Genomic DNA, 72,089 nt, shown 5'->3' with positions numbered 1-72,089 from the left:
AACATTAAAATGGAATTTTATTTGGTCATTTATAGGGATGGCAACGGGTACTATACCCGTCGATAGTGAAGTACTCATCCCCGAACTCGATTTTTATTTTATTACTTGACCTTGAATCTGACGGGTATCTCTATTTGTGTCTTCATTCTCGATTCGTTGGGTATCCGATTCCCGATGAATACCTATTATCCGATTAAATTTTTATAAAATTTATATGTTTGAAAAATAAAAAAATATAATTTCAATACTAATGATATAAAAAAAAAATATTACTTACACGTATTAGTACTTTCGTTATAGTGGTAAAAAATATAAGAACATTATTGTTATTATAAATAAAAAAGAAACTAAAAAAATAATGTTAAAGAAACATGGGAGGATGATATTGAAGATGGAAAGTGAGAGAGAATGAGTTGAAGATTAAGAACCAGAAGAGAGAAGAGAGAAATATTTTTTTTTTATTAAAACATAGGAAGATAAATAATAATGAATAATAAATATTTTGATTGACGTGAAATATATTTGAGTATAATAAATGATATATATTTATTGTAATAATTATAAGAGAGAAATGTAAATTTTATTTATAATGTTGGACAGAGGTGTGAATTTATTTATTTATTTATTAAGTTGTAAAATTTTATTTATATATATACAAACTTCTCAAAAAGTGATATCTAATTCCATTAGAATTTTGTCGAGCCGTCTTGTCATATCCATATATTTTTATTTATTTTTATTATTTTTATAGAAAAATATTCCATTTTAAACTAAACTTTATTATTAAAAAATAAAAATAAACTCTTCAGTTAAATATATTAATTCTGTCAATGAAGTTTGGAAACACATATTACAAGAAAATTAAAGTTATTTCAGTTAATTAAAAACCAATTGAAGCTTGGTCGGAAATGGATTGGCATGTCTAGAAGGACATCATTGTTCATAAATTCATATTTGTAAATTCATATTCGTCTTTACCTTAGGCCATGTTTGGTTGGGGTACAAGGTGTTACTATACTATTGGTATAGTATAAACTATACTAATAGTGTTTTAATATGGTGTTTTTTAATTTTTACTATTGGTATTATTTTATATCCCTATATAATTTATACTTCAGTATAAAATAGTAACTATTCTCCCTAGATACAACACTATTTTTATATATATTATTTAATTTCTAATTTCTCATTATACTCTTTATTAATATTATATAATTATTATTATATAATATATTAAATATATTTTATTTAATTTTAATATTTTATTATATATAATCATTTTTAATATAAATATTTTTAAAATAGTTCAATATTTTAATTAAAAAATATTTATTTATCTTATAAAAATAATTTTATTAATTATTATTTTTTATATTTACTTATATTATAAATAATATTTTTATTTATTTTATTACAAATATTAATCATATTTAAATTAAATAAACATAATTTATCGTTTATATTATAATTAAATTTTATATTTTAATTAAAATTATATTAATTATTAAATAATAGCGATACAATAATTTATAATAATAATAAACAATATTATTTATAATATAAATAAATATAAATATAAATAATAATAATAATTTTAAATTAATATTTATACAAATTATCCTTACATTCTTATAATATATGCCAAACACAAAATTATAAACCATATACAATTTATACCATTTCTTATAATTTATACCAAACATCAATAACCTATACAACTTATACTACCCTATTTTATTTATACCTCGTTACAATTTATACCCCTATATAACTTATACCCTATATAATTTGTATCAGTTACCAAACACTACCTAAACTTATAACTAGAAACATTAAACTCCTTTGCCACATCAACCAAAGAAACACATAACATATTGACGATGATCTCGACAAATTTTCCCGAATCGGGCCATCCAATGACCTCGGTCGTAATGGCTTCACGAACAATTGGTTTTTGGTTTTAAATCGTGCTGGCAAAGAAAGTGACTGTGTTCTTTAATTTGGAAATAGAATTCGAATTGGGTTCACGAAGATCGATGAATTGTATGCGCGTTTGGTCGAAAGTTGTGTCGAAGAAAATATCGATAAATGGATGAACTCGATAAGGTCGACGGGATAAGAGAGAGTTTGAGAAGTAATTGGGAATTTGTACTAAAAGTATTAGTAGTATATTGGTTAACGATGCATGTGGATGGATTAATAAAATAGAAGAGGCGCTGAATATAATTTGAAGAGGTATGAGACGATGATAAGAAGAATTACAGAGATAATATTTTACTTTTATTTAGTTTAATGATAAAGTCATTTGAAAAGAAAGATTTGATAATATATATATAGTTGATGTGGATATTACATGACAGAAACAACTGATATGAATTTTAATATAGTCATTTATTAAGTTTTATAAATTTGACATTTTGTTTGACAAGGTGTATTCATAAATAGAATTTAGAACTTAATAAACAAATTTGACACAATTATCCAACTTTATAATAAAATTGACATTCTTCTCGTAATTATAATGATTTAGAATTTGAAAAGTTCAACTCTTAAAAAAACATTATTTAATATATATATATATATATTAATATAGTCGGGTATTATGTATCGAATTTCGGGTTTGAGTTTAGCACACTCCCCATCTCTAACCCCAAACCTAACCGAGTAACATTCTACCTTTTTCATTCCCGATCTCGAACCTGACTCTGACCATTGGGTACCCACGAATATCGGGTATATGGGGTATTCATTGTTATTCCTAGTCATTTGTCTGTCGTTGTGAATATTAGGTCCGATTTAAATTGAGTTATTTAAATAATCCAAACTAATCAAAGATCAATTTCACTCCTCTTTTTATTTATTTTATCACTTAATTTATTAACTAAAATACTCTTTATTTTAAATTATTAATTTTTATTTTATTATTATATATCAATATTTTTTAAATAAAAAAAATCTCTACCTCCTTAAAATCACCACAAATCATTATCATTTTTTTCTCTTCAAAATTTTAGAAAATTATCGTGATTATCATGATGACTGCTAGAAAAAATATAATTTTCTAAAAAGTTTTATTAATAAATTATTTAAAAAAACATATTTATATAAAATAAAATAAAAATTATCCTATAATTGAAATAATAAACTAAACTACATTTTCTTTATCAAATAAAAAAGTGTAATTTAAATTATATTTTAAAAATATTATATTAAATTTCAACATTTCAATAAGACATAATGACACCATAATGGTGACATAGAAAAGAGTGAAAATATAAATATGAAAATGGAGAGAGTGAATTTGAATGTTTAATTGAGGGTTCTTGAATATAATTAGGTTTGAGGATTGATTTGAATATGTTGCGTAAGTATGACTGCTTGAATGTATCTATGGCCGTTTTAGCTCCGTAGGCTGGAATCACCCCCACCCCCTTCTCTCTCTCTCTCCTCTCTGTACATATACAAATCCATCCGGGAAAACCCCAGCATCCAGCCTCTATGAATCTATGTTCACCCGTCTAGGTTAACCAGTTTTATTTGATTATTTTTGTCTCAGATCCATTGGCTAGTTTCAGTATCAGGCGCCATCGGACCTCTGGAAATCATCGAATCTTCATCGGTCCGAACATTTTCACTTATCTCGATCTGTAGATCGTTGAAACAATTCGCGTCTATAGGAATCGTTCATTTACTTATGGTATAAATATTAAATATATGCTACTTATAGGTTATTGATCTATTTCGGACGGACGGACGACGGTTCAAGGGAATGGAAAGATTGTTGAAAGAATCTACTAGAGATTGAAGATGCCTGGTTTAGCTCAGAGAAATTATCAACAATTCACTAATGGAAGTATATTGTCCAGCCCCTTGTCTTGCTCTAACGGATCCATTTCCGTCAATGGATTTTGGTCAAACCATCGAGATGACATTAGCTACAACCAGCTCCAGAAGGTACTGGATTCATTTGTTGTGTTGTCTCCTCGTTTGGTTGTGTTCTGCTAGAATATAATATAGACTGCAATTAAGATCTTTTTCTATATTTAAAATACTAGTTCTGCCAGCATTTTATCTTCTTCCAATTTGGCTTCAATGTGTTCTATACTACAATCAATAACTTGTGGTGTTTATTGTACTAGGATTGAATGAAAACAGGATGTATATAGGTATGGATATACCTACTACGAGCTTTCAGCATTGCATTTCTGTTCAATCTAGTTTTCCTACACTAACTTCTTGCAGCTAACAATGTAGAGGATATTCATGTAACCTTATTTTCATTAGGTTACTGACTGCATTTAGTTTGTCTGCAAGCTGAGAAAGTCTTGGTGAGATATAAATTCCAATTATGAATAGAAAGTTTATCAAAAAAATACTCAATGACCGGTTCCTCCTCTATCTTTCAAGAAAAAAATATTGCATGACTCAAGGATTTGGTACGAGAAAGTTACATGTTAATTGTGTTTGATTTAGTTTATGAAATAGCAAGCAATGAATCTTCATGAGACTGGTAAAGCATCAGATGTTACATTTCAAATTTATCTAAGCTACATCTGGCATTTGATAACGCATTGTTGTCTGGCATTGTAGTTCTGGAGTGATTTGTCAACACAAGCCAGGCAAGAGCTCCTACGGATTGACAAACAAACACTTTTTGAGCAAGCTCGTAGAAATATGTATTGCTCTCGCTGCAATGGGTTATTGCTGGAAGGATTTTTGCAGATTGTCATGTATGGGAAGTCTTTACAACTGGAGGGATCAGGCAAGCAACATATTTGCAATGGACCAGGAGCTTCTGTAATTCAAAATAATGGTGAGCTATGTGCAACGGAAAATTGCCAAGATGAAGTTCAAGATCCATCAGTCCATCCATGGGGAGGTTTGACCAGTACAAAGGATGGGATGCTTACCTTGTTGGATTGTTATTTATATTCAAAGTGTTTAAGGGGACTCCAGAATGTATGTCCTCCTGAGTAGGATGTTACATTGCTGTACTCTTTCATCTTATGCAGTAATGCTAGCTTTTCTTTTCGCTACTTTTTCATTTATTGTATTGTCATACTGTCCATTTTAACCAGGTGTTTGACAGTGCACGTGCAAGAGAAAGAGAACGTGAATTACTTTATCCTGATGCTTGTGGTGGGGCAAGTCGAGGTTGGATAAGCCAGGGTATGATGAGTTATGGAAGAGGGCATGGAACAAGGGAAACATGTGCTCTACATACTGCTAGACTTTCAGTTGATACATTGGTGGACTTTTGGTCTGCGCTTGGTGAAGAAACACAACATTCTCTTCTAAGGATGAAAGAGGAGGATTTCATAGAGAGGCTCATGTACAGGTGTGACATTGGCTATATATTTTATTCTTGTTTATTCAAAATTGGTTGAGTAATTAATAATAGTCAGGAGCTTGTTTTCTCCTTAAAGGATAGAAGTCTGTACTAGCCCCTAAACTTGCATAGGGTAATGGGTTTTGGCCATTAAACATCAAATTGATGATTTTTCCCCTTAGCTTGAAAATGTGTTTGGGGTTGAATCTTTTCAACATAGGATATACAAGTTTATGTATTTTTTGTTAGGGTGACTGATTGTCTACCAAAAAGGAGAATAGTTTGAAGGTGCATTCAATTTTTTTTGCCCATTAGTTCTACTGTGCTGCCACATCGTCAACACAATAAAGAAAAACATATATTTCCTATGTCTCATTTATTTGATTGATTTTGACTTTTCAAGCCTATGATTAAGTTGTAGTTGAAAAAACTTTTGGGACCAAAAAAATTCACAACTGGTAAAATGTAAGTAATATTCTGTAGTGCTAAACTTTCCAGCAAAAAATCAGTAATTTCTGTAAGTTGGATCCAATAAAAAAAATTCCCTGAATGGTTAATATTTATAAGCCAGGGACAACCTACTATTCATTATCTGATGACAACTAATGAAAACATTTTAACTAGTGTACTAGAAATATGTTTTTGCAACTATCGATTTGTTTTACAACTGATCTTCTATGAGAATAGAAATTGATTTTTCTTGAGTTCACACTTGAAAATGAAAATTAAGATTGTCTAAGAAAAATGGGGAACATGAATTATTTTTACAAAGTTTGTGCATTAAATTATTAAAACTTTATCCTATATGTGTGGCATGCCTTCCGGAGAAGGAATGAGACGAGCTGCTTAAACCTTGATCATAAAGTCTGAAGACAATGTTTTTTCAGAACAATTTTATTTAGCTTGTTTTAGTATTTTGTTGTAGACCATAAGTTCTAAAAGTGTTCATACAATTAACTTGTTGATGTATGCAATGAAGTCAACCTTTATGTGATTGACCCAGGTTAATAGTCATTGTAGAGTCTTTTGTTCTCAAGATTTGTGTATTCGTTTGTTAAACTAGGAATTTCCACTTCCTAGATTCTTTTTAATGGCATATTTATTTGAAGGGCAACAGTATTCTTGTAATTAAACATTACTCTTTCTTGTACATCAGACTTTTGACTTCTTATTCATTTCCATCTTTAGCTTTTTTAATACATGAATTTTGTGTTGGCCATTTCAGTTTTTATAGTGTGCTTGATTTATGCTGATCCAAGCCTATGTTTCATGGAACATTTATTAATAAGGCCTGAAAACATCAGGTGATAGACAAACCTTGGAGAATGAACAGACGGAAAGGCGACCCATAGGATAGACCTAAACGAGTTCAAGATAAAATTATTTCAATCAATTATTAGTACATTCTCTTTTTGTCATGACCAATTCTATAAATGTGCAGTTGTAGCCCCTCAATTAAAAAAAAGAAAAGAAAAATTATCGGTTCTGTTTCTGATATTTGTTTTATTGGCTTCAACAAAATCTAACAGGTTATTGTATTTTTCCATGGGATCATTTGTTTGTTACACAGGTTTGATAGCAAGAGATTCTGCAGAGATTGCAGGAGGAATGTTATACGTGAGTTCAAGGAACTAAAGGAATTAAAACGTATGAGGAGGGAAACTCGCTGTAGCAGTTGGTTCTGTGCAGCTGATACAGCCTTCCAATATGAGGTTTGTTTTCAATCATTTTTATGTATACGTTTTGGTTTCTGTCTGTAAACTGTAAACACACATTTCTAGCTAGTAAAGATCAGTGGAGGAATATTCTTTATGAAGGCAACTTTTATATATATTCATTCAAGATATTGCACATAATTAATCCTAGTTCTCTTTTTACTCAGGTTTCTCATGATTCTGTCCAAGCTGACTGGAACCAATCATTCACAGATAGCGCTGGAGCATACCATCATTATGAATGGGCCATTGGTACTTGTGAAGGGAAGTCTGACATTCTTGAATTTGAAAATGCTGGAACAAGCGGAAGGGTTCATGTTAGTGGCTTAAACCTTGATGGCTTAAATGCTTGCTATATCACACTTAGAGCTTGGAGAATGGATGGCCGATGCACAGAACTTTCTGTCAAGGCTCATGCTTTGAAAGGCCAACAGTGTGTGCACTGCAGGCTTGTGGTAGGTGATGGTTATGTTACAATTACGAGAGGAGAAAATATCAGAAGGTTTTTTGAGCATGCCGAAGAGGCTGAAGAAGAAGAGGTACTTTAGATCCTTTTTATGCTGATTGTATTCTTTCATTGAAAGCAAAAGACTAGAGGAATAATCTGAAAAGTGTGGTAATAGCTTACATCTCATTGTTTTTCTACACTCAGGATGATGATTCAGTGGATAAGGATGGAAATGAACTAGATGGAGGGTGTTCTCGTCCTCAGAAGCATGCTAAGAGTCCTGAGCTTGCTCGCGAATTTCTTGTGGATGCTGCAACTGTAATTTTCAAGGAACAGGTATGTTCATAAACCTTGTTGCTACTGTGCTTTATATTACACGGAGCTTATTTGGAAACTTATACTTTTTTGGTATAAAGATCATTTTGTATCAAGATCAAATTATAGTGTAATTCCGGTTGCTTCATTTAATATACAAATTATTTTCTAGATCACGATCCAAATTATACTCCAATTGTTTGTTTGATATGGTTTTAGAGTTTTATTTTCTAGATCCTGTTCAAATATTTTAATCATTAAACATATTATGGTTTAGATCATTCTAGTTTTTGGCAAATGTAGATTTGTCCTGATCATGATCAATATGAGAAAATGGTACAAGTTATATTTTGTGCCAGGGTATATTTTCCTTAAGAGAAGTTGGACACTGAAACTGACTCATTATGCTGATAAAACAAATGTATGGCATTATTAAGAGATAGAATAATAATACAAGATGATTGCACATGTGACCTAAACAAACTGTTATATAGGAACACACACATATTATTTTACCCTCACAAGTATAATAATACTATGCTACCCAACTTGCATCAACACAGAGATCTCTTCGTTTCTGTCGACATTTCTGTTTTTTATAAACTGTACGATGACTTGTTAGTCATTATTGTTTTGTACTCTGCAATCAAGGAATCTAATATATATATTACTATATTAGTAATTATGTATTTCCTTTGGAAATTATTCAATAGCAGGCTTAGGCAACAGTTCTCGATAATTGAAGGGTGTAATTATAGTGATAAAACAGTTTTAGGATGGTAATGGCTTCATTTTCTTTATATAAACAAATAAGAAAAGAAATAATCTGGTAACTATTATTATTATCTGAGTTAATCAGTAGATAGTTTTCCTCCTAAAGGGAAGAAAATAAAGACGTACTGTGATCATGGGTTAAGCTCTTCCTTTCTGATTGTACTCTCACAATCCGAGTACAAGTAACTATGAGAGGATGACTATGGCCATGTTTGAGAACACAACTTATCACTTAATCTAAAAAATATGATCTTCTCATGCTATTGAGTACGAAACAAATCAGATGTCTGGGTCTAAAAAACCAGTCAAGATATAATATATTGATCTAATCATTATGGCAACTGAAAATGCTGAGATTACGCATTGAATTTATAGTAGTAGATCCATAATAAAGAAAGTGTTTGTGATTGTTCCCAAATAAATGAAACAAAAGATAGGGTAGAGTTAGGACGGTAGAGTAACTGTTAATACGAATAAGAGAAACTCTTTATGAAATAGCCCCCTTGTTTCTCGAGAAGAGATGGGAAACATGCTTAGCTTTTTGGGAAATTTCCAAACGAACAATTTCAACGAAATCTTTCATTTTCTTATTTTACTATGTTCAACTCTATGTATTCCTGTATCCACAGAAGCTATTATTCTTTTTCTATATTGGAATTCCTAAAAGAAGTGTATGAAATAATATGAATGTTTTTCCTATTTTGACAAACCTGGTAGGTTTAAATTGAAAAATCAAATTAGATATATTGGTTGACACGGGCAATGATTAAGTACTTATTTCAATTAAAGTCTATTTGATAATTGATTGCTGTTTGAAATTACTTAATTAAATAGATTCAGTTCAAATTAAGCTAAAGAATTTGCTTAATTCGGTAAGTTAGGAATACCTTAACTATGTAATGTAATAAGAGCGTCTAAAAGACATCTTTAACTCCTGAAAATTAATCAAATTACGTCATTATAAGTACAGCATAGTCTTTTAAGTATTTTCTTTAGTTTTACATTTTATCAAATCAGTTTACTTACCAGTACTTAAAATTTAGAAATTTATGTTTGATTTTATTCACCATGTATTTTTCTAGAGACTTAATTAATACTTAAAATTCAATTCAGTATCCAACACTTATTTTATGTTTGATCAAACGCACCCTAATACTTGCTTGGGAACTTTCAGGTAGAGAAGGCGTTTAGAGAAGGAACTGCACGGCAAAATGCTCATAGCATATTTGTATGTCTTGCTCTCAAGCTGTTGGAAGAACGTCTTCATGTTGCATGCAAAGAAATAATCACACTAGAAAAGCAGGTATTAACTTTAGAAATGAGAGACAAAACAGAATATCTCCAACTGTTTTCAACAACCACAAAAAGAACAACATTTCATTAATGCTGCAGGTGAAACTCCTTGAAGAGGAAGAAAAGGAAAAGCGAGAAGAGGAAGAGAAAAAGGAAAGAAGAAGAGCAAAAGAAAGGGACAAAAAGCTAAGGAGGAAGGAGAGATTGAGGGAAAAAGAAAAGGACAAAGACAAAGAGAAGAAATCTGAGGAATCTTCTTCTGAGTCAAGTCACAGTCCCACTGTTCCCGACATTTCAAAGGAGGAAGAAGAAGCTTTGGTAAATGACGACGATGATGATGAGGATTCAAATCTCATGAATAACACAGACGAGGCTATTACATGTACGCCTCCATCCCCAAATGGTCAAGTTGAATCTTCTATTTACTCTTCTACTGAGCCTGCAAATTCAAACGGTAAAAGTTTACATACCCCTGAAAACCTAAAACAATCTCATCGAAAAATCACTCCCAGGAAAGACATCGAATCAGATCCATCTTTAAAATGGACAGACAGATGGCGACTTAAAGTATCTTCTGAAAACGGAGTCTCAGTAAACAAACCCGACCCAAGAAACTGTGAATGTGATTCCGAAACTCCTGCAAAGAGCACCAAGGTAAGTATGAACAAGCAACAACCGAGGAGTAGTAGTAAAAATAACAATGGTGTCCATTGCTTAAACTGCCGTGCACGCGATAGATATGACTTCAATTCCTGCAGCTGCGGTCAACAACGCAATAACGACTACAAAGTTAAGGTAGATCGATATGTTTCTTCAACAAGAATAGAACATTCACCAGATTCGTCAAAGCCATTTTATCGTCCTAATAAGCTCAAAGCCAGAGACTTTCCTCTTGTAAGAAAAGTCTGGGAACCAATGGAATCGCAGAAATCAAATCATCTTCCCAAATCACCATCTTCTTCTGCTACTGCTGTTGCTGATGTTGCTGATGTTGTTATTCCCAAATTGGATGACAGCTGTCAAATGGAAATTGACTCACATTGTGTAGTAAACAATAAAGAAACAAACGATGATGAGGATGTAGAATCATGTCCGGTTGCTGCATCGTTGTCAGGATCTGACAACTGTTCGTCGTGTCCAAGTGAAGGAGACAAAATAACTGCCTTTTCAAGCTCCCCAAACCCAGAATCGTCTTCATCTTCCTCAGACTCTGAAGAACATCTTAACACAAAGGGTTCAATAGAAGAGCAGTCGATAAAGGAATCTCAACCTATTAAGGCGAATATAATTAGTCCTCAACAACATCATCATCATCAAGGAATGTTTCAGCAGATTCAGAATCAGAGACTTCAACAGGTTCCAATCTTTCAAGCACCTTCACCAATAGGATACTACCATCATCATCATCAAGCACCCCCGGTTCCTTGGACAACAGCAGCTCATCACGCTAATGGATTATTACCCTACCCAGTTTTTGCTACTCCAATGGGATTCAGTTTAAATGGGAATTCGCACTTCATGCAGTACGGTTCTTTACATCTCCCACCGCCACCTTCCCCGTTGGTTAGTCACAGCCAGTTGCCTTCTTATCAGCCAATTGCTAGATCTAATAATGGGACGGAATCATCATTGAATCAAACTAAGATACCTCCTAATAATAAGACGACAGCAGGCAGTGAAAGAAATGGAGGAGAAGAGAAGAATTCAGGGTTTTCTCTGTTCCATTTTGGTGGTCCTGCAGCACTTTCAGATGGGTATAACTCGAATTCGAATCCTCCTTTGCCGACAAAAGAAGAAGGGGTTGTTGGTGCTTGCGATAAAAAGGATGATACTATTGAAGAGTATAATTTGTTTGCTGCGGGCAATGGCATCAAATTCCAGTTTCCATTTTTCTAATAAAGCTACTACTACTACTAGGTTGTGAGGTGGTGCTGCTGCTGCTACCTACTTACACACAATCTATCCACCAGTTCCAGCAGTTATATTTCAAGGATATGCTGTAAGTTTGAAACAAAATAAGATTTTTCTGCTTACAAAATTTTCAGCATATACAACTACAACAAAGCCTTTTTCATGTTGGTTTCTCTCTTTTTACAATATGATTATACTTTTTTACAATTTTATCCCATTTATGAGTGTTTTTTATGTTTATGGAGGGTTTGCTTTATAGAGATGTCTCTTGGTTTGTGCACACTTTGGTCTTGAATCATATTCAATTTTTAGATCTCAATTTGCTTAGACAACTTGAACAAAAACATGAAACCTTATAGATTGATTGCATGTTGGATCCACCAGCTCCTTTCAGCCTCCATCCATTATTTCGATGCCAATTCCTATGCCTTCTCTAAACCCTGCCTTTTTCAAAAAATAAAATAAAAATAAATCCGAACCCTTCCTTGTCCCTAATGTTCTTTGCCTCCAAACCCTAGTCTCTCGTCCTTTCACATCTAATGCTTGTTCCGAATTTTACAATTACTTCAAAGCAATCCCTCCAAAATTCATCCATTTTGGGTTTGTATGTGTTTTTCTTTTTCAAAGGTATTATTATAAAGAACAATATCTAATTAAAAAGAGAACATTTTTATGTTCAATTTTGTATCTTCTAGAGGGAAAATGAATTGGATTTGCATGAAGTTGTGAAAAGTTAATAATTTTGCATTTTTAATAATAAATATTTTACTTTTTTTTTGGTGTTGGTCAAGATTAAGATTTAAAAAAATAAATACAATGATAGATGTGTAAAGAGAAATTATTAATATTATTTTATAAATGATACAACATTAATATTTTTATTTTATTTTTTATTATATTTTATTTAATTAAGAATATAAAATATTATTATTTTAGTATCATAATTGTTATAATTTAGTAAATTATAAAGATATAAAAAGATTTTTATATGTATATATATTTTAAAATATTTATAAAAAAATAGTTGAATGATTCAAATTTTTTTTATTTATAAATAAAATTATCATACATAAATAATATAAGACAGTTTTTAAAATATTATATATTAATAATTTATCAAATTAAATATAACGTTTTACTTAATATATTATAACATGGTATAATTAATTTCATATTTAACTTTTCTAATATTTTTTAAATATTTATTTTATATAAAATTGTTATTTTATTTTTAAGTTTTTATATTTTAATTAATTTATTATAATTTTATTATTAATATATAATATTTAAAATAAATTATATAAAAATAAATTTATTATTATTAATTATTGTAATTATTATTAAAATTTTATTTTATTAATTTTATTTTAAATAACTTATTGATATTATTTAAATAATTAAAATAATTTCTTTCAATAAATAAATTAAAATTTTTATTATTATTTTAATGATAAAAGACAGTATAATATAATTATAAAAGAAAAAAATATAATATAATAATTATAATTTTGAAAGACATTATAGCAGAAAAAGTACATCACATAGGAACGAAATTCATTCCTCCCAATTTAAAGAGGAAGGATAATCAAATCAATATTATGTATTAAAACTATTTTATTCCCCCCTCTTATTCTTAAGTAAAAAACCACTTATTTCATAATAAATATTTTTGTAGTGAGGTGTAATTTCTATTTAATCTAATAAGAGATAAACTTTTATTTTAAGAAAAAAAATAATAGACTCAACTAATTTGATTTTTATTTCAAATGTTTTGAATGGAGGGGAAATAGAGCATTTTAAAATTGTTTGTTTCACTCTAAAATATATTTATTAAGTTTGTTAAAATTTATAATAATATATAAAATAGTTTTCTAAATAATTTAAAAAGTAATATGGCAGATGAACTAGAAAAAGTTATAATACTCAGTTAATCCAAAAATTCTGTTATAATTTAGAACATCATTTAATATTTTGTACAAAGGAAGTAACAAAGATTGAATTATAATTTCTTGAATTATTATTAAGAAAATTTTATATCAATCAAACTAATTATTTTTTTTTTATCGATTTTCATTAAATTAAAACTTTATTATTGTAAGAAATTGTAGTTTCTTTCTTATAACAGACTTATCAGAGCAAGATTGTAAAAAGAATAATAAAAGGCAATTCAATTGAGAAAATACCAACATATCCAAGATTTTAATTTTTTGATAAAATGTCTTGAAAAAGTTCATTGTGAAAACAATTTGTAGTGCAAACTTGATAATATTTCCTTTTAGTAAATTGAATGTATAAAATTAAAGACACAGATAATATGACCATCTTTATTATATATATATATATATATATATATATATATATATATATATATATATATATATATATATATATATATATATATATATATATATATATATATATATATATATATATATATATATATATATATATATATATATATATATATATATATATATATATATATATATATATATATATATATATATATATATATATATATATATTGTTAGATAAATTCAGACCGGTTCAAATAAACCTAACTTAAACAAACTTCCCATGCAGGAACAAGGAACCGGACCGGATGAACAAAAGAACTGACTGAAGAAACCTAACCGGTCAAGCTACCAAACCGATCAAGAGTATTCGGAACGTGACCGCACAAAGGAAGGATCGGCCAAAGCTCAAAACCAGAACCATCAAACAGCCGATCATCCACAAGACAAGAATAACCGGAAGAAGTCCGGTTACATCACTACCAAAACACATTCGGCCAAGTCAAGCGGCCGACCAGTACAAGAAGACAATTTGGGTATCTGTTGAGAATGATACCAAAGGAACAGACTGAATACTTCCATATCCATGCAAGTCTGAGAAAAGACTGTAGGCTGCAGAAAACAGTACTACCGAATCCTTCTACTTCGGGATAAGCCAGAAAGGAAATCTTCAAAGTACAGACAACTGCCCAAAGAGACAGTGTCTACATCAAGTAAAAGACAAACCCGGCAGGTTTGTCTTACACACCGAATGAACAGACCGCCAGGTTTGAGACATAATGCCAGGTTTGAGATTGACCATCAGGTCTGAGGAGACGACCGCAGGTCTGAACCTCTGAAACACTGAATCACTGCACTTCTGACCAGCCAATCAGATTCAAGGCAGTGAAATATGACCGTTGGCATATTTCACCTATAAAAGGAGGCAGTTGCAGAAGAGTAAATGCGGGATATCAAGGGACATACATTGAGATAACGAGAGCTAAGAGCATTTACTACAAGTGATAACAGTGTGCTATTCTAGAAAGCCTAAGTGTTGAAAGTTAAAGTGTGTTCTACAATTTCGGTGTAAATTGTAAGAGTGTTATCGAGCAGAAAATAAGTCTCGATCGGCTTGTACTTGTATTCCTTAGTGAATATCCTTCTCGCGGTTTCGAGAGGAAGGGGTGACGTAGGAGTTTTATCTCCGAACATCCATAAAATCCGTTGTGTTATTTACTTTCTGCAGGCTTCATTATATAACCGACTAACTTAACCATACCGCTCCAAACCGACTCTATACTAACCATACCGAATATCCAGATTACCGAAACCGACCCACCATCTCCAAATCCTCATCATCCGAAACCGACTGTTCCTATCATACAAGCGTACCGCTTCAACCTGAAAGCAAACCTCTTCCGCGCTTGAACCTAGTTCAAGGGTTTGTGACAGGTTGTGTAGTATTGAAACCCCGGTGTTAATCTCTAACCGGATTAACCACCACCCTACGAGTGAGAACCGCTAACCGGTCCAACCCCCGGTCCACCAGCGGCGACCTAGATCCTAACATATATATATATATATATATATATATATATAATTCAATATGTTCAATAACAATTATTTTATTAATTATCACAACTTTCAACTTCAAGGTATGAATTTTGTTTGATAAACTTGTTAAGAAATATCTTAAATATATATATGAGTTTGAAAAAATATATATATATATTTAATTAAAAAAAATCGTATATCTAATTTGAATATTAATTTAGAGATATTGTAATAAAATATATTTTAATTAAATATATATTAATAAAAAATTCTTAAATCCTGAAATTCTCAAATTTTACGTGTTTGAAACTATTGTATGGTCGGAATTATTTTGTGGAAAGAAAATATTGAATCATTTTTTTTATATATAATCTTTATATAATGAAGTAAGATTAAAACAAAACAAAACAAAATTAGATATTTTATTATCTTAATACAATTAAGAAAATATCTAATTGTGTTAACTTAGTTGATGATTATTTAAAGGTGCAACTAGACACTTTAAAAAACTTAAGTTTTTGTCTTGAGAGAATTATTTCTAGTCCCAATTATGTATCTGTTAGGGTTTCGGGGGATCGAGTTTTAAATAAACTTGTGTCATAATCTTAGTCTGTAATGATGTAATCTATGTTCCGATATCCTTAATAATATTCTATTTTCTGAGCGGACATAGCCAAGTTTTATATTGGTGAACCACGTTAAAACTCGTGTACTTTTATTGCTTACGTCATCTCTCCTATTTCTGTTATAACAAATTGGTATCAAAGTAATGTTAATTCGATTGTTTGTTTATTCAATTGAGATGACGTAGTTAAGCATTAAAATCGACAAGTTCACAAGGAGAAACAACTTGAGAATGGTAGATCAAGATGTGGGCTCTACTAAAGCAATATGGCTTATGGGGATCGCTGAAATTGTCGAGAGTAGAAGAAATAATCGTGAGATGGTCATTCTAAAGGATCAGAATGATAAATGAATATGTAGTCTTCTGAAACAACAAGACTTGTGGGGTCGCTGAAGTTGTCAACATGAGTAGAAAATAACCATTGAGATTGTCATTCTTGACGAGTAATGTGGAAGATTTAAATCAAAATGCGGACTATACTGAAATAACATAGGGTTTATGGGAGTTGCTAAAGTTGTCGGTATGAGTAGAAACAACCGTTGAGATGGTCATTCTGGAGGAGAAGACACATTCAACAGTTATGTTGTGTCTTACAGATAATGTTATCATCGAGGTCTTAGAAGAGGAAACTAATACATCTCAGACATCTTATAGTATTCAAGTCAAGGTAGAGATTTTTTGGGAAGACTTGAATATTTGGGTTAACAAAGAAGTTGTTAAGTTGTTTTCAAGATAACTATAGATCTAAAAGAGAGACGATAGAACATACGAGCCATTATCATGCATTGACGAATGCAATTGAACCATCCGACATTGACGTATACATTTGAGTCATTCGACATTGACGAATTCATCTAAATCATCCCATATTGACTAACACATCTAGGTCCGGCATTGACGAATGCATTGTTGGTTATCTTATCTCATAAAAATTACACGTAAATGATATATGAAAATAATACAATGATAATAAAACAATACAACAGATTATTTAAGAAATGAAGAAAAATCTTCTCGTTTGCTCCGAGGCCTGTGGAATCACAGTTCCCTTAAAACAGTTTCACCGTCTCCCGTTTGTGCTGGAGAGTTTCGTCGGTGGCTGCTTCCTAGGGTACAACGGAACCTGCAATGATTTAGCACAGAAAAACCACTACAACAGCGAACTAAACAAAAGTACCTGAATCACAATCACCGGGTTTCGCACAGAAATGATCGAGTCAAGAAACTCGAAGAACGCTCACAAGAACACTCACAAGAATACTCACAAGAACAAGGAAAAACTTTAGAATTCTAGAGAGAGAAGTGATAAGATAATGTGTGGAGAGGAATACAATGTGAAGGGATATTTATAGTTGAAAATTAAACTCATAATCAATTCTTTAATCCAACGGTCACTAATCCATCATCCATTCATCCAACGGTTATCGTTGCTTGCCTTTTCATCATCTTTGCAAGTTACATCCTACAATAAATATTTTGTAGTTACAATGGCAATTAACATCATTTGTTAATTGCATCATTCAAGACATTTATGTTAATTGTAACAATTAACAAATTTAATTCACAATGAATTTAATTCACAATGAATTTGATGTGAATTTCATTTAATTCACATTTATGTTAATTGTAACAATTAACAAATTTAATTCACAATGAATTTGATTTCAAGGGACCGAGTGTTCTATAAATTCGTGTCATAACCCTAATCTGTCATGATATAATTTATGTTTTGATCTCTTTAATAATATTATCTATATCATATAGGTGGACGTAGTCAAATTTTATTTTAGTAAACCACGTTAAAATTCATGTTCGTTTATCGTTTACCTACGTCATCTTTGTATTTTCGTTATAACATAAGCAAATATGTCCAAATTAATTTTTTTATTCTTATTTAATGTTAAGTTACGTTGATTTGTATACTACAATGTACAATCAAACCACTTTGAGAAAATCTTATTAAATTGTCAGTTACCATTGATCAGAAAATCAATTGGATATATTATTCTAAATTTTGTTTAAAAAAATAATATCAATCAATCATGTATATTATAATTTCTAATGAAAATATTATTGAATTAAATATAAGTTGTAATCAATTTATATATATTTCAATTTTAATTAATAATATCATTTGTTGGATGTGTTGATGGACGGTCACTAAACCGATAAGAAAACAATGTGTTCGATTTAAGCCTTGGTTGAATCGATTTACTCATTTTTAGAATTTGGTTAAACCCTCTTTTTAAGTATGATTATATATTCTATTTTGGTGAATTAATATTAATTTTATTCCTAAAATAGTTTAGTGGTAAGAGTTGAGAAAAAAAAACTCTTATGTTATTATTTATGAGTATTATGACTTATGGGGGTGTAAAAAGAAATTGGTTAAACCCTAGACCAACCGATCATGGTTATTTATGGGGGAAATTTGAGCAAATGACCCTTTGATAGGGTGAATAACCAATTGTGCGGGGATAATTTAAATAGCTTTAGTGACCTTTTTTTTTAATGACAATTGTATCCTTGCGTAACGCAACTCCAGTTGCGTGATGCAATCGGATTTTTTTTTTTTTCAAAATTTTTTTTTGTCTCACGATTGCGTGACGTAACTGAGGCATTTTCGTCCAAAAAAATTCATAACTAAATTTTTTTGAAAAATAAAAAATTACGTCACACAAACATTTTCGTCCAAAAACAATAAAAGGGGTTATCAGTGCTTTTTTTTCGTCTGCACTTATCGCATTTCACCTATTTTTTAGGGTGACCTCCTCAAATAAAAAAAATATTGGTTAAACCCTGTTTTTAAGTGTGATTATATTCTATTGTGGTGGATAAGGTTTAATATTAATCTTATTCTGAAATCAGAAATTGGGTTTTTGCGAACGGCGTCTACTACTTGAACTGGGAGGAGGATGTAACTGAGAAAATCCATAGATTTGGTCCGATGAATCTGAGGATAAAAAACTTCTTCTCTATCCTAAGAAACCAAGCAAATCCCCCGCTTCGATGCCAACAATGCCGAACCCTAGTTAAAGACCTCAAGGTCCGATTGAAATGGGTGAAGAACAGGGGCCTCGACCACGTCATCGACTACCACACCGACCTCAAGGCCGCTTCCCTCCTCAAGGACGCCATTTCCCGCTCTTCCACTGGCTTCATCACCTCCAAAACAATCACCGACTGGAAGAAGCTCCTCGGCCTCACAATTCCCACTCTCCGCTTCATCCGCCGCTACCCAACTCTTTTCGAGGAATTCCCTCACCCTAGGTACGCTGCCTTGCCCTGTTTTCGTCTAACTAAAATCGCATCCACACTTCACCATCTCGAAAAAGATTTGCATAAAACTCACGAACTCGACAGCGTCCAAAGACTCGCCCGTCTTCTCATGATGACGAGAAACAAAATGTTGTCTTTCCATTCAATTCATTCCTTGAAATGGGACTTGGGTTTACCTGATGATCTCGATAAAACCCTGATTAAGAACCACCCTGATTATTTCCGGTTCGTTGAAGGGCCGAATGGAGATTTATGCGTAAAACTGCAACACTGGAATGAAGATTTCGCCATTTCTGAATTACATAGGAGTGTCGAGAATAGGGAAGAAGGAGAAGAAGAAGTGGGTGGTGGTGGTGGTGGGGAGTATAGGCAATTTAAGAGGGGACAAACATCACTGTCATTTCAGATGAATTTCCCCAGAGGTTATGGTGCACAGAAGAAAGTTAAGGCATGGATGGAGGAATTTCAGAGATTACCATACATTTCACCATATGAAGACTCCAGCAGGCTTGACCCAAACAGTGAAATAATGGAGAAGAGAGTTGTTGGTGTCTTACATGAGCTTTTGAGCTTGACTATACACAAGAAGACTAAGAGGAACTACTTGAGAAGTTTGAGACAAGAGCTAAATCTCCCTGAAAAGTTCACTCGCATATTTACAAGGTACCCTGGAATATTCTACCTTTCGCTTAAATGTAAGACGACAACTGTGGCCTTAAAAGAGGGGTACAGGCGTGGAAGATTGGTAAATCCGCACCCACTTGTTCGATTAAGAGATAAGTTCTATTATGTTATGAGAACTGGACTCGTTTATCGCCATAAAGGGTTGGACATGATACCCGAGCTTGAAAAAGTGGTTCATGACCAGATAGATGAAGAGCCTGAATTGGAAGAATCTGAGGAGGAAGAGTATGAAATTGAGAACGGGAGCTACGGAGAAGAAACTTCTGATTCTGATTAACTTTTAATTCTCAAAGAAGAAAGAATATCTGCTTCTATGCCAGTAAAGAAAAAAAAATGAAAGAATGGAGATTGATGAAACAAACTCTCACCCAAAGGTCATATGCTTATCCCTTTATTAGTGTTTTCTTGCATATTTGTTAAGGGATATAAGTTAATTTCTATCTAAACTTGCATAAAATTTTCGTTTTGTTCTATGTAGTTTTAAAAATGGCTCAAATTACTTATAACTTGATTAGGGATAGAAATATAACTAAATGTTTGTTACCTTTATTAGATATATTTAGATCAGAAGAATGTGTAGCTTACCTATAACTTGAACCAATATGTTCTTGGTAAAGATGCTATCCACTTCCCCAAACTATGATCCTCAACAGCATATGCTAACTGTTTTGAGTCTTTTCCATACTTAATGTATGCAGAAATCACAACCAAAAGCCTTACTTTACATGATGATGATGAACAGTTCAGATTTGCTCTTGGGCTAAATGAAGATAATCCAAGTTGGGACTGCTTAGACAGTTGGGCTTAGCCTGATTAGAATGGATAAAGTGATTCATGTACTATTTTAGTTTATGCAGTTTTGAGTGTGTTGCACTTTCTCTCCGAATCTTCCATTATTCTCGTCTCAATCTTTTGTTTAACACCCTTGAGGCTATGTCTCTGGTTTTCGTTCAATTGGAATTAGAATTGTTCATTTCCAATTTTGTTGTTAGCTTGATGGAATTGAAATACAATTACAATGAAATAAATTTTATATTATTGCAAGTAATTTTTGTTTTTTTGTCTGTACATACAGTCCAGTCCATACTGAGTCCATAAATTATTTTCTTGATCATTATAAAATTTTCTTTTTGCATCTTATATTTTAGAACATTATGATTTTAGACTAACAAAACAAATATAAGTTGGTAACAAAATACAATAGTTTCAATGTTTATAAAAGATTAGAGTTTTGTCTGTTGTATTACTTATTTTTATCAAATAGTTGCATATAACTCAACAAGACTTACTTTTCATGCCTGTTTATTTACCTATTTTTAAATAGTTGCATATAACTCAACAAGACTTACTTTTCATGCCTGTTTATTTACCTATTTTTGTATAGGGAATCTTTACCAATCTCTTTAAACATTAATATTTTTACATATTTTTTTTAACTAGACATGACACCGACTCTTGACCAAATTTAGATTTTTTTTTTCTTTGAACTGAAAAAATTATAGGTATTACATAGTAAGTTAACATATTAATCGAATCGTTTCACGAATACTTTTACTAAAATAAAATAAAATAAATATAAGAAATTTAATAAAAGATAAGAATACTCCATTTAAAAAACAAATTTATACATTTACAACTATATAATTGAAGAAAAAATAGGTTAAAAAAATTTATAAAGTTAAATTAATTAGGTTTTAAATTAAAAAAAATTAACTATATAAATAAATAAAATATAAAAGTCTAATTTAATAAATTTCAGTTTAATTTGGTAAGAATATAGAAAAAATATACCAAACGAACATAATAACAAAAATACAAAATTTGTCTCCAAATATAATTATGAAGTGAAGTGAGTAAAAACTTGAGAAGACGATTATATTTATATATTTTATTATTGGTGGTATAAAAAATTAGTAAAAAATATAAAAACTATTTTTTTTATATTTATATAAATTATTATATATAATTATTATATTATAAGTTATTTGTATAATTAACTATATTAAAATTAATAAAAAATAATATATAATTATCATATAAATATAGTCTTAAATAAATAATATTTTTATATGATTTACATTATTTTATATATAATTTTTTATATTTTAATTTATATAATTATGTAAATAAATCTTATTTATATATTAATTAAAATTTATATATTATTATAAATATTTGTATGTTAGAACAATGTTAATTCTTTTTATAAAGTAAAATATTATAAATAATTATTTTAATAAAATTATATTTAAAATTAAAATAATATAATTATAAATTATTTTAAACAAATAATTATATATATATATATATATATATATATATATAAGTTAAATAATATTAATTAATTTACTAGTTATATGTATAAAAAGTTTTAGAAACTTTACCCCGTGTTCTTAGGTCAACCGGAGGTGAAGCCTGTAGTCCGGCAGAAAAACAAAAGTCGGCCCCTCCGCCGTTGATTTAGAGGTTTTTCGAGCGAAGGAGAAGAAAAAAGGGAAGCTATGCTAGCCGGAATTTCGAAGAGCGCTAGTAGAAAAGGGCTATCCGCTTGTATTTACGCCGCCGCATCTAATCGCCTTCATCATAATGTGATAGCGTGAGTCCTATTTCCCCATTAACCTGCTAAAGAAGTTTGTTCTTATGAAATGTTAAGGTTTGTTCCTAGTTATTTAATGTGCTGAACTTTCTTGAGGTCCAGAAAAGAAGTGCCGTTTTCTTGATAATCAAGAAGCTATGTTGTGTTTTCTTTTGCATCCATTGTTTTGAAGAATTATTCATTATTGCAGATTGTTTTGGATCAGTATAATAATTCTAGATTGATGACCAAGATTGTTATAGATTGTATATGCCTAAGTTATTATGTATCTTCAATCTATTTCTTTGTACAATTATAAGTGATTGGCAGAACTCCTGCGGCGACTCCCATGGACCTGTAACAGTTTTATTGTGGAAGTGGAATATGGAAGTTCTTTGTTGAATCTGTCAGTGGATGGATGGGTTTTCCTGTTAGGCATACCAAAGCTTTTATGTGTACTGAAATAGAAGTTAACTATGCCACAACTATATTTACAAAACAGGTTCATCTTGATCATGGCCAAAAAAATAATAAATGCATGACATTGTTGTTAAATTGTGCCCTCCATGTCATTATCATTATGAAGAGAATGGTTTATTGCATGACATATTTTAGTTCCTGTCTTTATAGTCTCTTTCAACTTCTTTTCTAGGTGTATGGTTCATGTCCATTCTGGATAGCATTGATAAACAAGTTGAGTTTCTTTGCTAGACTTTTAGACATTTGCAAATTGACAGCCGTCATTATGATTATTTTTAGTTCTTCCTTTTTCGTTTTCTTTGTCTTCTTAAATTTTAATAGAAATCAAACAAACATATGTCTGCAATCCATTCATCAGATTAAAAACAAAGAAATTTGAGGTTATATTATGTTCTTAAAATCAATCATATCTATAGTGGCTGCCAAACATGTACTCAAACTTCCTTACCAATCTTTGTTTGAGCGGTTATCTACCTGAAATATTTTTCACCTTAATAAATTTTCTTGGCTTCTTTTCCTGTCTTGGTTTTTGGGCAGCTTGATGATAAACACTATATATTGTCCTTGCAGGGATTGTCTTCTACATGACTTTGGTACGAATTCTAGTGCTACAACTCACTTGTTGTATCCTAAGACAAGATACATGAGTTTCCTCTCTCACACAATGTGCACATATAAAAGAAGTTGCAAATGGAATGAACCTCTAGAAGCTTCCTCTACTGCTAATGCTTTATTTTTCAAGTTTTCACATGGAAAACATAATCCCACTTTAAGATTCCTACATGCTAGAAATGTTAGCAATGCATCAATCCAGCTGAAGACGGAGAATGGAAACATGAGGTTTTGTATAGAGGAACCACTAAATAAAAGTGAGCCTCAAAAGAGAGGGAGAAAAATATTCAAGCGGGTGAAAATGTCAAAGAAGGCAAAAGTAAATGAGCTTCGATTTTATCGTTTAAAAGCAAAGAGGAAAATGAACTCTAAAAATCCAGAGGTCAGGATTAGATACAAACTTGACAAGGTATGCTACTGCTAAAATCATTCTCATTCATTTCTTCTGTTCTTGTTTGATTTTCAGTTAAAAAGAGTTAAATTGAGTTCAAACTTATGGAACTGTACTGTCATTTGCTAATGATGTTGTCATGTTGATGATACCAAAAGAAACCTCCTTTGATTTTTAGAAGAACAAAATGCTTAATATTGTGGCAATCGTACTTTTTAAATCATGATTACAAAACTATTCACATAAGAAGTTCATTCCATTCTTTGCACTTCCTTCTAGACTCAAGTCTTAATTAGGGTGTATAGATTACTGAAACTAGAAACAAATGTTTCAGAGAGAAGGATCAGTTGAAAAGATATTTATCCAGTTCCTGAAAATGGACAGTGTATCATTGTTTGAAATGTGAAAAGAGGATTATGCTAGAATTAAAAAAAAAATCAGCAGTGAAACATATTCTTAGGTAAAGATGAGTTAATGCTGCCTCTTCCTGTCCTTAAGATTCAGATGGAAAAGGAAATGAACTAATTTTGTTATGATTTTGCAGTTATTACTATTGTTTGACTAGTTAAAATGTATGTTGTGCAAACTCTCTCTCCCTCTCTCTTTCTCTTTCTCCTTTGGCGACCTCTGGTAATGATTGTTATTTTCTCAGGCTAAGAGGAAGGAAGTCTGGTTGATTGAAAAACTAAAGAAGTATGAAATACCTAAAGCTAAACATGAAACATATGATCCTGAAATTTTGACAGAGGAAGAGAAGTTTTACCTGAAACGTATAGGTGAGAAAAAGAAAAATTATGTGCCAGTGGGAAGGAGAGGCTTATTTGGAGGGGTTGTTCTCAATATGCATCTTCATTGGAAAAAGCATGAGTCTGTAAAGGTCATTTGTAAACCCTGCAAGCCTGGACAAATTCATGAATATGCTGAAGAGCTCGCACGGTTGAGCAATGGCATTGTGATCGACGTCAGACCTGATAATTCCATAATATTTTATCGTGGAAAAAATTATGTGCAGCCAGAAGTGATGTCACCTCCAAATACCTTATCTAAGGACAAGGTACATTGTTTTCCTTCAACCTTTCAAATTTGTTGTCAATGTTATGAATGTCCAGTAGTTTTATCACAACATTTTGCCAGTGTTTAGCCTGATTTGTAGGCAATCTTTCTGCAAATCTTATATCCTCTCTACATTGTTTCATGTCATGTATTTGATTTTTCACATGTTAGCTGGTAAACTTAAAGCTTGTTGATGTGGGGTTTTCTTTTAACTAAATTGATTTTTGGAAAATACATTGTTTGATGCTAAGGTGAATTATTTGTGGGTTATTTTTGTTAATGACTAAAATATTTTTTGTATTTAATATTTAAAATGTTATAAGAAAAGCAAGGGTAATCTGGTTCATGATTTGATTGATGAAGTGATTAATGATGAGATAAGGGGTTATTATTTGGATTAAATCCCCCTTAATTAAACAGGCCCTATATTTTTGTTGGTCATTTATTTCCTTAGAATTATGTCAAGCATATTTGTTAATATGGGAAATTCTTTGAATATGTGCAAAAACATCAGTTATGCCATGTAAATGGGAGTAGAACTTGGAGTAGTGTTTATTTGGAGTAAATTATGGTTTGAAGAAGATAACTATTGATATTCCTATACGCAATAGGAATCTTCCATTCTTTCTGGTTTGCTGGTCAAAATCCCATTATCAAGTTCTGAATACCATTATCTCTCTTTCCGGCTCATCTCATTCTTAAAAGAAGTGATAAAATATGGAAAGAAGTGAAGTATAATCTGTAGCTAACGGGTGGAAAAATCAACTGGAATGGTAGTGAAATAGGCTACAATCAAATACATCACCATGTTTGTAATTCCATTAAGCAGACCTTTTTCTCCCCCAATGCTATATCTTTTATCCCCTCATAAAAAAAATCAGGTATCTTTTATGTTGTAGTGCAGGTAGGACTTAACATAAGTGTTCCTTCCAATTAGAAGAACTCTGAAGTGTTCCTTCCAATTAACAGAACTCTGAAGTGTTCCTTCCAGTTGAATATCATTATATTTTTTAGTAGAATTAGAGCTTTTTGATGTTGGTTATTTTGGATTATTTTCAAATAATTCACTATTCCATCACTTTTCCAATCAATCTTCCTTCAAATCATCAACCAAAGTACCATTACTTTATTTTTACAATATTTTAATATATTAAATACTAAGAATATTTTAGTCATTTATTCAAATAATCCACTTTTACATCAAACAAGATTTTTCCCAAATAACCCAAGATAAAAAAAAGGCCTTAGAACTCTTCACCTAACTCATCAAGAATTCTATTTACATCTGTTGTCAACTTTATTTGCTTTGTCTATGTCCTTATATTTAAGCCCACAATTATTTTAATGCATTTGTGCCTTAAGTTACACAATTGGTAGAGATTTATACAAACCATGTTTAATTGAAATTGCAGGCCTTGGAAAAATACAGATTTGAACAGTCCTTGGATCATACAAGTCAGTTCATCGAGAAGTTGGAGAAGGAGCTTGAAGAGTATCACAACCATGTCGCCCAGTACAGGAAAGAGAAAGAGAAAGAGACAGAGCTATGAAAATGCATCATATAAGGAATTCCATAACTGCCAAGGCTAAAACTGGAATCAATTTGCAAAAGTTGTTTCCAACTCCAACAAACAGAAGCAAGGCCTATAACTCAGAATTAGTTGTCAATGCTTCAGAGAATCGCTTAATCAGGGAATTTAACAGTTTGAATCAGATCAAACATTGTTCAACTCTTGTGAAATGGCTTTTTGCTTGGAGAGTCAATTTCTAAAGCCCAACTCCAGGTTCCATTAGCATTACATACATGTATATGGCATTTCATCAATCAATTTTAGTACTGTCTTTGAAACACTCCTCGACAATTATATTTTTGTTGCTCATGAAAGTCTTCTCCATATGTGTATTTTTTGTCCTTTCACACTTGAAGTATGGACGTTGCTAAGATGATTAGAATCCCTTAAGCATGCTCACAAGGAATCCATTTTGATGTTTTATTTTAATGATTCTGTTGATGTACTTTTTTATTGTTTTTGCTCTTAATTGGAAGTCACTTGACATTTTGAGATAATTTTCTCCTTAAAAGAGTTCATGTGTATTTGACATTTAAAATGGAGAGCTTACCTAATATCATTGTAAGAGTTTATAAATGGTTATTAAAAGATTAATAATTTCTTAAACTGAATTAAATTGAAATTACTAAAAACAGAAACAAGTAATAATAATTATTTAAAACAAAATCAATAATTAATTAATTTTTATTTTTGACAACTCATCATTTATAAGTCAAAAACATTATTGTATCAAATTGGTTACTATAACCTTCAATTATATATTATTTAAATCTTGACTGATAATTATTAAATCAATATAATCTCTATTTTTTATAATTTTATAAACTCTTTCGCATCAATCAATAGATTTATTTTTGATTAATTAATTTTTTTTTGACAACTCATCATTTATAAGTTAAAAACATTATTGTATCAAATTGGTTACATTAACCTTCAATTATATATTATTTAAATCTTGGCGTTCAATTATATATTATTTAAATCTTGGCGGATAACTATTAAATCAATATAATCTCTATTTTTTTTTATAATTTTATAAATTTTTTCGCATCAATCAATAGATTTATTTTCAAATATAGATGATTCATTAACAATGTTTCTCTTATCCATTCATTATTATACAAGATAAAAATTGTTCAGCTTGAATTTGAATCTTATACTGTTTAAATTACTTTTATTTATTTATTTATTTATTTATTTATTTGTTTTACATGGATATGTTATTCTTTAAGTAATATCGAAAAAGTAAAATAATAGAAAATTATAGATTTTATAATCAGCTTCATAACTAACCCTCTTGTTGAATCTCATCTGAGATTGAAATTTTAATAGGAGGTTGACATAAGTATATTTAAAAAAAATTGATTAAGAATAAACTTCATGACTAAGAGTCGCTACCTAAATTTTAAAATTAGAAAAATAATTTAGACTTATGCACACCACAATTAGTAATTCTTTATGAATTCGGTAATTTAAATTTTATCATCAACTTAAATTAATTTCAAGATATAAAATTTTCTTACTCTAACCGGTTATGTCCCACAACACCTTGAATGTGTTTATTATAATAATTTTGGCCGTTTAAAATAATTGTGAAGTTTTATTTATTTATTTTTTTTAAATTTTCCTTTTTAACATGATTTGAGGTTAGTTATTTTTATTTTATTTTTTTTATCTTTTGCTTACAAAGAATAGACAAACATATAAACATATATGTTAGTAAAGAAAATACAAGAACATACAAATATATAAAGACCGAGAAAAGATAATTATGTTAGACCAAAACCACCAGCATGACTAGATCACATATCAAAAAATAATTATCCATTCCAAGTGTTTTTTGAAAAATGTATAAAACTAATGGGTTGAATGAAAAATGTCACGGTGATCTCAAATCTATCAATTTTGATTTTTTTTAGACAAAATCAAGAGAACATTATCATGAAAATTTTGTTTTTTCTCTTTTTGTTATGTTCATGCATATATATATATATTTGTTGTTGGTTTTTTTTTTAGCAATTAAATTAAAGCAATAAAAACACAAAAATAAACCACACACAAACTCACACAAAGCAAACACAAGCAAACATAACCCCTAAAAAAACAAATTTTGGTCAAAGACTAAAACCGTGGCTAAAATAAAAATAACTGTCAACAACCTTGAAAAATAAGGTCGGAAAAGCAAAAATTAGGTCGGGCCATCGGTCACCAGATTGAAGAGGCAACACATTTTTCTAGGCCGGCCATGGGGTTGGATGATTTTCTAGGTCGGATCCTCGGTCAATCCATGGGGATGATTGATTTTCTCGTCGGCTCCTCGGTCGATCTATGAGACTGGCTGATTTTTTCGATTGGCTCCTTAGTCATCATCCAAAATGCGGTCAGAAAGTTAGCCAAATCGGTCGGTTGGTCTCTCCTATCCAAGAACAACAACACAAAGTAAGAAAGAACAAACAAAAAACAAAAATCGTTTTGTGTGCTTGAATTTATGTTTTAATTTAATAACCATAATTTACAATCACATTACAAAAACACCACAACAATTAATCATAATTTACAATCACATTACAAAACACAACAACAATTAATCATAACACATGGAAGAAAATCACCCAAAATCCTTCAAATTAATCACTTTTATTTTTAATCATATCAAAAACATGTTTTTTAACATTGCAATTATTTAACTAAATTAATATACAACAATGAGTATCTTTTCAACTTTTTCCTTATAATTAACCAATTCAGTAACACAAACCAATAATTCATTCGAATTTGGGGAGTTTTTTTTGTTTCAATTGAATTTAAACAAAAGGAAAAGACCAAAATCTTCTAAACATATTCAATTTCAATAATATAAACTCAAACCAACAATTCAACCAACATTATAATTCAAGAAACTCAAGAAAATAAATTGTAATTTTATTATAAATTGAAATGAAACAATTACAAAGTAAGAATTCTTACACCGATTAAAGGTATGGATTTAGTTAAGGCACCAAGAAGACAAATCTTGGGCTTTTGCTTAGAAAATTCGAAATAGAAATATAGAGGGTTTTCGAGGCTGTATTTTTTACAAGCTAGGCTAGGGTATTTATAAGAGTTTGTAAAAAGATTAGGTCGAAAACCCAAGCCCAACCCATGGAATTTCAGTTTTACTCCTTCAGGACCTTGCCACGTTGAATCCTAACTCGCGATTTTTTAGTTTGTGATTTGTTGAATTGGTTAGCAAATTAAAATAATAAATTCTCATAGGTTTCCACAACATTTCACCATGTCGAAATAAAATTTAAAACGAGGGAGAAAAAACTATTTTAGTAAATTAATGTTTTCCAAACCACTGATTGACCAGGTTTTTTTGGAAATCTGGTGAAGAACGGGTCAAAGATAAGGATGGCAATTTGAAACCGCCCCGCGAAAACCGAACCGAATTGCCCCGTTTGGGATGATTTTCCCCCGAAACCGAATGAGAATGGGCGGGGATGGTATTTGTGTCCCCCGCCCCGACCCGCTCCGATTTCACCCCGAATCTACCCCGAACACCATAAACATAATTAAATATATTAAATTATCAATATATTTATTTATTCAATATATTTATTTATTTACTATATTTTATAAGAGTAGTAATGTTATTTCTTTATAATAAATATAAATTTTAATATATTATAATATATATTATATTAAAAAACTTGTTTATATAATTTTATTGTATAATTTTTATTTTATTTTAAATAAAAATAATTATTAACGGTGCCCCGCGGGATTCCCCGAAACCGAAAAAAATCGAACGGGGTGGGGATGGTATTAAAAAATTCCCCGAAATTAAAACGGTGTGGGGACAGTAAATGCATTCCCCGCCCCGAACCGCCCCATTGCCATCCCTAGTCAAAGAGCACTTGACTTCTTTTCTCGGTCAGATTTTCAACTCTTTTTAAAAGAAATTTCATTGTTCAAAAACTTAAAAATAAAATATATATTAATTATAAAATCAATTTATTTCAATATTTATTATAAATTAAAATATTGATTTATTTCAAAAAAAAAAAAGCAAAACAGTCTACGACTGTGTTGGATAAAACTGAAAATTAAAATCTAAATACTTAATATTGAATTCTAACTATTTAATATTAAAGGATAAAAAATTATATTAACAAATAGGAACATCTTTAAGTATTAATATTTCAGTTAATTTGTTAATACCTAAAATTAATATATGAACAAATATATCACAAATATATCTAGACTATTATATTATCATATATTATTTATATTAGTTAATAAACTTAATATATTAAAGTATAAAATTTAATATATATAAAAAAGAATTAAAATAAATATTATATTGTTAATTAGTATATTAAATTATAATTGATTAACTTAATATATATATATATATATATATATATATATATATATATATACTTTAAAAATAAAAAGAAGTTTTACTCATAATAATAAAAAATTATAATAAAAAAGAATTGAAAAAATAATACGACTTTATATTTATATATAACATTAAATATGAGATAATAATAATATATAAATATTTCTCTTATATTTTTATTTGATAACATTTGAAATTAATCACGTAAAAAATAATTAAATAATTTATAAACAAAGAAAAGAAGAAATTTGTTGTACTCACAATTAAAAAGAATAACATGAATTTATATATATTATTAAATATGAGTTAATAATATATATATATCTTATTTTTATTTAATTTTATTTTATAATATTTAAAAATAATCTCATAAAAATAATTAGATAAATTAATATAAAATAAAATAAAAAGTGAGAAAAAAATAAAAAAGTAATACGATTTTATATATAGCAGTAGTTTTATTAAATATAAAAGGATAAAGCGGTATTTTGATGATATTTTGTTAGAGTAGTGCGTTCAACTTTTTTTCAATTTTTAAAATAAGTTTCATATTTTATATTATTATTTTTAACATTATTCACTTAAGTCTATAACAATGAGTAATTATAAATATGTATAATCAAATATATATATATATATAATGATGCTTAATTTTTAAAGTGTCCGAATTACCGGGTCGAGAGTTGTGGTTAATTTGAATATATATGAGATTAAATGGATACTTGAGTCGGACTCAAGTAGATAATGATGGCTCTCAAATGACTCCAACATTAACAGATCCCCCAGATGATGATGACCTTCAAATGACTCCAACATTAACAACTCCCCAGGATGGATGTAGATTGGATCAACTAACAAATGAGGTAAATGACAAGAAGATGGTGGTGGAGACGATTGGATCAACTTTGTCTAATTTTTTTTTGTACAATTCACATAAGATCGAGGAGGAAGATGTGGATGTGTTTGTGGAGAAGAAGAAGAATGTTAAGGCGGAGAAGAAGAAGAACGACAAGAAGATGGTGGTGGAGAATGATGAGGAATACAAAGAGAAGATTAAGGAAGACAAGGATGATGATCTTTTGGAAGACAAGGATGAGGATGTGAAGAATGTGAATGAGGAAGATAATGATGATGATCTATTGGAGGAAAAGGATGTGAAGAATGTGAATGAGGAAGATAATGATGATGATCTATTGGAGGAAAAGGATGAGGATCTGGTGAAGGAGGAAGATGTGGAAAAGGTTAATGTGTTAGAGGAGAAGGATGAGTATCTAGTGAATGAGGAAGATTTGGAGAAGGTGAATATGTTGATTGAGAATATGGTGAATGAGATGGTGGAGGAAGATGTGATGAATGAGAAGATTGTGGTGTTGAAGGATGAGGTATGTACAATTCACGCATTTTGTCTAATTCACTCATTTTGTCTAATTTTTTTGTACAATTCACATAAGATTTATGATGTGCAGAAGTTGAATGATAAGATTGAGGATGTGGCGAATGAGATGGCGGAGGAAGATGTTTTGAATGAGAAGATTGAGGTATGTACAATTCACGCATTTTGTCTAATTCACGCATTTTGTCTAATTTTTTATACAATTCACATAAGATTAATGATTTGTAGAAGTTTCATGAGAAGATTGAGAATTTGGTGGAAGAAAATGTGTGAATAAGAAGATTGATGTAGATACAATTCACGCATTTTGTCTAACTCACGCATTTTGTCTATTTTTTGTACAATTAAAATAAGATTAATGATGTGCAAAAGTTGAATGATGTGGTGGATAAGGTGAATGAGATGGTGGAGGAAGATGTGATGAATGAGAAGATTGAGGTATGTACAATTCAAGCATTTTGTCTAATTTTTTTTACAATTCACATAAGATTGATGATGTGCAAAAGTTGAATGATGTGGTGGATAAGGTGAATGAGATGGTGGAGGAAGATGTGATGAATGAGAAGATTAAGGTATGTACAATTCACGAATTTTGTCTAATTTTTGGTACAATTCACATAAGATTGATGATGTGCTGAAGTTGAATGATGTGGTGGATAAGGTGAATGAAATGGTGGAGGAAGATGTGATGAATGAGAAGATTGAGATATGTACAATTCACGCATTTTGTCTATTTTTTATACAACTCACATAAGATTGATGATGTGTAGAAGTTGAATGATAAGGTGGATAAGGTGAATGAGATGGTGGAGGAATATGTGATGAATAAGAATATTGAGGTATGTACAATTCACGCATTTTGTCTTATTTTTTTGTACAATTCACATAAGATTGATGATGTGCAAAAATTTAATGATGTGGTGGAGAAGGAGAATGAGAAGGTGGAGAAAAATGTGGTGTTGAAAGATGAGGTATGTACAATTCACGCATTTTGTTTAATTTTTTTTGTACAATTCACATAAGATTGATGATGTGTAGAAGTTTAATTGAGGATGTGGAGAAGGTGAATGAGAAGGATGTGATGCTGAAGGATGAGGATATAGAGAAGGATGTGGTGCTCAAGGATGATGTATGTACAATTCACGTATTTTTTATAATTTACGCATTTTATCTAATTTTTTCCAATGTGCAGGACAAGATTGAGGTTCTGTTGGTGGAGAAGGTGGAAGATGTGGTGCTGAAGGATGATGATGTGTTTGTGGACAAGAAGAATGTGCAAAAGAAGAAGGTGGAGAATAAGGAAGACAAGGAGGATGATGTGTTTGTGGAGAAGGTGGATAAGAAGGATAAGTAGAAGGTGGAGGATGATGTGTTGGAAGTCAATGATACTACAGTCCAATATAAGAGAAAGAGGTCGAGGTCGAGACTATTTACTCCTTACACCGACCCTTCTAAAAAAATGAGAGTCAAATATCCAATCAAGGTTGATCCTTTGGTGAAATTTGATCCGGAACTACTAAAAGAGTTGACGAGTTTGGTGAGAAAAAAAAATGAATTTAAAATGGTGGAGGTCAATACTGGCTCTACAGGCTATAAATTCTTCAATACAATGTTGAGGAAAGCTAAGTGACTCATTGATGAGGTATTCTTCATTATAGAGTATGATTCACGCATTTTGTATAATTCACGCGTAGTGTGGAATCATGAATATTGTATAATTCACGCGTATTGTGTAGGAGATCAATGCCGTATGTTTTCTACTAATAAAAAGAGCAACCACTTACCCTAAGACTTACACTAAGGATTTCACAATCGCGGATGTGCATCTAACTACTTTGTTGTCAGTAAACTATCAAAAGTTTGTTGAGAATCCAAAAGTCATTTCTTTTGATGTAAGCTTTTATGTGTACTACTGGGGTTAGTAGAAATATATATACTGATGTGGAGCACGGTTGATGACATTTATGTGCAACTCAACCTCGAATTTCTGCACTAGGTACTATGTGTGGTGTGACTTAGAGAATGGAGAATTGACGTGTATGATTGTGATCAGTCAATTTTCAAGGACGAAAAATTTGCACAATTCATGCAACCCATATGTGAAATGCTTCCCTACTTTCTTAAACAAGCAATGTTTGAAGTGGAAATTGTCAAATATCCTAAGATGACCACAGACAGTTTCACATTTCACAGAATCCCACACCCAGAACTCCCAAAAGCAAAATCAAGTAGGGACTGTGGTGTATTTGTATTAATGTATATAGAGTACATGACTGCTAAACTTGGTCTAAAAGATGTTGTATCAGATAAAATGACTTTTTTTAGACAAAAGTGGACAGTCTGGTTGTTTAACCAAATTATAGAGACATGAATTGTTATTCTTGTATGTGATAGTCTTTTGAGTTGTTGTAATCCGCGTGTGTTGTTGTAATATGCGTGAGTTGTTGTAATTATTGACATTATTGAAACAATATATTGACATTATTGAAACAATATATTCACATTATTGAAACACTTCTTTTTATGTCCTTTACACTTCTATATATGAAGGCAAAATTTTAGCATGGAGGTTCACAATGAAATCTCTATAAGACTTCTACACATCTAGACCAGCTCCCAACAAACCATTTAGACGAGATCTTGATATCAAAGTTTGTTGGAGCTGGTACAGATGTGTAGAAGTCTTATAGAGAGGCAACGTTTATGATCTATAAGACTTTTACACATTTGGATCAGCTCCCAACGGACCATCCGATACGAAATCAAGGTTTGATATCATGGTTTGTTGGAGCTGGTTCAAATGTGTGAAAATATTATAGAAAGACAATACACGTGAGTTATTGCAATACGCGTGAGTTATTACAATACGCGTGAGATCTTCCTTTTATGTCATTTTTATGATCTATAAGATTTTTACACATCATTTCCAGCTACCAACGGACCATTCGATACAAAATCTTGATATCAAGGTTTGTTAGAGTTGGTGATGATGTGTGAAAATATTATAAAACGAAGGATTATTGTAACATGTGTGAGTTGATGTAACCGATGGTTAGTATAGAACGAAGGGTTATTGTAATATACGTGAGTTGATGATACGCATATTACAACAATAACTCACGCATATGACAATACGCGTGAGTTATTGTAATACGTGTATTACAACAATAACTCACGCGTATTGTCATGTACGTGAGTTATTGTTGTAATACGCATATTACAATAACTCACGCATATTTTCATATAAGTGAGTTATTGTTGTAATACACATATTATAATAACTCACGCATATTACAATATGCGTGAGTTATTGTTGTAATATACGTTAGTTATTGTTGTAATACACGTATTACAATAACTCATGCATATTGTCATATGCGCGAGTTATTGTTGTAAAAATTGAATAGAAAAAATCTAAGTAATTCAAACACTATCCTAATAGTAAAAAATTGTCTATGACCAAAGAAAAATAATAACATTGAAATGATATAGCGATGCTTATAATTAGAAATTAAGGATTAACTGGCGGCTCAAAAGAAGATGAGACTCCTATTTCCCTATTAGAATTAGAAACTTCCATAGAAAGGCTTTCACCATTTGTTAGCCTCATCATTTTCATCTACAAACATAGCCTCATCAATGCTATGGTGAAATATGTGGCCTTTCAACATTAAGAACCATTGTTTGAAGTACATTTAGAACATTATGTTGCATTAAAATCTACAAAAATTAACACATATTTCATACAATACAATTATTCAACATCATTAATTTCATACATTACAATTTGTTGGGATCGGCGTCAACAACAACCGGTGGGGTTTGATTATTGTTGAATGACTATCGACTTCCAATTAGGTTTTAACCCTGTTAGAGGTTAAGACTTGTTTCTATTCTCGTGACAAATCTTTGCGAGCTCTTGAATCAGATTCAAGTGCGGAATTACTCGCTAGATTTGAAACATATTGATGCAAGATGAATAAGATAGTAATAAATGGACACAGAGTTATTTATGGATGTTCGGAGATAAAAACTCTTTCGTCACCCTTTCCTCTGTTTCCTGAAGGATTCACTAGAATACTTTAACTTGTATAGCATCTACACAAGCTCGGTCAAAAACCCAGGTCTTAACAATGCATGTTATGAACTCCTAGCTCTCACTCTGTTGAATAGACACCCTCTGTTCAATTTACAACACTTAATATTCTTAATAGATGTTACATCAATTTCTCTCCCAGCTTATCTTAATGGAAAATAACGAGTATACGAATTACAACTAGGATAGTGAGAGAGTGATTTTAATCGTAGATGAATAATGTCAAAAGAACCAAGAAGATAAGCTAAAAAGGAGAACACTTCTTCTTGATTAAGATCCACTTATATGTATGAGTCACAACCTCTTTGCATTCAATGATGGCGTGTTGTAGAGCTCCGCGTGCTGATGTAGCATAACTTTACTTGAGTGTTGTACCCGCACTTGAGTATCGTAGCCCTACTTGAATAGCGTGTGACTATTGAGCTTCTTAGAAGGTTTGTATAATGATACACGCCAATTAATGCAATGGTCGAATCTGAATATTGACATGTGGAATTATTCCGTTAATTACTGTGTGTGCTGATGTGGCAGTCTACCGTTTATCGGGCGATGAGTAAGGAAAATGAATGTGCGCTACTTTAGTCTTTTGTTGAAGCCTAGACGTCTGCTAGCGTTTCTTTAGACTAGAGCATCTATTCAAGCCTAGACGTCAGCTAGCGCTTCTTCAGACCAGAGCGTCTATTGAAGCCTAGACGCCTGCTAGCGCTTCTTCAGACCAGAGCGTCTGTTGAAGCCTAGACGTTTGCTAGCGCTTCTTTAGACCAGAGCGTCTGTTGAAGCCTAGACGTCTACTAGCGTTTCTTTAGACCATAGTGTATGTTGAAGCCTAGACGTCTATTAGCGCTTCTTCAGACCAGAGCGTATGTTGAAGCCTAGATGTCTACTAGCGCTTCTTTAAATCAGAGCTTCTATTGAAGCATAGACGTCTACTAACGCTTCTTCATACCAGAACGTTTGTTAAAGCCTAGACGTCTACTAGCGCTTTAGTTCTGCTTTCGTCAGCTTGTCAAATAGTCGTCTCATGAGCTGTTCCTACGCAAAGACAAGTACACAACTTAGTTTTATTCATAAATGATCCGTAAAGCTTTATGTGAGCACATCATTAAAATTATGTTGTATTGATTAAACTATTTCTTATTCACCTAAGTTCATTTTAATCAATTTACACATTTTTCCTTAATTAATTAATTATTTCTTTAATTAATTAATTTATTCTTCTTTTCTTAATTAACTTATTCTAACACAATTATTCATACAAAGTGTCTTAAGGAAATGCCACGCATGAAATCATAAAATACAATTATTCAACATTAAGAGGACTTAAGGAAATGCCACACATGAAAGTACTGATTCAAGTTCAAGCTAAATGATCATGTTGCTGAAATGATGGTCCATGTTGTTGAGATGATGCTCTTGTAGTAGCTGGTGTAAGCATCACTAATTTGCATGTTGCCCTGTTATGACCTTGACCACCACATGATCTGCATCGTCTCTGGACCTTACGAGGCTCGCCTTGGAATGACAACGCTTTGTTGTTGGCCACCATTTCTTCACCTTAACAAGTGGTTTTAGACACACTCTATGCTTGATATTTTCAAGAATATCCCAAGCGTCTTCATTACAAACTGAATAATATGTCTCCGCATATGTATTTAACCACAATTAAGTTGAGTATACCTGAAAAATATAACAATAAAACATGTGAGCAATTGGTTAGATAGATTAAAGATAACGATTAAACATGTGAGCAATTGTTACCTTGAGTAGAATTCATAAGGATCCAATTTTTGATTACGGGCAGCAACCAGGGCATGAGTACAAAGAAGAACAAATACATCAAATACCCTACAACTACAAGTCATTTCTTTGAAGTCAACTTTAAAATCAGATTTACCGTCATGCACATAAAAATCGAATTAGTTAAGTGAATTGACGTTATATAATCTAGCATTCTCAGCTAACTCACGTAAGAACTTTTCATAATTTTGAGATAAATGTTCTATGTAATTGAATGTTTTTTCTCTTATATTATGAAACAATTCTTGTATTTTGAATCTTAAATAGTCAGTTAAGGTTGTTATGGGATACTTTCTAGCATTCCTACTCTGACTATTAAAGCTCTCGACGTAATTGCTTGTCATTTGATTGTATCATTTACTGGGGAAAAAGGTACGACTCCATCTCTCCATCCCAATATCTGCCAAATAGACAGCAATACGAGGGTCCTTAGTCCTGATCTTGTCAAAATGCCGATTAAACATTGAGACGGTGTATGCATGCGAAGCCAAATCAAACTCTGCGTGTCAGTGATCAGTTTTAAATTTGGCCATAATAATAATATTGATGTGTATGTGAATGCATAGTGATATGCTTCTTGAAAAACTGAGCACAATGCATTAACAATACTTGGGTGTCTATCGGATACAAAGACGAGATTTGGGACTGACCCAATAACTACTATTAGTTTTTGCATGAAATATGTTCAGGAGTTATTATTCTCTGAATCAACGATGCCAAAAACAACATGATATAGTTGTTCATTTGCATCTAATGTTATAGACACCAATATTTGACCTTCAACCTTGTTCTTAAGAAAACTAACATCGACGCACAATACAGGACGACAACATCGACCCAATCATTAACCCCTTTATTCAGACGTAAACATGGTTCTTCATCAATGTAATTTTGAGTTTTAAAGGCAACCTCCTACTGCTGAAACTTCGAGAATACGTTAGGATCATCAATTTCTGGAACCACTACACTTTCTTGAGTTGGGTTTATTGAGTTTCTAGGTAGACGATACACACAGTGTAATGTGAAGGTGGATTGACATTGCTTCATATAAAAAGAAGTTCACATCTATATCTTGTTTGATATCAGTTATATAAGAAAATTTGACATCCATACCTGGAGTATTATACTTGGTTTTAAACAATAAATCATATCCAGATTTATCAACATTAGTAGCATAATAGATCTTATCAACTAATTCGGCATATATAGAATTTAAGGGAACATTCAAACCTCTTGTTGACTTTGAAACAAAATGAGTAACACCATCTGTAATTTTCCACTCTCCATTAAAGTAAGAATTACTTGAGCTTCAATTGAAAACAGTTCAACGCGTATTGTAATGTTTTATTGTTGCTTTTTGAAGATGGCGTCAACCATAACAGAGAAGGAGTTTCCTGCTAGGGTACGATGGAAATCCAATGCAGTAATTTTTCCAGAAATTTGGTGCAATGGATCTAATGGATAAGAGTCCCCTATCCAATAGGTCCATTGAAGCAAACTTGTGGATAATTCTTTGCAAATTGTATTTCATGAAACCTAGTAGGAAACTCCTCCTTAGTGAGAAATACGTGCGAGTGAGCAACAATACGCGTGAGTGACATCTGTCTTTGTTCATAACACAATATTCATTCACATTCAGGAGTTATCCAATCACTAACTAAGAATATAACCTAGCTATACTATAACCTAGTGTTCATAATCACTAACTAAGAAAAATCATCAAATAAAATAACATAAAATAAACATACCCATTTGAGAACGAAGAGTCGTGGGTCTTCAAACGGAGAGGTCGTGGTCGTGGTCTTCAGCTGCTGGTCGTGGCAAAGGGAGCGGGAGGGATATGGTTTTTAGGGTTGGAGAGAGAAAGTCGTGAATTGTAAAACTTTTTTTTAAGATGAGGGCAAATTAAGCTTTATATACTATGAAATACACGTTTTATAATATCCGCGTTTCATGTAATATGCGTATACGCATATTACAATATTCGCGTTTTATGCAATATGCGTATTTCATTATACACGTATTACATAAAATGCGGATATGTAATACGCATTAATGAGCGGTAAGGGGGCGTCTCGGAGACAAGACGAACATTTCGCAGCCAAAATTGTCATTTTTTCAAAATTTATGAAGCATGGGTCATTTTTCGAATTTAACCCATTATTATGATCATTTCGTCAAATTTGCCCTCAGTTTAGACTAGTCTAACACCCCGATAATGGTCCAGTTTCTATAAGTTGAGGTCTGTTTCAATCATTTTGAAGCTTTAAGACTATTTACTCTTCTCCGGATGCAAGTTTGAGGGCTATTTAAATAATCTTTCATTTCCCATATGAAACGAGAAGCCTCGACGAGGGATCGAGAGAGTAAGAGAGATATGGCGTCAGAAAATCGGCGGCCAGAATTGAGGAAAGACGCAGTGAACAATAAATGGGTAATCGTATCTCCAGCTCGATCACGTCGCCCTTCTGATTTCAAATCAAAGTCCGACACTTGTATTGCTGATTCCACCAACAACTACAACGCGAGCTGTCCATTTTGCGCCGGAAACGAGCATCAATGCGCCCCGGAGATCTTCCGTTTCCCTGCGGATTCTGCCGCCGACTGGAAGATCAGAGTCATCGAAAATCTCTATCCTGCTCTCGCCAGAGACCTCGACTCCCCTTCCACGCATCATACAGGTTCTGGAATAGAGGTCCTCGCTGGTTTTGGGTTTCACGATGTAGTGATTGAGTCTCCGTTTCACTCCCTTCACCTGTCCGATCTATCCGCAGCTTGCATAGGCGTTGTCTTACTGGCGTATAAACAAAGAATAACACAGCTTATGTCCAATAATTCGATACAATATGTTCAGGTAAGCATTAAAAAGCTAGAATCTTGATTTCAGTAATGAGAGCCTATTAATTTAACATTTCGAGCTCCCTGTGGAAGGAGAAACTGGAGACAACTTTAACTTGATTTATTGTCTTTCTTTACATAATAAAAATGTTCTCAAAGGGCACAATCTGTTCCAGTTTGTCTTTGGAACAGTCCATATATGGAACAACCTCCAAATTTCATTCATCGTGAGTATTTATATTATGTATGATATCTTCACAAGGCAATCTATGGATTTAAATAGGCCTCTCGCCCATGTCATGCCATCCAGTGGACTTCCTTGCTTGTTCTAGGGTTCATCAAGTCTTAATATGTTTAGAAACTTTTCCTGTATTGTTGTGACAAGATGACTGACTATATCTTGGTATATGTGGATGATATTATTTTTACTTGTAGCTCTATTGCTTACATCTCCTCCACTATAGTCGTTTGAGTGAACTTTTACATCTGGATAATTGTATTATTTCTCACCATAGAGGCTACTTGCACCATGGATGGTCATTTGTTTTGGGTCCTGTTAACAAGCACTAGACCAATCCCTTAATTCTCTAGTGGCTAACTAACTCATCCCCATACCCTCCTATGTGAGAACAATTAGTGTAAATTGATTGTGCTCATCCCCATCTCTAGAACCATTAGTATTCTCTTGTATAATATTGAGCTCGCCTTCACAATTGATTGTGCCTGCCAGTTTATGCAATCACCTACTACATCTCACCGAGAGCGATCAGATGTATTTTCTGGTATCATCACAATACACCGCAATCTGTTTCTAGACTCTCAACATCTCTTACAATGATTTATTTTGTTACTCTGGATCTGAAAGTGTAAATTTATATATTGCACTAAAATGAAGCTACAAAAAAATATTGAAGAATAACTAAACAGTTAATATGCTAAATAGAGATATTGAAGGGGGTAATGGGGTACTCGTCGGGGATCGAGTACCCGACAAATTGGGATGAGGAAGAAATTGGTATTGTATTGTGTAAATATGGTGTTGTACTATGTGGATTTTTTTACATGGAGAGAAAGAAGATATTTTTCATATTTATTCTTATAATAGGTTATATATATTTATATAAGTTTAGGAGTTCAATTTTTCTCTATTAGGATAAATAAGAATTCTTAAAATATCTCAACTAATAAATTTTATTTTCCTGGTAAATTAGAATTCCTAAAATGTCTCAACCAATTTCTTCTACAATTAAATCAGTTAATAAAATAAACTAATAAACTTAGTTTGATTATTTTCACACCCTGCTTACCACATATTGTTCTTGCCTTCCTCAGCACACCAAATATATTGAGATTGATTTTTTATATTGTTTGTGACAATGTCACATGAAAGAATCTTCTTATTCAATATATCTCCACCCATGATCAGATTGTCGAAATATTCTCCGAGGAGTTGTTCTTTTATCACTTTCCTATACTTCGTGTCAAGCTTACAGCTTGTGCCTTCCCGTTTCCCATGCAGCGGTCGTTAAAATTAACTACAGTAAATAAAACTGTTAGATAACAATAACCACATCACACTTGGAGGTAGTTTGTTTTATTACAAACAGCTAGATACCATATGCATAAATAGACATCAATTGAGATGGTACAAATCCTCCTGAAAATTTATAAAAAGGGCAGTCTTTCTTCACTCTTGTTCTCTGCACATAAAATGTTAAGTCTCTACTCTTTTCCTTCAACTATGACTGATTTGATCGTTATTTAATTATAGGTGTTCAAGAACCATGGTGCATCAGCTGGAGCTTCATTGAGTCACTCTCATAGTCAGATAATAGGTCTTCCCGTTGTTCCACCTCTGGCTGTTTCGCGTATTGCGAGTATGAAAGAGTACTTTGATAGAACTAACAAGTGTAGTCTTTGTGATCTTCAATCTAAGGATCTTTTGATTGACGAATCTTCCCTTTTCATTGCAATCTGCCCATTTGCTGCAACATTTCCTTTTGAGATATGGATTGTTCCCCGCGATCATACCTCTCATTTTCATGAGATAGATGACATTAAGGTACCCCCTTCGTTGTTATTATTGCAGTAAAATTGATTGTCTTTTGGCATTTTCGGGAATTCTTGAGTTAAGGTTTATTTTAAGAAAGCACCTTTATTGTCAATCTAGTACTCTATTATACCCTTTTATGGTAATTTAATAAAAAAATAATGTTTCAAACTCTTTAAACTCTTGGGTCCCTATATTACCCTTATTTACTTCCACCTCTTTTCAATAAAAAGTATTGATAACCCATTATTTTCTCTTCTTTTAAGGGTATTTTGGTCCATAATTCTAAGTTTTGTATTTTTGTGAAAGTAACATACACCCTTTGTTAATTGTATATAGTGAAAGTCAAAAGAACAAAATCACAAATAAACAAATCAAGACAATGATCCCACAAGAGGGAACATAGGCCAGATGGATTATTAGTTAAGGAAACAACAAAACATAACTTTAATTCCTTGTTTATGCTTAAGTGCATTTTTTTTTGTTATATCTTTCATTCAAGTTGCTTTGGAAGCTCCAAAATCATGAAACATTCATGAGTAACTTTTTTATCATTTTTTTTCTTGATATGTGGTATCTGTAGGCAGTTGATCTTGGTAAGTTGCTGAAACTTATGTTAAGGAAGTTGGCGTTGCAGCTGAACAACCCACCATTTAATTTCATGATTCATACCTCTCCACTCCGGGAGGTTCCCTTGCAGTCATCATCTTACACCCACTGGTTTCTTCAAATAGTGCCTCATTTAGGCGGAGTCGCTGGTTTTGAGATAGCAACTGGTTGTTACATAAATCCAATTTTCCCCGAAGATTCTGCTAAGATACTGAGGGAAGTCCGTCTTCCAGAGTAATGATAGCTCAGTTTTGTTAAGGGAAATTGTTGGATTATATATGAATAAAGATTTGATTAACTAGAGGTTTAATAAAATAAATAACATGTTTATCTTTTAGGATATTGCATAAGATAAAATCATTTATCTTCTTTGTTGCATCTTGCTAAATTTGATGAAAAAGTTGCTGACATGGTGATGTGAAATTAGGCGTGGCTCCACATGCTATTCTTTAACATCATTCCGCATGCAAAAACAGTGAGCCAAATATTATATGGAAGAGATAAAATCAAATGTTCACATAAATGTACTAGATAATAAGAGGCTCTTGATGTTCACATAAATGTACTAGATAATAAGAGGTTCTTGAGTATTTGGTATGTGTTACCATATATTATATATTATGTTATAGGAAGACTTAAGTGGGGCTCAATGATATGATGTGTCTTAGAAATAAACATAAAAAGTAAAAGACTTGTTTTTAAGTATAAGGTTGTGTGACCCATGAAAGAAGTGATATTGTTACACTGTTATTTAAGCTATAAGGTAAGACAGTTAAATACTATTTGTTTGTTTATTATGAGGAATGAAATAAGGAAATTATTTTTCTTTTAAAGATTTTTATTTATTTTTTTGTCTTCCTAAATTAATACTCTTATATTTCTTGTAATGGAAATTCTTCTATCAATTAATAGTTGAGTATGAAGTCATATCAAATTATTAATATTTGGGAAATTTGACGAAATGACTCTAATAATTAACTTTTTTTTTTTTTTTTTTTTGGAAAGAATCGAAATCTTATAAAATTTGTAAAAATGATCTTTTTGACATGTTTAAAGACAAAAATACCATTTTGCGTCACGCAATGTCGGGTGATGCGAATGGATGACCGGATAATGTTTGCAAAAATGATCTTGCGTGACGCGAAGGGATGAGGCGATCAATTTTGTAAACATTATCGCATCACGCGAGGTCTTTTTGCAAACATTATCCGGTCATCCCTTCGTGTCAAGCGATGCATACGTCGCGTGACGCGAATGGGTATTTTCGTTCGAAATGATAATTTTTTTAAACTTTATACTAGGTTAGTCATTTCCCAAAATGAAGTCATTAAGGTTATTTCTTCAAATTTCCATAATATTTACACTTTGATAAAAAAAAATATCAGAAACATGATGTAATCATTGGACAACTTGATAGCAAAATTGGACCACCAGGATCAATATATACTATAAAAGCATTAAAAAGATAAATTGCATACTAAAACGTCCCACTTTGAACTATGGAGAAATGTCTAAAAACTTCCGTTCGAGTTCGAGACACATACATCTCACTGTTCAGCGAGTGGAGAGTAAGCACTTGGATTATACTGGTGCCATGTTTGTGTCACTCACCCTGAAGTGAGTAGTCCGTGTGACTGCCGCGTCTCATGATGGAACAAAGGTACACTTTCGATTTTTATTTGAGCTTTCTGCCTATTCAAGAAGAAAGGAGAGTAGGCCCTGCCTTTTCTGTTTTTTTTTTTTCAATTGACCCCTGCACTTTGCAATATCTCCTAGAATTTATTTCTGAGCGATTTTGCCTCCAAACTTTGATTTTAATTTTATTGTATTTTTTTTTTTAAATATTTTATGTTTAAACGAAATTAGTGTATTAAAATGAGAATTCTTCTAAAAACATGGTATGTATTTGGATTGTTTTCGGATGACTTAATTGTGTTTTAACTAAAATTTCAAGTAACGTTAGGATTATTAGATCATTTTAATTGTCAAATTTAATTAATTATTTTTTTTAATTAATGAGAACTAGTATGACACTCCACGATCATGACTCCCCGTTTCAATTTATAATATTTTAAGTGAGAATCAAACTTGTAACCTTTTGATCTCTTGATTCTTTTTACATTTGTGGAGTATTAATTACTTGTTTATATTTAGGGATGACAACGTTTATCCTACCCGTCGGGTAGTGAAGTACTCATCTTCAAACTCAATTTACATTTTACTATCTGCCTCGAACCAGACGAGTATCTCTATTTGTATCGTTATTCCTGATTTGTCAGGTTTCTGATCCCCGACGGGTTACCCCATTACCCGAATAAAATATGAATTTATATTTATTATTTTTTATAAATATACTAAATATTAAAAACTCAAATTAAAATATTATTTATATGCATAATTATTTTATAGAACATTAAAAATATAACAACTTTGTTGTTATTAAGTATTTGGAGTTTAACAAAATTTGTGAGAAGGTTGAAGAAAGTTGAAGTAATGTTAAATTTGAAGATATGAATGTAAAGTGAGTAGAGAGAAAATATTTTGTTATTAAAGAAAGGGAAAATTGAGAGTTATGGGGAAGATAAATTAAAAATAATGTTGGCGTGTAGCGTGGGTATGGGTAAAATAAATAATATATTATTATAAATTTGTAATAATTGTAATGATGTAAAATTTGAAAAGTCATTTTAAACTTAAATATATATATATATATAAATTTTAATATTAATTTTCTGGGTATCGGGTTTGGGTTTCGCACACTCCTTATTCCCGAATATAATCGGGTAATCATTTTCACTCCCCAAACCCGAATTTAACCACAAGATATCCATGAGTATTAGGTATATGGGTACCCATTGCCATTCGTGTTTGTATATCATATTATGTTGTTGACGAATGATATCCACTTAACTCTAGCTAAAACTAGGAAGGCTAACTAATGTTCTTTATTTTATGTACATATGAAAAAATGTTATTAGCATGCTTATTTTCTAAATGCTTTTCTTTATATCAATACTCAAAATATTTTTGGTGCAAATATTTTTGGTGGATTTGCATAAAGTGTCTTGTTGCAAACAAAAAATCTGTTTAGAGAGAATAATCTTGTTGGAATTTTAAACTAAATCCATTAATTAAATGAAAATGCGAATTTGGATAAATAAATTAAATATCATTTAATCAAAATAAATATAAATTCATACCAAAAAAATTCAAATGTGAAATTTAATGTCATTGGATAAGATTGAATGCCAATGGATAAGATCGAATGCCAAAGTCTAGAAATGTCAATAGTCTAGGAATGTCAAGAGTCTATGAATGACCGTTGTTGGATGAATTATCAGCCGTTAGATTGATTAATAATTTTATTATGATGGTTTAATTTCCAGCTATATATATATATATGAATGTTAGAACTCTTCGTATATCTTTTCTTTACTCATTTCATTATCTCTTTATAATTCAAAAAAAAATTTCTTTGTTTTCTTGGTGTTCTTCAATTTCTTGACTCGTCGTATTTTTATTGAAACTCGATGATCGATTCGAGTACTTTATGAAATTTGCTGCGTATTAATTCCAGTGCTGAGTACTAGATTCGTTGTACCCTATGAGACATCTCCAACACAAAAGGAGATTGTGGAACTGTTTAAGAGCAATGTTCTAAGCACATGCCTCGATTCAACATTGTATTCTAAGGATTTCGTTCTTGGTATATTCTAGTTTATTTAATTTATTTGTAATATCACATATATATATATATATATATATATATTTCTGTTATTTCAAGACAAGATATCTAAATATCTTAAAACAATTTTCGTGTGCTAAGTTATTTAGTAGTTTTTACCGTCGAAAATCTTTGTTTTTGATGTTTCAGAAATACGAGCTGCGATGTTGTAAAAGAGATGATGACTCATTTCGACAAGTTAAAATTATTTATCTTAAAAAGGAGAAGAATATATATTAACAAAGATAAGTCTTTATTATACACGTATATATATGTTAATTATTAACATTTTTTTGTGTTGTCAAAAATCTTAATTTTATAAGTTAATATATGCTAGACAAATAATTTTTCTCAAGAAAAATTGTATATTCAATATACAAAATTGAAAATAAATTAAAAAACAATAATTTTTTTTTATTAAATGTATGTTAGTTACTTTTAAATTAAATCAAAATGGAAAATATTAAATTAAGTTAAAGGGAAAATCGTTAAATTAAGTTGAATTATGAAAAACGTTTTAATTTATTAAAATGAACTTAGGATAATTAAAATGAATACACATGGTTTTGATGAATGAATAAAACTAAGTTCAGCAATGTGTTATACGTAGGTAAAATCAAAGACTCGCTAACAACAGAGTTGTCATCAGCTAAAGAATCGCTAACGGTAGAGTTTGCCAACAACAGAGTTGTCATCAGCTGAAGACTCGCTAACAGTAGAGTTTTCCAATAGCAGAGTTGCCATCAGGTGAAGACTCGCTAACAACATAGTTTTCTAACAGTAGAGTTTCTCAAACAACAGAGTTCGTTGGCAGTAGAGTTCGCTGGCAACAGAGTTGCTAAAACAACAGAGTTCGCTGGCAGTAGAGTTGCTCAAACAGCAGAGCTCGCTAGTAGTAGAGTTGCTCAAACAGTAGAGCTTGCTAGTAGTAGAGATCGTCATCAGTAGAGTTCGCTAGTAGTTGAGCTGATCAACAATTGAGTTCGCTATCAGTAGAGTAGCTCATTAGCTGAGCTGATCAATAGTTGAGTTCGCTATCAACAGAGTAGCTCATCAGTAAAGCTGATCATCAGTAGAGCTCGCTATCAGCTAAGTTCCCCATCAGCTAAATTCTTATCAGTTAAGTCAAGTAGCCGAGCACGCATAAATTGCAATACGATAAAATGTACAACCAACTCTCTTCTCTGACATGTAAAACGATAAACGAATATTCCATTCCATTGCGCACTAAAATCCTGTATGTCAGGCGTACGACAAACGTACCGTTGCTACATATCGAAAAAATGGATTCGACCGTTGTCATGCATTTAATATAAAAAGGCATTAGAGATCAACGGTGAAGCTCTCCGGTTCTTTGATAGTCTAGCTCTTGGCAAGTTAAGTTCTTGAAGTTTACGCATACACGAGATGATATACGTTGAGCAATAATCTTTTGTATCATACGATAATCATTTTATTTGTGTAAGTTGAACAGATAGTCTTATGTTCAACAAGATAGTGAGAGCTAGAAGTTTAGACATGCAAGTGTTAAGACATGTGATCTGAGTGAGTTTGTGTAGCGTCTATACCAATCAAAGTCTTCTAGTAGAATCCTTTTGAAAACAGAAGAAGGGGTGGCGTAGGAGTTTTATCTCCGAACATCCATAAAATCTTGTGTTGTCTTTTCATTGCTTGATTCATTTTTATATATGCCGCTTCAAATCCTGCAAGTATTTTCCGCACTTGAAGCCGTTCAAGAGTTTGTTACGATTTGTCCAAAAATAGAAACAAATTTTCAATCCTTAATAGGATTAAAATCGCATTTAAGTGAAAAATAAAACAAAAATATTCAACCCCCTTCTACTGTTGTCTTCGATCCTAACAAATAGTATTAGAGTAGGTTATCTATTCTTAAGCTACTGTAGATATCTGAATCATGTCTTACCTAAACAAGATTCCAATGATCTCAAAGGAAGACTATGATGACTGGAAGATCAAAATGCAAGCACATCTGGTGGCACAAGATGATGACATGTGGTATGTCATCACAAATGGTCCCATGAAGATATTAAAGGTCAACAAATCCAGAAATACAATGGAGGGTGCTCCTCAGATGATAGAGAAACCCATATACGAGTGGATTGCCGAAGACAAGATGAAGGCCAAACTCGACAATGTGGCCAAAGACATCCTCTACAAAACTTTGGACAAGAACATGTTCAGCAAGATCAAATCATGTTCCTCTGCCAAAAAAATCTGGGAGAAGCTGACTCAACTTTGTGAAGGCAACAACTAAACAAAAGAAAACAAGTTGATGGTTGCCACAAAAAAGTTCGATAACATTAGGATGCGCTCGGGTGAGACTACGACTAAGTTCGATGAAAGATTTAGCAACATAGTCATTGAACTCTCAACCCTAGGAAAGGTATATAGCAATATGGAAGTTGTTATCAAAGTTATGAGAGCTTTCCCAAATAATGGGATATCAAAACGATGGCTATGAGAGAATCCAAGGACCTCAACAAGATCGAGCTATATGATCTCTTTGTCGATCTGAAGGCCTATGAGTTTGAGATAAACTCAAGAAATTAGGAGGAGTCATACACCCCCATCACAACACAATCATTGGTGATTTCTGAAGAGCCACCTACTTCGACATCTTCCAAGTCTGCTAAATAGATCAACAACGACGTGATGTCATTATTTGTCAAGAAGTTTGGCAAATTTATGAGGAAGAATCATTCTTACTCCAATCTTAACAGCAATAATTTTAAAAATGAGTCTAATGCTAATTTAAAATGTTTTAATTGTGACAGACTATGTCACTTCATGGCTGACTACAATAAACTCAAAAGGGATGACAATATGCCATTTGAGAGGAAGTACAAGGAGGATCGCAAATCTTCTAGGAATAAGAAGGAACAGAAGGCTTTACTTGCTGAGGAAAGTAAGAGCAAATGGGCTGAAGGTGATTCCGATGAGAGCTCCTCAAGTGAAAGTGAGGAAATTGTCAAATGCCTCATGGCAGATGACAACGTGGTATTTGATTTACCTTTGATGAATTCACAAGAAATGATTTAATTACTTCATCCAATGACATGGTCATTGAGTACAAGAAACTGTCAAATATTTTTAAGGAAATAAATTTGAAAAACAAATCTATCAATACAAGTTTTTCAACTCAAAATAATGAACCAGAAGTTTTGAAAAACAAAATGAATGAACTATCAGTTGAGAATGAGAAGCTCAAAATGAATGAACTATCAGTTTAGAGTTTATTTGCTGAAAATTAAAGATTAAACTATGTGGTTGGTTCATGGACTAAGTTTGGAAATATTCTCAAGCAATTACATGAGCAGCAAAGGCCTGCCCGGATGCAAATCCGGTCTGGGATTTGTTGGGGGCAATCCAACTGAGTCCTGCAACAAGTTGAATCCGGTAAAAGGAAAACTTAATTTCATAAATTTCGTTAAGGGAAATTCAACTGACATTTGAACTAATCAAAACTGTAATAATTTGACTCTTAAAGATGAAATTAAATATATTAAGCCAACTGACCAAAAATCAAGCTAGCTTAAGCCCAAAAATAGGGCAGCCAACTGGTGTGGTAAGCACAAACCTGACAAAAAGTCGGGAATGTTTTATCAAAAATCATATTTTAAAATTAACGAATCATCAGCAGGAAAAAGGAAATCTTCAAAGTCTAAAACATACACATTGTTAAAAACACAAAATGGGAGATCCATAAAAATAACTCAAGTATGGATCCCAATAGACTAATTAACCATGGACCCAAATGAATATGGGTACCAAAGCTGTCAATATTTATAGGTGCAGGTAAAATATGATAACAACTTGGAAGATTCATTATGGTATCTAGACAGCGTCTACTCCAGGCATATGACATGCAATAGCCGGCTACTAACGGACATATCAAAATGTACTAGACCAAAAATCACCTTCATTGATAACTCGAAAGGTAAAACCATGGGTAAGGGTAAGATTATCCACGGTAACTTTACTATTAATAATGTATTATATATTGGTAAAAAATTTATGTTACAATTTAATTAGCATAAGTCAAATGTGTGATAATGGGCACATAGTAGAATTTCACAAACATGCATGTCTTGTTAAAGATCATCAGGGGAACACCCTGCTGACATGAAATAATGTAGGAAACTCCTATAAAATGAATTGGAAGAATAAATCTTCAGATCCCGTATGTATGATTGCCAAAACTAGTTATGGTATAAGAGACTTAATCACCTCAACTTTAAAACATTAATAATATTTGTACAAAAGATCTTGTAACTGGAATTCCTAAACTAAAATTTAATAAAGACAAGGTCTGCCCAATTTGTCAAATGGGCAATAAGATCAAATTAATATTTAAAAACAAAGGGAATATCCAATCTGATAGATGTTTAGAATTACTACACATGGACCTATTTGGTCCAATTCAAGTAACTAGTTTATGGGGAATGAGATATACATTGGTCATAATTGATGACTACTCAAGGTTCACTTAGGTAGTATTTTTAGTATCTAAGGATCAAATTGGTGTTAATTTAATTAAAATTCTTAGAAGACTACAAAATGAAAAATCTTTAAGCATTATAAAAATTAGAAATGATAGAGGAACATAATTCACAAACAAGAATCTGTCTTCTTTCCTTGAGGAATCTGGTATTAAACACAAGTTGTCTAGTGCCAGAACTCTACAGCAAAACGGTGTTGCTGAAAGGAGAAACATAATAGTGAAAGAAGTAGCTAGATCAATGCTAGCTGATTCTGGTGGGTAGAAGTTATTAATACATCATGTTATACTCAAACAGGTCAATGATTAATAAACAATTTAATAAAACACATTATGAAATTTGGTATGGCAAAGTTCCTAAAATATCATACTTTAGGATATTCGGCTGTAAGTGTTTTATTCACAATAATGGAAAAAATCATCCGACTGCCTTTGATGCCAAAGTAGATATTGACATCATTCTAGGTTAATCTTCAGTCAACAAAGCCTATAGAGTTTTCAATAAACAAACTCTTACTGTTAAAGAATTAACCCATGTTGTATTTGATGAATCTGTTGAAAATAATTCTAATGAATTTAATGAATTATCTAAAAGATTGGAAGCAATTAATCTCTAATTTGATAGTGACGACGAAGTTCAAGTTAATAGAACGATCCATCTGATCAACCAACTGACACGGTTGATGTTTAATTAGTCAGATAGATTGAAAATCAACAGGCAACTGACAGTCTGGATGTTACTGGAACAGCTGACCTTCTAGGACCGAACTTCAGATGGAACAAAAATCATCCACCAAAATTAATCATAGGAAATCCCTTTGCACCTCTTAGGACCAGAAACCAATTAATTGATGAATATGAAAACTCTGCTTTCATATCTCAAATCGAACCTAAGAAAGTAGATGAAGCATTTCTTGATCCAGATTGGATTAATGCCATGCAAGAAGAACTAAACCAATCTGAAAGAAATAATGTTTGGCATCTAATTCTCAGACCAGATAATCAATCCGTTATTGGAACTAGATTGGTGTTTATAAACAAACTAAATGAAGATGGATTAGTTATCAGAAACAAAATTAGGCTAGTAGTTCAAGGATATAGACATGAGGAAGGAATTGATTTCGAGGAGTCATTTTCTCTTGTAGCTAGGTTAGATGCTATTAAAATCTTCCTAGTATATACTGCTTTCAAAAATTTTAAATTATATCAAATGGTCGTTAAAAGTGCATTTCTTAATGGCATACTCAATGAGGATGTTTATGTTGAACAACCTCCTAATTTTCAAAATAATACTTTGCCTCATCATGTTTTTAAATTAGATAAAGTATTATATGGACTTAAGCAAGCTCTTAGAGCTTGGTATGACACATTGTTAAAATTATTATTTGAGCAAGATTTTGTTACTAGCACCGTAGATAAAACACTCTTTAAATTTGTCAAAGACTCACATATTTTACTTGTACAAATTATTGTTGATGACATCATCTTTGAGTCAACTAATCCTATATTATGTGAAAAGTTCTCTAAGTTGATACAGGACAAATTTAAGATGAGCATGATGGGTGAGCTATCATTCTTCCTTGGACTTCAAGTTAGACAACTTGAAAATGAAATATTCATAAATCAAGCTAAGTACACCGATGAATTACTGAAGAAATTCGGTATGGAGAACTACCCAGCTTCCTCAACTCCCATGAACTCATCGACTAAACTGGACAAAGATGAAGGTGGTCAAGATGTTGATATCACAACCTATCAAGGGATAATTAGCTCCTTTCCCTATCTAACAGTTAGCCAACCAGACATCATGTTTGCTGTCGACGCATGTGGAAGATTTCAGGCTAATCCTAAACAATCTCATTACATAGCTACTAAACGTATTTTGAAATATCTTAAGGGAACTCAATGTGTTGGTCTGTAGTAAGGATTCCAATTTCAACTTAATTAGTTACTTTGATGCAAACTATACAGGATGTAAGATTGACAAGAAAAGCACCAATGTAACGTGTTAGTTCCTTGGTGATCATTTGATTTTGTGGTTCAGCAAGAAGCAGACGTCTATTTCCACTTCAATAGTAGAAGAAAAGTACATTGCTGCTGGTAGGTGTTGTTCTCAATTTCTGTGGATTCAATAACAGCTGATGGACTTTGGCATTAAGGCATATGAGTCACCAATCTTTTGTGACAACACCAGTGCCATAACGATTACATATAATCCGGTGTTGCACTCAAGGACAAAGCATATCGACATTCGACACCACTTCATCCGAGACCATGTAGTGTAGAAGCACGTCCAGCTGAAATACGTGCCAACCGATCAACAAGTGTCTGATATCTTCACAAAGTCACTCCCCGAGACTAAGTTTTCTTACTTTAGAAATATTTTAGGTCTTTTAGATTTAAATTAATTAATCATGCATAAACTTAGGGGGAATCTGATGGTCAGCTGATAAGACAAACATGTTGAAACAACTATCTCTAACCCAGCTGAAAGAAGAGTCGACTGATGACATTGTACATCAAATGAGGCTATGCATAAGCGACTTGTAATTTCAGTAGAGTAATGACAGTCAATTGATAGGCAAAGTCTGTTGTCGACACTATATATCATCTGAATACTATACACTATCAACTGAGTACTTCAACTCAGCTGATGAGCAAGATATGGTGCCAAACTAGTATATCAGTTGTTACTGTGCGTCAACAGAACGCCTTCAGCAGAGTAGTGACACTCAACTAAAATACAAGGCATGCGGACAACACGGTGCATCAGCTGTCTTAGTGAGTATCAGTCAACGACTCTTCAGCGGAGTGGAACAAAATTTCAACCTTATCAAAACGTTGTCGCATTAGGATAATAAACGGTCATATTTATAAATTAAAATTTAAAAAATAAATACTTTGTACGCCAATTTTTTTTTCAAATAACATGAAGACACATGTATTGTCATGTTATATAAATATGTGACCAACATTTCCAAACTACTCACATTCTTAAAAGCGATTCATATTCTCTCTTGCGATTTCAGCCCTAAACCCTAACTTTCTTCATCTTCTCTCTGAAACCCTAACTTCAATGGCGTCTTTCTCTCCAAACATTCTGCCAGTAGACTTCGAGTCTATCTACACTATGACGGTCCATAAGATAGTAGACATGTTCCAAACCCTAGAGGAAACCAGTCTGAAGAAGTTCCTAAAGCGAACCAACAACGTACAAGAAGAAGAGGTACACTAGTTCTTCTCGACGGAGAAGGTCGTTGAGAACGCCATCTAGTGCACGGTGAAAGGCAATGAGCTCACTGGTTCAGAAGAGGCGTTCGCCGAACACTTTGAACTTCCGACGGAAGGGCTCATCGCTTTCGACCAAATACCAGCAGCCGTGATTTAGGAGATGTAGACGGTTTTCTCATAATTCTCTCAACCCATTCATCTTCAAGGAAAGAAGAAGTTCATGAAACTAGAATATCGTCTACTCAACTACATTGTAGCAAAATCCCTTCGAGCAAAGGTACGGTCATTCGACGCATACACTGAGGACCGCTTCGAGATAATGGTGGGCATCATAAAAGGAATGACCATCAACTGGTCATCAGTCCTTTTTACAACCCTAATAACCATGGTGATGCTCCCGAAGAAGCAACATACTGGATTTGTTGTGTAGATCAGCAGACTGCTTGAGCACTTTAAGGTAAACATAGGAAGGGGAGTGAACATCCATCCATCTAGGATTCTAACCAATAAAGGGTCAATAACTATATTCTCAAGATAAGAGGGGTGCATGACTCCATTCTCGAAATTTCAACACAACAGTCAAGAGGATAGTCAACAACCCTCTCTAAGAGACTAACATCAGGAAAGTGAAGGAGGATGATACTTGAGGAATCTACTAAAAGCTCAAGCAACCGAGCCCTTGACTCAACATGAGAGTCAGCCAAGACTGTTTCAAAGACCAAGAAGGCACGATTACAGGAAACAACAACAACAGAGGTAAGAACAAACTCTGATGTAGTAATTGAAGTAAATGTCACTACAGTCGCTGCTACAACTCCTAAGGTAACTCCTGCCATAGTACCAGTTGAAGACATTGTTGAAGCACCAGCTGTAGTGTCAGCTGATACTCTTGCTGAAAGTCTAACTGAAGGCCCTACTACTGCACAACCAACAACAACACCTTCACCTATAGCTATTTCATTAAATGTTGTCTCACCAGTATCTACCGTAGCAGCAGATCCAGCTGCTAAAGGTATCCATATAAGGGAACCAATCCTAACTGCTGCACGACCTGCCGAAGCTGCAGGAAAAGGAAAAAAACTTGCGATGGCTGAACCCAAGACTCCCTCCCTGGAACAACTCATCATAGATCTGATAATGGAGGAAATCTAGGAGAAAGCGAAGGAAATGATGTAACTCTTCGACAACTGGAGCGATAAGAGGCTTCACGACAGGTTCTCTTATTTCCTACCAAGTGTCGATCCTAACAAAAAGATTAAAGGGCTGATACTTCAAGAGAACACAATCCTGAAGTGGAACTCCACTACTAACATATAAGAGGATCTTAAAAGGAGGGAGTTAGTTGTAGTCAACGCTAGAGGAACTAACCTACAAACACTCCTTCGCTAGAGAATGGCTAATTACAGGCCAATGGACAAAACTGCATGGCTGGATACTAGAGTTAATGAGAAGCAGCAATAGATTATGAATTCACTCAGCTCAAGAGACATGACAATAAAACATGGTACTAAGTCTTTCGTCATTGATATGATAACATGGGCACCACTCAATGCATTTAGAGCCATTCCTCTAACCTCCCACTCGACGAAAGTGCCCAACTAAACACCTCCACCAGAGTTAACTTTAGTCCATTTAGTGTCGACCAGCCCAACTGTTGAGCAGCAACTTTCAGCTATCGAGCCGCAACTCTCCCCAACTGAGCAGTAAACCTCCCTAGCTGCAACTGAAATAATCACAAACATCTATGTAGAGATTCAACAGCCTGACTTCTCATCTCCATCGCTGGAACAGGTGCCTCCTCCACAATCATCTCCATCTCCAAAAGAGCCAGTTCCAGCTGCTGACAAAGAAATAGCCATTTAGGAAGGTGAACATGTAATTTCCTTACAAATCTTACTAGCCGTCTTCGCACATTAACAATCGACTCCTCATTCAATATAGGAGTCATCACAAGGGATGGTGGATCTCTACAGCCTTATCCAGGACTCCCTTGCTCCCCTACAATAGAGCATTGCCATTCTCTTTGGAGAAATGGAATCTCTCAAGGAGCGGGTGTCAACTGCCTCGACAACATCAACGCATGACAAACTTCTTGACCAGGTCACAAAGGGTAATCTAGATATTGCTATAATCAATGAATCATTGAGTAGGCTCAAATACGTATTAAGCAACTCCCCCAGCTTTCACAACAAGGAGCTCTCTACAAAGATCAATACATTCGGAATGCAGATTGTTGAAGTCACGAACTTTCTTAAACGATCAGGGGATGCTAATGTTAAAAAGGGGAAAGTAGTGAGGGGAAACTAGAAAGGGGAAGGGGATGCTGATGTCAAAAATGGGGAAGGTAGCAAGGCAAAAAAGTCAGTTGGAGCAGGCTCAAGCAAGCTATAAAAGGAGAAGATAGACAATGAATATTTTACTTATTTATATTTATTATTGTCTATATATATTGCGCATCATCACTTCGTTTTAACATTATAAAAAAGGATGAAATTGTTAAATTAAATCAAAAAGGGGAAATGTTAAATTAAGTTAAAGGGGGAAATCGTTAAATTAAGTTGAATTATGAAAAATATTTTAATTGATTAAAATGAACTTAGGATAATTAAAATGAACACACATGGTTTTGATGAATGAATAAAACTAAGTTTAACAATGTGTTATGCACATGTAAAATCAAAGACTCGCTAACAATAGAGTTGCCATCAGTTGAAGACTCGCTAACAACAGAGTTTGTCAACTGTAGAGTTGCCATCAGCTGAAGACTCACTAACAACAGAGTTGCCAACAACAAAGTTGTCATGAGTTGAAGACTCGCTAACAGCAGAGTTTGCCAATAGTAGAGTTGCTCAAACAACATAGTTCGCTGGCAGCAGAGTTGTTCAAACAACAGAGTTCACTAGCAGTAGAGTTGCTTAAACTGCAGAGTTCGCTAGTAGTAGAGTTTCTCAAACAACAAAGTTCGCTGACAGTAGAGTTGCTCAAATAGTAGAGCTCTCTAGAAGCAGAGCTCGCCATCAACAGAGTTAGCTAGCAGCTGAGCTGTTCAACAATTGAGTTCACTATCAATAAGGTAGCTCATTAGTTGAGCTAATCAATAACTGAGTTCGCTATCAGCAGAGTAGCTCATTAGTAGAGCTAATCATCATCAGAACTCGCTATCAGCTGAGTTCCACATCAGTTGAATGCTTATCATCTAAGTTAAGTAGTTGAGCATGCATAAAATGCAATACGACAAAATGTACAACCAACTCTCTACTCTGACATGCAAAATGATAAACATATATTCCATTCTACTACGCACTAAAATCTCGTACGCTAGGCATACGAAAAACGTACCATTTCCATGTATCGACAAAATAGATTCGATTGTTTCCATACCTTTAATATAAAAAGGCATCAGAGAACAATGGTGAAGCTCTCCGATTCTTTGACAATCTAGCTCTTGGCAAGTTAAGTTCTTGAAGTTTGTGCATACACGAGACGATATACGTTGAGCGATAATCTTTTGTATCATTCGATAATCATTTTACTTGTGTAAGTTGAACATATAGTCGTTTGTTCAACAAGATAGTGTGAGAGCTAGAAGTTCAGACAGAAAAGTGTTAAGACATGTGATTTGAGTGAGTTTGTGTAGCGTCAATACAAATCAAAGTCTTCTAGTGGAATCCTTTTGTAAACAGAAGAAGGGGTGACGTAGGAGTTTTATCTTCAAACATCCATAAAATCTTGTGTTGTATTTTCATTGTTTGATTCATTCTTATATTTGCCGCTTCAAATCCTGCAAGCATTTTCCGCACTTGAAATCGTTCAAGAGTTTGCTATGATTTGTCCAAGAATAGAAACAAATTTTCAATCATTAACAGGATTAAAATCGCATTTAAGTGAAAAATAGAACAACAGTATTCAACCATCCATTCTACTGTTGTCTTCGATCATAACAGTTACTAAAATTGTTATTAATAATAAAGGAAAAATAACTAAAAAATTAACTTTTAATTTTCAGAAAATTAATGATTATATTTATTAATAGTAATAAAAATTAATTATAATTGAAACAAATGGTTTTATTTTTAAAATAATTAATTATAATATATTTTACATTCTTAAATTAATTAAGCGTTGATAATTTATAAAAATGTGATATAATGATTACTAAGGAGAGATGATCTATTTATTTATACATGTATATATATATAATTTTATATATTATATTTTTATTATGGTATCAATGTATCATTTTTAATGTGTATATATTTGTTTGTTGACATAGTTGAGTTAAAGAAAAAGAATAAATTCCTCTAAATAAAGGAAACTTAAGATTGTAATAGCGGTAAAGTTAGAGACCAAGAAGTTAAAGAGTTGTGTAGCTTGGATTTGAAGAGTAAAAAAGAAAACTCATGATTATGCGCAATTAATAGAGAGGGCCTACTTGGTTCTAGATCTCAATAATAAAACATTATTTTATTTGGTCTTACAAGGAAAATACTTAATTGATTTGAGAAACGATGCGATATATGTGCCGACATCATCAGATGCAAATGTGCAACCTAAAATAAATGTTCAATCAACTTCGGCCAAAGATGTTTGAAACATTATGATTTCTTTTATATAAATCAAGTGACATGATGATGAAAATTTATTTAATTAAATATTATAATTTCTTTTATAAAAATAATATGTTATAATGAATATTTTAATTGATTCAACATTATGGTTTCTTATATAAAAATTATGTGAAGAATGATTTATATATGAATAAGCATTCTAATCTATTATATAAAAATTATGTATGAATAATTTATTCTATTAAATATTCACAATAATAGTTATCTTATTAATTTAATGATAAGTATAACAAAAGAATTGTGTGACAATCTTTTGATTAAAAAAAATTTTGAATTTAATTCACATAGATGTGTGTTTTAATAGGTACTAACACGAATGTGGGGACAAATGTTTTTATTAATAATAACACAAAGTATTATTTTGTATATTATGATAAATAAAATGATGATCTATTGTTAGATAAATATATTTTCTATAAAAGATAAAGTTGCGCAACTTAACATAACAAAAAAATGTCTTGTTATATTTGCTTAGTTGATGCTCAATTTGATTTTTTAGGGCTTGAAATCAAGAGACGCGTTTTTTCTTTAGTATTATTTTCATACAAATCTTAAGAACAAATATCTTCAAAAGATTTTATGAAATAAATTAAAAGAAAATTTGGCTCGTAAATTTTGTATGACTTATAACAATGTTTACCATAATGGTCTGAAAATTTTGATCATATTTTGATTTTAACTGAAAAATCAATAAATGTGACAATTGTGTAACAAAAGGTGAATATTCTCAGTCTCCTTATGTCATTGGTTCGAGTCCGTCAGACGACAAGTTCTGTGCCTAGTTAAATGGTTAAATGTATTTGCGGGTTATGTGCTTAATCTATTATCCTACGTATATCATAAAGACAATGAAAATGATTGTTTCATTATGTATCTTTATATGATATTTTTTATTGTTGAAAATTACGATATAAATGATTAAATCCACTAAGGATGTGATTTGCACTAAACGAGGTGTCAAGAAAGACTTTACGTCTACAAGTGAATATGTGTACACTTAAAAGTGCAACTATATGAGTGAAAATCTTCTAACGAAATTATGATTGATAGATTAAATAATATAATCTATATTCATAAATTTTAATAGTTCAAAGACATTTTGTCTACTAGTTAGTTAAGTAAGCAATATTTTTCACTAAAGAATGTTTAAATGATAATTATGTATGAATGATCAAACTTATTAGAAGATATTCCAAGAATGTCTAAAAGAAATTTCTAATTATTGTAAAAATAATTTAAAATTGGACAAACTTAGAGTCTATGACAAGTCTTGACATACATGTCTTAGACATAATATCATTAGACTATACTCTCTAATAGAGTTAATGATAACATTGTGAATCTATTAACCAAACTATTGAATACAGAGCTAGTTTGAAAGTCTTTTAAAAACATGAGCCTACTATAAGTTGATATGAAGGAAAACCCAACCTATGTAGACTGAAGATCCAAAAAAATTAGGTTCAATGGGATAACCTAATTATAATGACTTGGAAAATTATTTTTGATGATTAATCTTAACAAAAAAATATATAATTTGACGATGATAAGCATATCGTTTTTAATGATTCTTTGTGAGTAAAGAGATCACTTATGTGAGGGAGAAGTGAGGTCACTTCGAAAGAATTACACGACTCAATTCTAAACCATATCATGGAACCGTGCACGTGTTCCATGGCCAAAACGGACACTACCATGAGAGCTTGACATGTATCAAGAAGAATTATATGTGAAAATGTGTAATCGTTTACACAAATGACAGAATAGTTCAAGGACATCGAGTCTACTAATCGGCTAGTAAAGTTATATATACTTTCATAAGGGACGGTTTAAAGAGTTACACATACATATCCTATGTAGGATTCAACTAATGAACCTTTCACTGCGTTAATCTTTCAATTTCCATTAATGTGGGGGATTGTTGGAATTTTAAACTAATTCAATTAATTAAATTGAAATGGGAATTTAGATAAATAAATTATATGTAATTTAATCCAAATAAATATAAATTCATACCAAATTTCAAATGTGATTTTATTTTTTGTGAAATTAATGTCATTTGATAAGATTGAATGCCAATGGATATGATCGAATTTCAAGAGTATAAAAATGTCAAGAGTCTAGTAATGACAGCCGTTGGATTGATAAATAAATTTATTGTGATGGTTTAATTTCCAGTTATATATATCCCTATGATGGAATTCTTCATAAATCTCTTCTTCATTCATTTCATTATATCTATAGAATTCGAAATATTTTTCTTTGTTTTCTTGAGTGTTCTTCGAGTTCTTCACTCAACTAAGTGTTCTCGAGTTTTTTACTCAACCGAGTGCTCTTCGAGTTCTTGATTCGTCGTATATCCGTTGAAACCCGGTGCTCGATTCAGGTACTTTATCAAGTTTGCTGTGTAGTGATTCCAGTACTGGGAAATTACTAGATTCGTTATATCCTAAGAGACATCCATCTGTGATAAGCTCCAGCATAAGGGGAGACAATGTAACTGTTTTAAGAAAAATGTGATAAGCACATGTTTTGAATCAACCTTGTATTATGGTGATATCGTTCTTTGTATAGTCTAGTTTATTCAATTTATTTATAACATTATTTATATATATATATATATATATTTATGTTATTTAAAGACAAGATATCTAACAAATCTCACATTCTCCAACCCTAAATAAAAGTCAAAAAAATCTGTTGGGTCAAATTAGTTTCACTAATGTTATTTTAATGATGTATTAGTAAAACTTTGATTAAGAATGAAGTTAAACCGTCTAATTGTTTTTATGCAGGTGCATCAAAATATGCTAAATTAGACATGAACTGAAACAGGCTAATTAGACGTGTTGCTAGTTAGATGTGTAATCTAACAGATACATAGTTAAACGTATAGTCTAATAGATACGTAGTTAGACGTGTAGTCTAACAGATACGTAGTTAGACGTGCAGTCTAGCAGATACGTAGTTAGATGTGCAATTTAACATATACGTAGTTAGACGTGCAGTCTAATAGATACGTAGTTAGACGTGTAGTCTAACAGATACGTAGTTAGACGTGCAGTCTAACATATACGTAGTTAGACATGTAGTCTAACATACGTAGTTAGACGTGCAGTCTAATTCCATTAGACTTGGTGGTCTAATGGAGCACGTCTAATGCCTCGCTTCAGCAGTTGTTTGAAGTTAGCATACGTCTACCCACGATCAACTAGTTGTACGCTACTCTTGCTCCACTCATTTGTGCAGACCGGTACGCCATCTATTTGTATCCAATGAATGAACGCCACGTACGTGAATATTCCTCCCACTACTTGTTTAGTAAAGGACAGTTCTAAAAGAATATCCGGCGCACTACCAGTTTGGTACAACAATGATCTTTGTGCACAGAGCTTGTTGTACTCTTGTACTATGGAGGCTTTCGAATGGGCGCGTGCCACGTGTCCATCTAGAATATTCGACCGTTGGTGTCTTGACTCTATATATAGATCCTCAAGGACAACGGTCGAGGCACGAGTGATAAGTTTTTAACAAGTTTTTACAAGCCTTAGAACGAGCTTACCAGCCTTACCTGTTATCAATCTCATACACTTGCACTTACTGATCTGTAGATCTTCAAATTCAAGAGAGAATCATAATCTGTCTAGATGAGAAATACTCTTAATCATATTGTAAGTTGAACAGAGCCTGTTCTGTTCAACAGTTAGCTAGACAGTAAACTGTATTTGATTAAAAGAAGTTTAGTGAATCCTTTCGGTGGTTGGAAGAAGGGTAACGTAAGGGGGTTTTGTTCTGAACATCCATAAACAACTTACTGTGTCATTTACATTCTGTCTTTCCTTCTCTCATTGGTTCTTAGCTTCAAACCTGAGCAAACAGTTCCGCACTTGAATCGCTACAAGTGTTTACAAGGGTTTGTGAAGAATAGAAAGTGATATTAATCCATAACAGGATTTCTATCAAACCGTTTTCCAGAAGTTGTCATCAATAGTTAGACCCCGTCTCTATTGATTACACCGATCCTATTAATTGGTATCAGAACTCTGTTTCTATTCTCAAGCTATCACCAAGAATGTCGACCATATCCAAAGATGCTAATGCCACCGCAATCCATACGTTCTCAAAAGAAAACTATATCGTGTAGAAAAGAGAGTTTGTGCTCATCTTTCCTCTCTTCATGATGACATGTGGAGTGTTATCATAGATGGTCCCATCAAAATCGAAAAGGACAAATCCGAATGGACCAGCGAAGATAAGAGGAGGAATAACCTCAACAACATGGCTTTGGACGTTTTGTACAGATCTCTTGACGACAACATGTTCAACTACATCATCGAGTGTGAAACTGCCAAGGAGATCTAGAACAGACTCACTCAACTGTGTGAGGGCAATGAGCAGACCAAAGAGAACAAAATTATGGTTGTCACTCAACAGTTCGACAACTTCAAATTGCGTCTTGGAGAAACAATGACTGAGTTTGACGCAAAGTTCAACAAGGTTATCTCCACTCTATCAATTCTTGGCAAGACCTACAGAAACAGGGAGATTGCTATCAAGGTTATGCGAGCTTTACAAAGGGAGTGTGACATAAACACGATGACAATGAGGGAATCCAAAGACCTCAACAAGATCAGGCTCTTCGATCTGTTTGCTGATCTCAAGGCCTATGAGTTCGAGTTGAACTCAAGGATTGAAAAAGATCAACCCTCATCCACCATCATCACCAAAGCCTTGGTGACTACAGAAGAGACACCAGTTCCCAACAGCTCAACAACGATGCTATGTCTCTCTTCGTGAAAACGTTTGGCAAATTCATGAATAAGAAGAACTCTAACTCAAGCTTCTCAAATACCAATGACGATAAGAAATATAAAGCTAATGTTAAGTGTTTTAACTATGATATTTTATGTCATTACAAATCGAAATGTCGGAAGCCGAAGCGTGATGAGAAGAAGAAGGACGATGAAAAGGAGCTGAAGGCTTTGTTGGCAGGCGACGGGAAGAACAAATATAACTATAGTGATTTTGACTCATCATCCAGTGACCGTGATGATGACGAGGTTACTTGTTTCATGGCAAGAGAAGAAGCAGCTCAAAAATCTGAGGTATTTGACTTCTCTTTTGAAAAATTTTCAAGGGAAGAACTAGTAGCTGCACTAAATGACATGGTCATAGAGTACAGAAAGCTATCAGAGTCCCAAAATGAAATAAAATCTTCCTTTGAAGTGTCTTAATCTATTTTATCTCAAAATTTTGAATCAAATGCTCTTGAAAATGGCGAGGTCAAGATCTCATCTGAGAATGAAATGCTCAAAAAACAGATACAAACTCTCTCTTCTGAAAACAAACGGTTAAACTATATTGTTAGTGCTTGGACATAGTCTAGAGAAGCTGTCAAATATCAAATCAGTCTGTTGAAACCTGCTGGATTCAAATTTGATTTAGGATTTAATAGCAATGACCCAAACCAGTCATGTAAGAAGTTAAACTCAACAATTGACAAGTTTAAGACAATAAGTTTTGTGAAAGGAAGTTTAACTGATACTAAAACTGATCCAATACATGAGGAGTTAGTTTTTAAGGATGAAATAAATTATGTCCGCCAACTATTAACTGACTGAAAATTAAGTTACAAGCAGCAGCAAGTTTGGCAATCTAAAACCTGACTCAAAGTTAAGGAGTTTTAAAAGAAAATCATCCTCTAAGGCTAAAGGATCAGTGACTAGCAAGAAGATTTCTGCTAAGTCTAAATCATACGCATTAATCACAACACAAAATGAGAAATCCATAAAGATAACTCAAATATGGATACCCAAGGGACTGATTGATCGAGGACCCAAGTGAATGTGGGTACCAAAATTGTAAATATTTCTTTATGTAGGTGATACAGGAAAGCTTCAGAAAGGAATCTTGGAGCATACTCTTTTGAGGATATGCTCTAGAAGATCAATAGTGACACTCGTCACTCCTAAGGACTAAGTGTTTTCTGCCTTAAAAATATTTGTGGTCTTAAGGACCTCAAAACATTCATTTATTCCTTTTTGTACATGCATAAATTGAGATGTATAAATAAAGATGCACGCAGACTAAAGCCATAATCGGTCTATTAGACGAGGTCGTCTAAAAGAAAAAGCAAGTACTTAGACGTATTCTTACTTACACACTCTACGCTTCTAAGATAAAGTGTCTTGGTTGATAACCTGCGTGGTTAGACGTTGACATCTAATAGACATTTAGACGTTTTTAATACAAGAGCAATTGAACGCTCACGTCTAACCAAACACACGTCTAATACGTGTTGTTCATGCGTAATTAGACGTCGACGTCTAATAGACATTTAGACATCTATAAGACACGTAATTAGACGCATGCGTCTAATAAACGCTTAGATCATATGGATTGTAGAAGTAAGGAAAACGTTTAACTACGTGTTCTATTAGACGCTTCATCTTCAAAACTGATCAAGGACAGTTGTCCTCTATGCGGTGTCATCTAATTTTTTCACTCAAACATTAAAACAGTCACTTTCAAATAACATGAAGACACGTGTCTTTCAAGTTAAAAGAGAGAGACTGATACACCCCTAAATTAATGATAACTTTATGTGAGAAAATATGTCTAACATTAATTAGTGGGTCCTACTTTTATGTAAAGTGACGGTTAAGCCATGCGACTCTTCGAAGTCTATTTAAGGACATATTGCATGCGATTGAAACATTTATGCTCACAAAATCTCTTAACAACCCTAGTTTTCTCTAACTTCTCTCTTAAGAATCTTGTTCATCTTTTACATTCTTTCTCTAATGGCTAACAAGAAGATTACCCTTGGTCACTACACTTTGCAGGTAGATTTTCCCTCGGTGTATTCTTTCGATCAACAGGAAGTGGTTGATATGTTCCGATCATTGGAGTATTTCGGCCTCGGAAAATATCTCGACGGTCCTTTTATTTTCCACTTGAAGGAAGTTCGGGAGTTCTTCAAGTCGGCGACCATGGTTGGTGATTCCATTTTTGCGACTGTAAACAAAACGGTTATTTCTTTTGATTAGGCGGCTTATGCAGAGTTCTTTGAACTTGCATCGGATGGCCACACTTTTAATCTTCATCTTCCAGCGGAAAACATCACAGAGATGAAGACTGTTTTCTCAACCGACGGTTCGGAAATCAGGTTGAATGTGAGTAAGAAGGTTCTCAAGCCGCATTTTATTCTATTGAACGACATCGTTGCGAAGGCTCTTCAAGGAAGAGTAGGTTCTTTTCATCTATATAGTAAAGATCGCTTCGACTATATGATGACTATTTCAAAGGGTATTCGAGTCAATTGGGCTTCTACGCTCTTTTCTAATCTTTGTGGGTCGATTGGGTCTAAGAACAAGGAAAGTGTGGGATTCGCTGCCCAACTCAACCGGTTTCTGGAATATTTGGGGGTTCCTATGGGAGAAAGTGAGGCTTTAACACTAATCGTGTTTTCACATTTTCCACGGTTTCTAACACTCTCATAAGGATGAAGAACTCAAAGGAGTCGTTCTCTGGCTCGTCTAGCCAACAGATGGGTGGAAAATCTGTCACTCGATCTAAGCAACCAACAACGTCTATTCTCTCTACGGGGGAAAAGAGGGCCAGAACTATTAATGAATCGGAGGCTAGTTCTAATAGACAAAAGAGCTCTTCAAAGAAAGATTCTGGAGTGATTGATTCCGGAGCAAAACAAGATCCTCCTTCTCTTGCAGCCATCCCTATGTCTTTGCTTTCTCCATCCGCCAGCCAGTTGAAAAAGCCGGCAAAATCTTCCATTTCAAAAGGTGATCATTTAAAGGCGTCTAAGTTATCCAAGGCATCGTCTAAGGTAATTTCCCCTCCTTCTCTGGACGAAGTGCCTACTTTTAGTGTTCCTATGTTGGAACAATTAGTATCTGTTTATGTTCCTGTGTTCGAACTAGCTACCGGGCCAACTGTTGAGCCAGTTGGTCCAAATGTTGAAAGTATTGACACGATTCAATCTCTTGTCCGCCCAAAAGAACCTGTAGCTGTTGAAGCTATTGTTATTGTCGAAATAGAATAGGGTACTATTCCAACCCCTGTTGTTGTAGTATTGTCTGAACAGGCTCCTATTCTGCCAAATGTCGAGCCACATGTATCTAAGAACTGTTAGACCTATCGTGGAATAAAATGTTTGGTCAAGATGGCGCATAACCATTTCAAATATTTTAGATCACCTAAACCGAATCGTAGTTCATTCAAAACCCTCTAGACATATTTTAATTTATCCAAGGAACAAACACATGGTCTTGGATTCTCAAATGAACGTTTACGTCAAAATTCCAAGAAAATCCGTTAAATTTCAAAAACGTTTGCTAGAATGTTGGATCCTCATACACGATGAATGACGATACGAAGATTGCATCAATTAATTCCCAACAATCATACAAAGCCAACGCGCAAGGCATTTTATGTAGTATCGATAAAGTTTCTATTTGAGCTCTCTGTTGTTGAGTGAGTTTGGGCGAAGAAGACAAAGGTGAGATCAATTGTTTAACGATCGAGAAAAGGGAAGGGAGTGAATGGCGTATCGCATTTTGAAATTCCAAGATAGACAAGGCCTGTGACTTAAAAAACAAAAAAAAAACACTAAGCGAAGGCTAAGATTTGAATCCCTGACCTCACGTCCCTTTGCTTCGGACCAGGCTGACCCATCTAAGTCTAGTTCCACTTCTTGTGCCTCAGCTTTGCCTGCCCAAACCTAGCCCGAACCTCCTAAAGTCTTCAGATCGGCCTAAGCCTCTCCTAAAACCCACGAACCAGTGATCGCGGCCCAAGCCAACTCTCGAGCCTACTTCCTAATCCGAACCTTCATCTAAGTCTCTTAAGGCCTAGTTGCTTTCTTTTTTAATTATTTTAAGTCAATTTTTATTTAAATTCTTATAATTATTTTTTCTTTATCCTAAAAAAAATAAAAATAATTTAAAATAATTATTTTAACCCAAATAAATAGTTTCAACATATTAAGACTCATTGAGACGTTTTCTTAATTTTCATAAACCTTAAGAGGCATAAACCTTAAGAGCTCATAACTTGAGTTCTATACCTCAAAATATTATGAGATAAAATCATAAATAAAATTTTACAGTATGGTCATGCAATAACTTTGAATTTTGGACAACTAAAGATTCGTATTCGATTTTACACTCGCGCAATAAGTATTACATCTCAATCTTGTAATTCTAGTCTCGTCTTAAATATCATATGCACATTCTTAAGAACATAATGGGCATGGTTCCTTAGTCGTAGACAATTATCTTAGATTTATTCTTAGGTTTAATCTTTAATGAAGTGTAATAATTTTTATATTTCAAAAGGTTAATTCTTTCAGAGTAGAGACCGTCCTTTTTAGACAGGTGGGTAGGTTATAGCGTCGACATCCTTTCTCGCACGTCAACAAGCATCGAACCCACTAATGAATTTCTAAAATTCTTTTTCTTTTCAATTTTCTTAAATAATAAATTAGGTGACGACTCTTAATTGAGCCAAACATGTTTTCAATAAAAACTTTTTTTCAAAAAAAACTTGCCATTTAAGTCATCATCCATAGTTTTATGGGATTCGAGAGTAAGGTAAAGGTATGAAGCTTTGGCCATTCAAGTAAAACGTTTTCCTTTTTATGAAAGGATTTATTTTAAAGACGTACAACTCCTTTGATTGTTTTTAGATTATCATTTCATTTTTGTTTAGATTATGATAACATGACAACTAATTTACAATAATTATTAATAATGTATCATTCTTCGACTGAAATGATGAGACACAAACCATAAGTTTTCTACATAAAATGGAAATTTTTGAGAGGTAGTATTTTTTATGAAGATATCAATCATTTTATCTTCAAAAGGAATATATTGAATGAGTAGTTATTTATGAGCAACTTTTTTCAAATAAAGTGAAAGTTGGTTTCAAAATATATGGTGTGAGCATTAAATATTGGGTTGACTGAATTGACACAAACATTAGCTCTATAGAACTGGGGAAGAAGAAAGCGAAAGTTGAAGTTCAATTAGTAGAGATTAAATTCATCAAAGATAAGCGGTTGTAAGAGCACAATATTCCAATTTAGTACTAGAACAAGCAATTAGTTATTATTTCTTAGACTTAAAAAAAATGAGGTTGTCACCTAAAAATATATAGAATTCAATTGTTGAACGATGATTATCAAGACATGCATAGACAAAAGTATGTAACTATAGAAAATTGAGAAATTATACAGAGGAAGATCCCATGACGAGTTGTGAGCTTGTGATGTTTGTGCGTCCTAATTGTTTTTGTTTTTATTTTGAAGAAAGGGAATTAAAATGATGTTATAAATAAATTTTTTGATTGTCAGACTTTTATAAACAAATAAAACAGTTTTCAATGGGCGCGAAGGACTTAGCGCGAAAATCATTTCCCGAGCGTAACCAAATAACGAACCCCTTATAGAAAATCTAGTATATGGTGCGACACTAGTAGTAGCATGCAAGTCCTGAGTAAGTATCCCATAATGAGTCAAAGAGTTTTCTCCTTTCATTTTGACTTTCAAAGACATCTGAGGGTACAACTCCTGGTAGACTTTTTTGAGTAAGTGATGGTGGTAGTATATTTTCTTGAGTTGGGTATGTAAGTAGTCGTATCTTTTCTTGAGTAAGTGGTGACTTCTCTACTATAGAGACACACAATGGTGACACAGTGCGACCCGAAATCCACCGTGATAAATATGTGTTCACATCCTCATCTTGATCAATAACAACATGAGGAGGATTTGTGATACGCAGAATATCAAACTTCACTTGAAACACTAAATAATATGTAGATTTTTGCACGTTAAGTCTATCATAGAGGATATCAACTAATTCGGAAAACGTAGTATTTTGGTGTAAATCCAAAATTTTGATTGAAGTTGCATGAAAATACATTATACCATCAGCAACAAATTTCCACTCTCCATTATAGAAAACGAATACTTCAGTTGCAATAGAAAACATGAATGGATAAATAATACTACTAAAGTAAACATGCAATTATTCATTAAATGCGAAAAGAGAAGGCCATTCGCGAAACGGGAAGGGACCAAGGGACCTTCGTGAAACGGGAAGGGCCATTCGCGAAATGGGAAGAGACTTTTGTGAAACGGGAAGGGACCGAATCAAAGCATCATGGTGGTGGTGATTCAGAACCGATTTAGAATTAGAACCGAAGGATGATAATAAAAATAATAAACGTACTAGTTGCCACAGTGCTCATGCTCGTCGTGCTCATTGTGGTGTCCGTCGAAGATCGCCGCCGTGGTTGTCCATCGATTCGATCGCCGCCGTTTAGAGAGAATGAGGAGAAACGCAGGAATAGAGAGAAGGAGAATAAGATAAATAAAAAAAGATGTCGAAGTTATATTAAATAATAAGGGTATTTTGGACATTTCACACATTTTCCCTTAGCGAAACGCGATGGACTTTCCCGTTTCGCAATGAGATTTTCGTCAAAATAAAATAAAATTGTTACCAAGGTATTAAAAATTATGCGGTGACTACGAATGCAAATAAGACCCTTTTCAAGGTCATTTCGTCAAATTTTCAAATTTCCCAATGTATAATTAATATAGGATTATTATAAATTATATAAGTTATTGATATTTGATATAAATTATAAGAAATTGTATATATTTTATAATTTTGTGTTTAATATATAATATAAGAATAAAATGACAATTTCATAATTTTAATAAATTAAAGTGAAAATATGAATTTTTAATTTATATATTTATTTTTTATTATAAATAATATTTTTTATTATTATAAATTATTGTAATGTTTTTATTTAATAATTAATGTAATATTAATTAAAATATAAAAAATTAATTATAATATAAACAGTAAATTATATTTATTTAATTTAAATATTTATAATA

General features: G+C 32.5%; 4 protein-coding genes across 5 annotated transcripts; all 4 read left to right on the top strand.

Annotated features, from left to right (window-relative positions):
- Window positions 1-3,407: 3,407 nt before the first annotated feature.
- LOC124937404 lies at window positions 3,408-11,992 on the top strand. Of its 2 annotated transcripts, XM_047477667.1 has the most exons (9): window positions 3,408-3,619; window positions 3,728-3,954; window positions 4,591-4,959; window positions 5,079-5,338; window positions 6,900-7,041; window positions 7,212-7,583; window positions 7,697-7,828; window positions 9,756-9,884; window positions 9,974-11,992. In XM_047477667.1, the coding sequence occupies exons 2-9, from the start codon at window positions 3,808-3,810 to the stop codon at window positions 11,768-11,770; spliced, it is 3,348 nt and encodes a 1,115-aa protein (XP_047333623.1). In that variant the 5' UTR covers window positions 3,408-3,619; window positions 3,728-3,807; the 3' UTR covers window positions 11,771-11,992. The 2 variants fall into 2 exon arrangements, with proteins under 2 accessions (XP_047333623.1, XP_047333621.1); XM_047477665.1 differs by having other exon boundaries at window positions 3,408-3,954.
- Window positions 11,993-19,112: 7,120 nt separating this feature from the next.
- Window positions 19,113-21,271, top strand: LOC124937866 (protein WHAT'S THIS FACTOR 9, mitochondrial). The gene is made up of 2 exons (XM_047478196.1): window positions 19,113-20,576; window positions 20,900-21,271. The coding sequence occupies exon 1, from the start codon at window positions 19,188-19,190 to the stop codon at window positions 20,478-20,480; it is 1,293 nt and encodes a 430-aa protein (XP_047334152.1). The 5' UTR covers window positions 19,113-19,187; the 3' UTR covers window positions 20,481-20,576; window positions 20,900-21,271.
- A 1,333-nt stretch (window positions 21,272-22,604) lies between these two features.
- Window positions 22,605-27,385, top strand: LOC124938352 (uncharacterized CRM domain-containing protein At3g25440, chloroplastic). Its single transcript, XM_047478772.1, has 4 exons — window positions 22,605-22,799; window positions 23,829-24,279; window positions 24,914-25,315; window positions 26,727-27,385. Exons 1-4 carry the CDS (start codon window positions 22,705-22,707, stop codon window positions 26,862-26,864), a joined length of 1,086 nt encoding a protein of 361 aa, XP_047334728.1. The 5' UTR covers window positions 22,605-22,704; the 3' UTR covers window positions 26,865-27,385.
- Window positions 27,386-40,881: 13,496 nt separating this feature from the next.
- LOC124938150 (ADP-glucose phosphorylase) lies at window positions 40,882-44,888 on the top strand. The gene is made up of 3 exons (XM_047478531.1): window positions 40,882-41,412; window positions 43,168-43,458; window positions 44,030-44,888. The coding sequence occupies exons 1-3, from the start codon at window positions 40,891-40,893 to the stop codon at window positions 44,291-44,293; spliced, it is 1,077 nt and encodes a 358-aa protein (XP_047334487.1). The 5' UTR covers window positions 40,882-40,890; the 3' UTR covers window positions 44,294-44,888.
- Window positions 44,889-72,089: the final 27,201 nt, after the last annotated feature.

The sequence above is a fragment of the Impatiens glandulifera genome, chromosome 5, assembly GCF_907164915.1.
Source record: "Impatiens glandulifera chromosome 5, dImpGla2.1, whole genome shotgun sequence".
Taxonomy (NCBI): domain Eukaryota; kingdom Viridiplantae; phylum Streptophyta; class Magnoliopsida; order Ericales; family Balsaminaceae; genus Impatiens; species Impatiens glandulifera.
This window is presented reverse-complemented; position numbering and strand designations above follow the sequence as displayed.

Coding starts and splice junctions, on each gene's coding strand:
- LOC124937404 (XM_047477667.1), top strand. CDS start 3,808: ATGCCTGGTTTAGCTCAGAGAAATTATCAACAATTCACTAATGGAAGT. Junction 7,042..7,211: donor ATACAGCCTTCCAATATGAG/GTTTGTTTTCAA, acceptor CTTTTTACTCAG/GTTTCTCATGATTCTGTCCA. Junction 7,829..9,755: donor CTGTAATTTTCAAGGAACAG/GTATGTTCATAA, acceptor GGGAACTTTCAG/GTAGAGAAGGCGTTTAGAGA.
- LOC124937866 (XM_047478196.1), top strand. CDS start 19,188: ATGAATCTGAGGATAAAAAACTTCTTCTCTATCCTAAGAAACCAAGCA.
- LOC124938352 (XM_047478772.1), top strand. CDS start 22,705: ATGCTAGCCGGAATTTCGAAGAGCGCTAGTAGAAAAGGGCTATCCGCT. Junction 22,800..23,828: donor CTTCATCATAATGTGATAGC/GTGAGTCCTATT, acceptor TTGTCCTTGCAG/GGATTGTCTTCTACATGACT. Junction 24,280..24,913: donor TTAGATACAAACTTGACAAG/GTATGCTACTGC, acceptor TTATTTTCTCAG/GCTAAGAGGAAGGAAGTCTG.
- LOC124938150 (XM_047478531.1), top strand. CDS start 40,891: ATGAAACGAGAAGCCTCGACGAGGGATCGAGAGAGTAAGAGAGATATG. Junction 41,413..43,167: donor ATTCGATACAATATGTTCAG/GTAAGCATTAAA, acceptor ATTTAATTATAG/GTGTTCAAGAACCATGGTGC. Junction 43,459..44,029: donor ATGAGATAGATGACATTAAG/GTACCCCCTTCG, acceptor TGGTATCTGTAG/GCAGTTGATCTTGGTAAGTT.